General features: G+C 38.2%; 1 protein-coding gene across 1 annotated transcript; it reads right to left on the bottom strand.

Moving 5' to 3' along the window:
• Positions 1 to 47,305: 47,305 nt before the first annotated feature.
• On the bottom strand, positions 47,306 to 55,331 carry LOC145793260 (uncharacterized). The gene is made up of 2 exons (XM_082876042.1): positions 55,205 to 55,331; positions 47,306 to 48,204 (listed from the first exon to the last, which is right to left on the bottom strand). The coding sequence occupies exons 1-2, from the start codon at positions 55,329 to 55,331 to the stop codon at positions 47,306 to 47,308; spliced, it is 1,026 nt and encodes a 341-aa protein (XP_082732168.1).
• Positions 55,332 to 72,089: the final 16,758 nt, after the last annotated feature.

The raw sequence follows: 72,089 nt of genomic DNA, 5'->3' as shown, positions 1-72,089 counted from the left end.
AATATATATATATATATATATAAAAACACTCATTTCTACCCAAATAAATTAATCCTCTACATTAAATAATCTCAAATATACTAATGTGAATTAGGCTCTAATTTCTATCCACGAGTTGATTTCTAACTTGTTAAAATTAGCAAATCAGACATGTATAATTTCTATTCTAGCCTATCTGTTCAATCAAGCAAGTCAATAATTATCAAGACAATCAATAACAGTTAAGCACATAAGCACTCAATTAACAATAAACATATAATCAATTAATTAAATTAAATTTAACTAAGGAGGTGGTTGTCACATGAAGGCACAAAGATGTATCACAACTTTAGTTGCCAGTTTTGGTGGAGGGGAATGAAGAAGGATGTGACTGTGTTTGTATCGAGGTGCCTCACTTGTTAACAAGTGAAAGTCGAACATCAGAGGCCAACTAGTTTGTTACAACCCTTGCTCATAGCCGAGTGGAAGTGGGAGCATGTCACAATGGACTTTGTGGTGGGTCTTTCTACGACTCAATAGGGTAGTGATGCGATTTGGGTGGTAGTTGATCGGTTAACCAAGTCGGCGCACTTTATACGTATGCACATGGATGACTTGGTAGATTACCTTACCGACCTTTATATTAGGGACATAGTGAGGTTGCACAAGGCCCATGTAATGATTTTTTAGGATAGAGAACCGTGTTTCACCACTCAGGTGTAGTAAAGCCTACAGAATGCCTTGGGCACAGAATTGACTTTTAGCACTGCGTATTGTCCTCAGACTAACAGGTAGTCAGAGCGCACTATTCAGATTCTAGAGGATATGCTTTGGGGTTGTGTTCTTGATTTTAAGGGGTCGTGGGAGAGGCAATTGCCCTTAGTGGAGTTTGCCTATAATAATAGCTTCCAGTCAAGTATTGGCATGCACCGTTTGAGGCCTTGTATAACCGACCATGTAGATCTCCTGTGTATTGGGCCGAGGTGGGTGATGCACCTTTGATAGGTCGTGAGTTGGTTCAGGAAACGACTGAGAAAGTTGCTCTTATTCGTAAGAGATTGGCTACTGCCCAGAACCACTAGAAAAGTTATGTCGACCGTAAGAGGAGGCCTTTGCCTTTTGATAATGATAATCAATCAATTCCAATACCTTGATGAGAATGAATGACCGGTGAATGGGCCATGGTATTGGAATTGATTGATTATCATTATTGTAATTGGTTTAAACATAGTTTTAAAGGTTGATTTGTAATTTTAGGGACGAAATTCCTTAAGGGGGGGTTATAGCAATTCTGGTTTAAGACCCGACCCATTTAATATTCTAGATTCGGGTTTCATGGTTTTGTATTATTGTTCTTATCTTATACCTCTTTTTCCTCCTTAAGTTTGTGTGATATTCCTGTTCCGTAATATGTTAATTGGTCCTTAATATGAGTATCATTATGTGTTTAATATGATTTTGTGTGCCATTATATGAAAATATGTGGTTTTGAATTTCTATCTGTTCACCGTAAGAATATCTGTTTGATTATCTGCTTTGGAAATTAAATTGAAGGCCTTATCGGCCACAGAACCCGAAATTGATTGCGCCATTGTGATTAGCGTAATTTTAGAGTCTACGGTGAAATTTAATTGGAAATTGATTCGGATCAGATTAAATTAATTAAATTAGTAAATTGGTGCTCAATTATTTTTAATATTAAGAATTTTGATTAAAAGAGCTTTTAGTGGGCCACTTTCACTGAAACTCCCTCTTTAGTTTATTTTGGCTGATTTTTGACTCTAAGAGTACAGAGAGGGTCGGCTAGAGAGGGTGAGAGAAGAAGAATTGTGTTTGGCTCAAGTTTGTGAAGAATTGGAGGATTAAACTCAAGATTTTACTATAAATTGGGAGAATTAAACTCCTAGGTGAGTATTTCATGGATTCTAGTTGTAATTTGGTGTATTCAAGCTAGTTGGGTAATCAAGAGTAAATTTGACATGAAATTGGGTTAGTTTTGTTGAATTGAAGGTCAATGAATGCATGCATGTGTGTAATTGCTTTGGATTTGCATGTTTGACCACAAAATGTATGATCCATGTAAGATTTTGGTTAGAATTCATGCTTGTGATCACCATTTGCACCACTTGAGTTGAAAATGAGAGTTATATCTCACATGCATGTACAATATATAAGAATATGAGCTTGAATGCATGAAATTGTTATGTTGGAGGTGAATTTGGTGTAGATTGGGACATGCATATGATTAATTGGTGAGATTGAGCTTCATTAGGTTGTAATTTGGGGTTTATACCATGTTAGTACAAGTGTATTTGAAGTTTGAGCTATTATATGCAAGAAATGTTGGTTAGAATGTCGAATTGAAGCTCAAGAACATGTTCTGGATTTTCTAGAATTTTGATGTCCGCTCGAGCGAGGAAACTGCCGCTCGAGCGTGAATTTCGTGCTCCTAGTACTTTTGTAGACTTGGATGTCCACTCAAGCGGGGAAGTTCACACTCGAGCGGGGAGCTATATAGACCGACCTTTAGCTCGAGCGCCCGACTTCACGCTCGAGCATAATTTTGATACATCTAGCACTTTTTGCAGACATGGTGTCCGCTCGAGCGGGGAGCCATGTAGTGAGGCCTTCCGCTCGAGCGATAGACTTCAAGCTCGAGCGTAAATTTGATGCATCCAGTACTTTTGCAGGCCTCAAGGGTACGCTCGAGCGGGGAAGTCCACGCTTGAGTGGGGACCCTATTTTCTGAAATTTTGGAAAGACATTCTGTGTTTCATTTTCTGTTCTCTTTCACTTCCAAGTACTTTTAGGCATGCATTGAGCATTGTAATTGAGTTAAAGAGATAAGAATGAAGCCTAAAGAGGAAAATGTGAATTTGGAACAGATTGAATTGTTTGTGACCCTTTTGTGTTCATAGAATGTGTAGGGTCAAGCTCCAGAGCAAACCAACCAACCGATCACTGTGAGTAATATCTTAACAAAGACATCTGAAATATGTTGTTGTTCAATTGATTACTTCTCTGTAAGTTTTATAAGCTCATTGATTCGATTGGTGGACAATGTTTGCTATACCAAATGAGTGGGCCAGAGGCCGTTTTGATATGAATGGATGGGCCAGAGGCCGTTTTGACATGAATAGATGGGCCGGAGGCTGTTTTGACATGAATGAATGGGTCGGAGGCCGTTTTGACATGAAAGAATAGGCCGGAGGCCGTTTTGACATGAATGAATGGGCCAGAGGCCGTTTCGACATGAACGAATGAATGAGCCAAAGGACAGTTTGTCATCTGAATGGGCCAAAGGCCATTTTGACACAAATGAAAGTTTAAATGGGCCAAAGGCCAGTTTGTTTGGAACCACAGTCACTTGACCTAAATTGTGTATATATGTTAAATAGAAATATGAATTGGGCCCAAGGCCGTTTGAAACATGTTGTTCTACATATTGTTTGTATAACTTCTATATTTTATATTATTCACTGGGCTCATTCATGTGTTTGTAGGTGAGCCCAGAGAAGTCCAAGCCCAGCCCCAGTGAAGTCTATGTGGAACAACAAAGGTTTTGGGAGAGTCAGCCTTGTGTCTCACGCAAAGACCCATCTTCGCCCTTTTGTTATGTATTTATATTCTGTCACGTTGGCGAAGACTTTGCATATGTTGTATATAGTCATGATAGGTTGACTTAGACTTATATGATCCTGTCTGTACAGAACCTTATGTAGTACATATTTCGCTGTGAGTTATTAATATGCATATGGATGGTTTGTTATGATGTGCCATGTAAGCACAGCTCTATGGACAAAGCTTTAAATTGCTTTCGTTTGGCCCCCGTTAACTCTGTTAAAATACGTTTGGTGTAATCTCATGATTACTGGCCAGTTATGTCCTTAACCCACGGGGGCGGGTTCGGGTCATGATAGTTTGGCTATCGGGATGTGTAACAACCTTGATTCGTCATTAACTTTTAAACCATGATTAAGCGTGCCTAATAAGTAATTAAGAGAGAATTCTACATTAATTGCATATGAAATGGGTTATTTGTGTTTGTATCTGTCTATCGTAGAAATATATGTTTGTGCTTCTATTCTGTTTTGCGAATTGAAAGCCTTATCGGCGCCTAATCACTAAATGGACTTAGGGTATCAGTTATTTGGATTTTTTAGAATTTTATGGTAAGTTTAATTCAAATTCTATTCATGACCAAATACTTAAAATAAAATAAGTATAATTGTTTAATCTAAGCAAGGATTAATTAATCCCACTAATGGCACCTATATAACCCTAATGTTGCCTCATACCACCACTATATACACACTTCATCATCCTTCTGTTATAAAAAATGTGAGAAGAAAGGGAGAGGAAGAGATTGAAGCTTAAGGAAGGAAAAGAGAGGGATTGCTAGTCAATTGAAAGAAATTGGAAGAGTTGTGCAAGAAAATCCTAGAATTTATAGAATTGGGCACTCTAGGTAAGAATTGCATTCCTAAAATTTGTATTCAAGACATTAGTGTAAGAATTCTAGAGATTTAAGTGTTTAAACATAAGAATTGAGCTGGAGATGAAGGAATTCAATTCATACCATGCATGCATGCATATTTTCTTACATTTTGAGCTTAATTTTAAACAATTCTCACATGTATGTAGCAATTGTACCTTAGTTTTGGGAATTCATCATCTTTTCCATCCATTTTACCTTATTTGATCATAATTCAGAGACTTTGAATTCAATTCGTTACATTCATGTTATGCTTTCAAAGTTTCAAGTTGAATTTTGGACAATTGATTTACTTTTGGGCCTTGAGTTTGCTAAATGATTCTTAATTCTTGATGTTTTACAAGTTTGGGCATGTTTTCTCAAGTTTTGAGCCCAAATGATGTGTTTTAAAGCTTTAAAATTGAGTTTTGCATCTTGAACATCAATCTGGAAATTCCATAATTTTGTATCACCACTCGAGTGACAGATTCTGCCCTCGGGCGACCACTCTTTGTTTTGCACTTTCGCTTGAGCGACTAAAAGTTGGCTCGAGCATAAAATTCATGCTCCCAGTACTTTTGCAGACACGAGCCTCCGCTCCAGCAAGGGAACCTACGCTCGAGCGACCGTGTCTATTTTTGACCCTTGGCTTGAGCAATCAGAAGTTGCGCTCGAGCGTAATATGAGAGCTCCCAAAAGTTTTACAGAATTTTGTAGTCCGTTCGAGCGACCAAAGTTGCACTCTAGCGAAAACCATGTTTTTAGAAATTTGACTAAGTGTTATAGCACATATTTTGGCATCATCATTGCATCTTAGGCATTTCTAAGCCTTAATTAAAACATAAGAGTGGTGATTCATCCCACTAATTTTTGGGCCACTAATAGCTCTAATGAGCTTTAAAAAAAAAATAAAAAAAAATCACATCACTTTGGTGGGGGCCACTGTGCCACACCATTAGTGATGCTCTAGAGCTCCCAATTTAGTGCTCTAAAACATTATTCAAAACATAATAATAAGGATAAGAGTTAGAAACACACTAAGATAGAAAAGAAATGAGTTAAGTGTTTTCCGAATATGTGTTTCAATGTATATCTGCTATGTGTTTGTGTAGGTCACATGCCTTAGCCATTTGGTTAGTTTGATTCATCTGATTTGCTATTGGAGCCATCTGTGAGTAATAACTTTATAAAGTTATATTCAATTATAAGTATTTTCTGAATGATATAAAATGATTTGTTTTCTGAAATATTATTTTATGTATGAATGAATAGTTGTCCAATGTTTCTGAAATGTATTTGTGGCATCATTAGCTTCAGACGACATCTGTTATATATTCTGTCATGTCCCAATTATGGGCCAACTGTACGTCTCATGAGCCAACTGTACCGTCTCTGTGCACTTGAGTCAACTGTTTGCCTTTATGGCCGTCCCTTTATGGATCAACTGTTTCTATTAGTGATAATGGATGTACCACATACGATTGACTGTAAATTTTGATCATGAATATGATTCTAATTCCATTCCTATTATGAATACTGATTTCTGAACAAGAATATGAATCCACTTTTGATATGAATTGAATTTTGTTTTCTATATCTGTTATGGACAACATTCATTAAATCCTTTACTCTGTTATTATTACACTGGGCTCTACCTCACTGTATTATTTATGTATATAGGTGACCAGGCTTAGTGATGATTGCCTGGAATTCTGTTTTGTCGGCCAACGTTTGTGTCACCCGAGGAGGTTCCGGAAAAAGCCATGTGGTCGTGTTTTGTGAACTAAGTTTAAGACTTTTTTTTTTTTTTTTTGGGGTGACATCTTAACAAGTTTCTGTTTATCTGTTTGTTGGGCTAAGGCCTATTTTGGTTTTATCTGTGTATGTGAGTGACGTAAGACTAATGTAAATATAACCTCACATGTGGGTACATAAAGTTTTAAATTTCTATTCCTTGTATGTCTGCACAACTCTATAGACTATGTATATTTTATATATTTGCTTCTGTAACCCCTTATTACGTGATGATCTGTTGAGAGGACTTTGGTAATCCCAGGATTACTGGCCTGTTACAATGCTAAACCTACAGGGGCGAGTTTGGGTCATGACAAGATGTATTGGTTGTGTTTGGAATAGGTTGGTACATTGTTTTTCAGAAACCTTGTTGCTCAGAATTTTGCTCTTACGCTCGAGTGTTACTTCTTGCACTCGAGCTGTCTTTGTAAGCAAGGTTTTGAAACCCGGACCGGACCGGCCAGTTCAACCGGTGACCGGATGGGGTTCCGGTTCGGTTAGCCCTCTTAAACGGGCCAATTGCAAAAACCGGACTATTTATTGAAAACCGGTGAACCCACCGGTTAAATCGGCGAACCGGTTGACCCGGTCACGGGTTGATCGAACCGGTCCGGCTCATTTTTTTTTTCTTTCTTTTTTTTCTTTCCTTCTCATTATATATATATATATTATATATAAAATATAAGAATATAAGAAAATTTTAATTTGAAACTCTTTTTTAAGGGTCTCCTCTTGTGAGGAATCCCGTTAAGAGTTTTGATGAAATTATTGTGAAAGTCTTCAACTATTTATAAGAAAAAAATTCTTTCAAAAAGACTCAAGAAATCCATGTGGGATTCAATCAAATGTATTGGAGAGAATATTGAAATTTTGATATCCCTCCAAAATTTTTGCTCTCCTTTCAATCAAATTATTTGAATTAAAATCATATGGAGGGAATATTAAATATTTGATTTCATCTTCCAAAATTGAAATTAATAATATTTCAAAATATATTATTATATTTTTCAGTAAAAAAAATATTAAGACAAATATTTAAGATAATTTAATATTTTTAATATTTTTAATTTATAATTTTATTACTTATATTTTTATTTAAATATAATTTTAATATATTTATTACGTCACGGTTCAATTCCGGTTCAACCCGACGGTTGAACGGGTGACCCGTCCACCCGATCCTTTTTTCGGTTCGTTCACCGGTCCGATTTTTAAAACATTGTTTGTAAGCTCTCAGTACTTTTGCAGGCTTGCAAAACTACTGGAAGAGTGTATTCTACGCTCAAGCGGTGCTTCCTACCCTTGAGCGGCCATTTTTGCACTCAATAGATGGTCTCCTGTCTATAAAACTACTGGGAGTGTGTATTCTACGCTCAAGTGTCACTTCTTGCGCTCGACTGGTGCAACTTATTGTGTCTAGGCGCTCAAGCGTCACTTCTTACGCTCGAGCGGACAGTGCGTATATCAATTCATAAAAGTCACTTTTTACATCATTTTTTCATATATTTCTCTCTCCAAACATTTCAAAACCCTAAATCTAGAGCTCCTCTCTCTAGAACTTACTCTCTCTCTCTACAAATACACAAAGATCTACCTATTTCTCCACCATACTCCCTTTGTTAAAAGGGTAGAGCTCCCATAGAGTTCATTCTCATCTGAATAGAGTTTGATTTCGGCTTCCTTGAGGTTTCTCCACTCTCTCCTTGGTCTTCTAACTTCAAGGTAGATATTTTCTACACCATTTTATGATTTTTAAACTTAGCTATTTGTTTTTCATAAACAATCTTGTGGTTTTGGAGGATTTTGAACAAACCTAAGGTTTTGGTTTAAAATCAAAAGAAAGATTTTCAAATGGGTGTATTGAAAATGGTTGTTGGAATGAAAATAAAGTTGAGTTGTGATAAAATCATTGATTTGATACTTGGAATGGATTTTGGAAGAAAAATAGGATTTTACCCTAAATGTCTCAAATATTTATTTTGTATAAATAAATGAAATTGATGGTAGAAATGTGAAATTGGATGGATATTGATATGGATGGTGAAGTTGGATATGTATTATCACTCACCTTGAAATTTGAAAAGTTTATCTATATTGGAGATTTCATATCTATTTTGGATTATTGGTGGAGAGTAGCTATGATTATTATAGAAATGCATGAGGATTAGGTAAATTGAAACTAATTTTTCATCCATGTGCATTGAACATTATTGCTCATTTAATACATTGCAAATGTATATGATTTTGACAAAAATGGGTGAATGTAGGAAAGAGGTGTGTATCACCAAATTAAGTTGGCCTATGTGTCTAGGGTGAAAATCTCGAAAAACGCACGTATATATGGTTGTTGATTCTTGCGGACGAAATACCTATAAAATGGCAATAGTAGCGCTTGTATAGGCTATGTTCCATGGATACCGTTTGACGGTTTCCTGCAGACGAAATATCCATGAAAGATTATACCGGTTGAGAATTTTCCCTTGTTTTCTACTGTAAAAAACATGATTTGAGAATTGTGACATGAGAATCCTGAGCATGTCATGGTTTTGGGAAAGAAAGATAAAACGTTTTGACACAGGCATTGCATGTGCATAAAACCTTATATCTTTGTTAAGATTCATATATTGTGGTTGATTATTTGTATAGGGCTTTGGCTCACCCTATATGGGAAAACCACTTTTAGGTGTCAGTGAGATGCCTCATCCAAGGCAGTAGCTTGGAAGGATTGGAGCACGAGCTTCATTTTATTTACTTCTTGTTATTTTTTGTACAAGTCTAAGGCTTTACTTGTATTGGATTTAAATTCATTTTGATGTAACCAGTACAATCTTGAAAAGTTGTAGCCTTCAAGGCATTTCCATTATCTATTTATCTTCTATTTCATATTTGGTCGTAGACACATGCTACAGATTCAGGGTTAGAACTTATGAATGTATATTCACATGTGTCACCTCTCTTGTACAGTTGTATCTTACGTAATGGAAGGATATTATACTCTGATTTATATTGTCATTTAATTATCGTTATGTATGGTTTATTGTATTTATTTCAGAGCGTTACAGTAATTTACCCTTTTAAATATGATATGATGTGGGGAGGCTCTAAATGCATCCCAAGAATTAGGTTAGACACCCCATTACCTTAAGCACCCCAATAATAAATTTGAAATTTTATTTATTTGTTAGGACATCCCAAATAATACCTATCCTAACCCTAAAAATCCTAAAATCCTATACAAATCTACTTTGTACACCCCATTATCCATAAATAGAGGAACAAAATCATAAGAAAATTTCTAACGACGAATAGGGTTCATCCAAGACAAAGAGGGATTCCAAACGATTAAGGTCTCCTCCCACTTTACATTCACCAGTGGTCTCCTCTCACTTCACATCAGACGAAGATCTCCTCTCGCTCAACATCCACTGGCGGCTATCGATTTCCGAATACTCAGTGCCAAATAAAATATATTTGTCTAGATACTTAATTACAAACATATTCAGATACTCAGTGTCAAACACAAGAAAACCTGTCCTAGTTGTTTTATATGGATACTCAATGCCGAACAAAATATATTTGTCCGGATGTTTAATTCCAAACATATGAAGTTTGTTCAAATACTTAGTGTCGAATACAAGAAAATTGGTTCTAGTTATTTCATATGGATACTCAGCACGGAGCAAAATATATTTGTTCGGATACTTAATTCCAAACATATGGAATTTGTTCGAATACTCAATTCCGAATGAATTTGGAAAGCCAAACTACGAAAAACGATGAACAACAATTAAAAATTACTTTCTCTATAGAAAATTATTTGGAAACATCTTCTTTATTGTCCATTATTGATTTCTATATAAAATAGAATATAAGAATGATGAATTAAAGTAAATAGGGTTGGGTTAGAGTTGGGTTAGGTAATGCAAAGTGATGAAAGTAGAAAAAGAAGAGAGAAAATGAATATTGAGGCTAATGATTAATGTGATGTCCAAAAATACTTTTATTTACACTTTTTTCAGTGTCAAGTCTTTTTTGGCCATTTTAAATAGGGATTTAATAGTGATAAAAAAATATAATTAAATTGGGGTGTCCAACCTTATTTTTGGGATGCAAATAGAAGCTCTCTATGATGTGTCCTATAAGGCATAAAAGGTGAAGGGATTGGACTCTCTCCAGTCCGTAATCGAACTGGACAGTCTAGCCCGATGGGCTCACTTCTAGATTATGTTTTGATAATCCAAATAGTTCACATTTTATGGTTCATTGAGTATATTATCCCTACACAAAATCAAGTCAATCTGATAATGGAAACTACGTGTTCGAATCAATTTTGTATGAATCATTTATTTTCTCACTATCTATTTTTTTATACAAAACTGATCCAAACACATAGTTCCCGTTATCCGATCGACTTGATTTTTTATAGAGATGACATACTCAACAAATTCTAAAACGTAAACAGTTTAGATTATTGAAACCGGATCCAAAAATGAGCCCATAGAGCCCAACAACACCTCTCTAGTTTAATAACAGACTAGAGAGAAACCATAGCCCAAACAAATGAGCTTTATTAAACTAAAAAGGTAGTGATACATGATATCAAAGCGAAATTTTGGCCACATTATTAGTTATAATGATACATTGCTTTGGCAATCACAAGCATATTGATGTCCAAATCTATATAATAAAGCAACTACGTTTTTAAAAAAATTGTTTAAAAATGTTCTACATGTTACTTTAAAGGATCAAGATTTGTTCAATCTAATAATTGAAATTATCCTATTTAAAATAAAGATATAATTGAATTTATGGGTTGAGATAAACCCAATTAATGGTTAATTCAATATTCTGTCTCCATCCTTTTCTTTATGCATTTAAAAAGAAAAAGTGAGTTACAAATGCATAACTTTTGTATAAAAAATTTATATAATAATGTGTAAAATTAAACACTTATTGTCGGAGTAAATTATCAATAGATTTTATTTTTGAGACTTATTATCCATTAAATTTTATTGATAAATTTATCAGTTTTTATGAATAAATTTACAATGATAAATTTACAATGATAAATTTATCATTCAAGATCTGTAGGTAAATAAGTCTAATTAATAGGATTGATTGGTAAGCACTCCTTATTATCGTGATTTAAAATTTTAAAAATATCACTACCAAATATTTTGTACAAATTTCATATATATAAATTTTATGTAAAGTATTTTTTATGTTATATTTAGTAGACCAATTAAATATTTCATTGCCTACTATGCTATGTGACATAAGATTTAAAAAATATTGAACATTAAACACTTTTTTTCTTTATCTTTGATCATTTTATCTCTCTTTTTCCTCAAATAGATTGTAATAGCTATCAATGGTTACTAAAATGGCTCTTGAAGCCTATTATTTCTATTTTCATAATTAGTTTATGTTGTTAAACTATGTTACTTTTTTTTAGGATTACTTATATGGAGACCCCATAAACTATTGAAAAGTATTATTTTGACCCCTTAAACTATAAAGGTGTACAAATAGACTCCCTAAACTATAAAACTGTATAAATAGACCCTTTAAACTATTTGTGTATTTCACTTTGACTCCTTTCATTAGGGGTCTGTTTTGTATTTTTTTTTTCTTTTTTTTAATAGTTTAGAGGATTTATTTGTACGCTTTATAGTTCAAGGGGTAAAGTAATACTTTGTAATAGTTTAGGGGATTTATTTGTATATTTTTATAATTTAGGGGATCAAAGTAATATTTCTCAATAGTTTAGGGGGTCTTCATATAACTTATGCAGCATTTAAAAAATAATAAATGATGAATTATTGATTTTTAGTCTGATGGTACCTTCTAAGATTGACTATGGTTCAATAATAAATTACTGGATTATTGATATTTTTTTAAAAGAAAAATGATACATAAGTTTATTTTTTTGATCTACTTTCCAAATCTCGTAATGTGTAAATAGGATGATTGATTGATAATTTGTGAAAACATGAAAGAAAGAATTATCGTAGATATTTAAATAGACTATCACATCATTGGGTTTGAAAGTTACTTCAATTTTTAAAGCTAAATAACATCACTCTTTTTTTAATTATTATTATTATTTTTTTTTTAAATTTTTTTTTGACTTAAGTTCCAATGTGATGTATTTGTATTTCATTCTTTAGAAAGTATGAAATTTTTTTGAAGTTTCATCCAACTCATTTTTACATAGAAGTTGTATTAAATAATATTTTAATGTGATGTGCCATATTTTTCAGCATGTCAATGTGGCGAGTCCCTTTAGACATAGGTCATAGGTAGTAATTAAATATGATACATATATATATATATATATATATATCATTCTCATGAATGTCAAGGTCCTTTATCTTTTGTATTTCATGGGCACATTATAAATCTTATCTTATTGTTTTAAGAGTTGAAGAGTAAATTGTTTGAGTTTAATTTTTAAAAAATTCATAGAGTTAACAAATTTTTGGCTTTTAATTTTTTAAATAAGTTGATCAGTATTACATAAAATGACATGTAAATCACCATCTCTCTCGTAGAGGTGGTCAGTCCACGCATAATTTATATGGAATTGGTTACCTTTGTAAGATGAATGATGATTTATGTAATATTTTATGTGGTGTAATAGTATTGTTTAAATAATTAAAATAAATTTTTTTTATAACAAAAAGAATTTATTAAAGACGAAAACAAATTGGCTTTTTTTTTTAATTTATTATCTTTAATGATTTGTTTAATTCTTTCAAATATATATATTTTTTTAGATCTTAGGATCATCCAATCTAGAGGAATTTAAAAGTATATAAAAATAAAAACAAAAACTTTGACGCAAAATTAAAAAGTAAATAAAAATAGTTAGGAACATTTACTAGTAAATCATACACGGATAACTTATAAAACATTTTAATCACTTAGGGAAATTCTACTTATACAACACATTTACCTCTTTATATCTTTCATTTGAGCTTTTTTTTTTTTTTTAATTTATTTTCTAATTTTATCCATGTATGAATTTACTTTTAAGGACAAAAGACAAAAAATAAATAAATTTGATTATCTCTTAACACCCATTAAACTTCAATCACTACTTATTTTCTTCCTTTCTTATTTCTTCTTATCTATTATACATCTACTTTCAAAAAGTAAGAATCATAGTTTTTTTATCCAAAATAAAATAATGAACGAAGAAATAGTGGTGAAGGACCAACAAAAAAGGTGAAATAGTCAGTTTTTTTCTTTATTTTTTACGTTTTCAGTTCGTTTTCGCAAAGAGTTGTTCGACTTTTGTTCGGAGAATCAAAATCAAACAAAATCAAATAGTCCGAAATCACACTGCCAAACGGAAAATACATAGCTAATAACCCATTACCAAACACAAAATACATATTCAATAACCTACGGCCGAACAAAAAGTACATGTTTGATAATTCACTGTCAAACATTTCCAATTTCATTTTTCTGACATTTTTGTTTTTTTCTTTAAAGGATTAGGATTATGCTTCTATTTATTGAAGGGTAGTAGTACATTGTTGATGGACTATACAGATGAGATTTGTCAGATTTATCTGCTTCATGATCATTCAGTACCTCTAATAGCAAATAATTGAATGCGCTTTCATCACCCATGTGCTAATGGATGGGAGAAAGCATATATTACTCGTATTGATCAATTTTGTACACTTGTCAGCTCTGATATAGTAACTATCAAAACTATCAACGTAGATGGATTATGATAGCATCTCAGTATATTTTTATAGATGTTTTTATTGGTATATTTGAAAATATTTGTATTGATAAATTTTATGAATGTTTTTATAGATGTTTCTACACTTCATATTCTTATGGATGCTTGATATTTTAAGGAAAGTAAATCTGTAAATGTGTGGCAACAGATGACTCAATAAATCTAGTTTGTTCAATAGCATGACATCGGAATAATCCAAATTGTTTGGTAATATATAACCGAACAAGCCCATCATAAATTTAAAAAATAATATTTTAAGGAAAGTGAATCTATAAATGTGCAATAACAGATGGTTGGACAAGTATAGTTTGTTCAGAAATATAACACCAAAGTCATTCAAAAGAAATATGTGTAATGAGAAAATTCTGTAAGAGTTTTGAAAAGGGTTTAATTTAGGGTTAGTTTTGATATTATGAAAAGTGTAATAAGAATTTTGATTTTTTCCTTGATAATGTAATGATAAAATATGTGTAAAGAGATAAATTGTGATATAGGTAGAATTTCTCACCTAAATATTCTTATAATTCCATCGGTCATGTTTAGAATGAAATGACACATTTACCACAAGTTTACTAAAAATTTATTGTTATCTCAATTTGGATATATTTGAAGATTTCCACGTAAAATTCTCTCAAACTAAGCATTCTCACATACGAATAGATGAGAAGAATTCTACATTAAGATCTACGGAATCAGAATCCATGAGACTTTTTTTTTTTTTAACGTTGTAAAATCTATTAAGAAGAAGCCAAACGGCACTTACAAATAGACTCCATGCCAAAACAGATAGAGCTTACACTAATCAAAGGAAAAATGAGAAAATAAGCACACAGGTAAAGCTAAAATAACATCAAAGACATGATCAATACACGATCCTAACCCGTACTGCAACGCAGAAGCGATCATAAGAGATCAACACTAGGGCTAGTCAGAGATACCACAAAAGCATTCACCCCAGAGAGGGTAAGCTACCAATGAACACAATCATGGGGTCCAAAACCACAAACAAACTGAAAAAATAAACAAACTGAAAAATAAAAATAAAATAAAGCTCAAAAAACAAAACCGAAGTCGTCGATCTAGAGGGTGGAAGCTATCAGATCTAGTGGAGGATGGCCGCGGCGTGGAGATGGTGGCTTCGGTGGCGAGAGAAGGCGAAGGGTGGTATAGATCTGGAGGAAGGGAGGCAGTTAGCAGATCTGGTGGAGGATGTTCGCGGCGGGGGGATGGTGGCTGCTGCGGCGAGAAATGGTGAAGGGTTGTAGAACCGGCGGCGAGAAATGGCAGATCGTGCTCTGGCATGAAGGGGGAGGAGGAGGAAACTCAAAAAAACCACCCGAAGGGGAAGAAACACCTCAAAAAGAGGAAGAGATTGGGAAGACAGAGCTCCCAAAGATTATTTTGTAGCAAAATAAAAGAGAAAAAGGAGGGGAGAGAGGAGGGAGGTGGCCGGAGGGAGGCCGAACCCCTCCCCCCTCTCAAGCGGCACACTCTGAAAAAACCCTAAGAGAGAAAACTTAGAGAGAATCCATGAGATTGTCGCGTACCTTTGGTCAATACGAATCAAATTTCAAATTAGAAACCCGTCATTGTCATATTATTCTCTATTGCCACATTGGATTTCATCCACCGCCGCACTGACTATGACTTTGTTCTGAGATTGACCCGGAGCTAGTAGCCATCGATGAGTTTTGAGTAGTCGGGTTGATTCGTAATCGTTCATCGTGTGTTGTAAGCGTAAATATTTTCATATGTTGTTACAATATTGTGATAGGAGATATGTTCTAGTGTTTGCATATGGGGTTTACAGGTCAAGGTATCCGACTATGTATTTGCGTTGTTGTCACATTTGGCTGATATGAGATTAGATTCAAACACTATGGTTCCAAAAATCATCGTGTGTTTTTAGTTTTCGATGCATAATAGTATGGTTTACAAAATCTAAATATGTTACTGGGATTGTTATTGCTTATGTGATTCCAGTGATGGGTTGAACATCTTCATATCAACCTTAACTCCCCTTTTTCATGATTGTTGCCGGGTATGATTTGAAAACTGGCGAATGCGAAGTTATGAAATGCGAATATATTTTTCACATTATAACGCGTGATAACTTAATAGTGAATCGAGTGTTCACATTCGGTATGATGAAGTTATGGTATGGGTCTGTATATTTCATTTAGAGTTCCAGTTGAAGGCAAAGAAGTTTTGATAATTTCACATTTTGTCTGTATGAAAATGTGGGGTACTCTCGTGTATAATTTTACACTTAATTGTGATGTTGAAAATTCCAAAATTAAGTCTTTGAACTTTCCACATAAAAATACCACCTGAAAAAACATTGTAATCCAAATCCTAATAAAAAAGAAATAAGGATATATCAGTCCGAAAATTGCAAAATAAATAAATAAATAAATAAGACCAAAAGGATCTCCTAGAATAACTCGTGAAGTCATTACATGTCTAATAAGAAAATCCATGAAACTCTATCTTGTATATCTTCTTCTTATCAATAATATTTCTCTTTTCCAAATTTGGAGCTAACAACCTATGGAATTTTTAAAAAGTGGTTAATATATAACTTTTGTTTTCTTCTGTTTTGCTGTTGGAGTTATCTCAAATAAATTTTAATATGTTGGGTTGAAATTAATAATTTATTTTATTTATAGTTGTATAAATTGTAAATGGATTTCTATCTAGTTGGCCAAAGCTTCAAAACATGGTAGATCTAATAATTTATAACAAGGTAAATTACGCTGACCGCTTTGAAATTTAGAGAAAATACAATAAGATTTAAAATTTTGACATAGTTACACTGATATCTCTTTTAATAAGATTAAAGGGACCAAAACAAATGTAGATAGTTTAAAAACATAAAAAAATAAAAAAATAAAAACATATACATCAGTGTAAAAGTAGTGATAATATAACTCTTCCATTCATATCACCAACAAATTATTAATAAAAATGGAGCTAACTATTACATGAATTAAATTTTAAGAGATTTTAATGTATTTATGTCAAAATTATAAAATTTCTTTTAATTCTCTAACTTTCAGGGGTGAGCAGTCTAATGTGTGGGTACGCTGAAGATCATGGTATATCCACAAGTGTCTTGTCTAGCAATGACTGATCTAGAATTCTTCCCCACACAATCGGTAATTGTTTGGGACTTCTATAACCATAAAGCCTCATCTCTTGATGAGTTTTATTTTAGGTAAAATATTGAGTCACTATTAAATTGAGATTTGATCACCGCCTTGCTATCCATAATTGTTCCCCGCGTCCATTTTGGGAAACTCCGTGTTAATTTTTAGCTCCTCCAAATAATTATTTAGTAATTCTTATATTATGTGACATTATTCATATTATGCTTCCAACCAATAACGTAAAAGACAATGGTAATTTACTTTTGTTAAATAGTTAGGAAAATGACTCACTTATATTATGCGAACACTAAATAAATAATATTACATAATACTTTCCACATTACCACAATTTTTTGAGTAGTGATTGTATTACCTGAGCTCCCTTTGCCTTATGATTTTATTGATATGCACTCCTCAATGTTTACACATCAAGAGGGTCATATATCAATTATTGGCTCACCTTGAAATTCAAAAGAAATCAGCTGAAATGAATCTCTTTGTAGTCATTATTGGCTCCATATGTTTGGCTGCTTATATTAGAAGGATGGATTAATGTTTCTGAACCATTGATGTGAACATATGACTTTATATATATATATATATATATTGTTAAATCTTTGTCTACAACTACAATTTAGACCTAGTACCATGTTTGTGTTGAGAAAACATGGTTTGTTCTCTACTGGAAATTGGAACTTCACCTCCCATTTTAAGCTAAAATTGGGGACAAAATTTAGTATGCGGATATTGTTGCAAAATTGGTTTATATAAGGCTTATTTTGGGCCAATTTTGAGCCCAAAATTGAGTGGGCTTCAAACGTCTTTTGAGGTGGATCCGAAGAGGTGAAGTGTTCCTTGTCGCATGGCAAGTCACACGGTGAAGACAGTTTGTCAAAACCATTTATGAGTGAATGGGAAGTTGACGTCGTTTTCGGATTCGTGGAATGGACAATTTAAAGAAGTAAATGTGGGTTTCTATGAAATGGGTTGTCCCACATTGAAACTTTAAGAGAGTTTTTTTGTGTATATAAGCTCTAGACTACAACAATTGGGTTGGGCCCCAAGGGGCACTCCAAGTTTGTAGAAGCGAGGAGATATGGAAAAATGGAACCTTAACCCAAACCACCACACACGCGCGGGTGTGGGTCAGGTCTGGTCAGTTAATATTAATATTTTAGACAAAATTTATTTAAATCTTGTAATTTGAATTTGAAATTCAAATTCTTGCCCAAATTATTTATCTCCTTCAGTCCAAAAATTCCAATAGATTAACTACTCAAATCTGCTGCAGTTACACAAATTAAGTTTGCACAGTGCACTGTTCGGACAAATCATTCAGTCTAAACAGGTCTTATATCTGTTTGAACCCGGACAGATTAATTTTCTGTTCAGAACAGATTTAAATCTTCCCAATCAGTTTTGAACAGATTTAAACTGAGATCTAACAGGTTTTTTAACTGTTGAAAACTGCCAACAGTTTACAGAATTAACTGCCAGCAGTTACAGATTGAAAATGTCACTGAATCTGTCCAGTTTTTGCACATGTTCATGTTCAAAAATAGAACCTGTTCGGACAGCATTTTTGTGCCTATAAATATCTGCTTTTCCAGCAGTCTTTGGGGTTGAAAAAATCAGTCAGGGAAAATTCATTTTGCTATCCATTTGCTATTTTCCATTATTTATTCTTCATTCTAGTTTTAGAAGGAAAAAAAAATAGAGAGAGTATAGAACACAAGGTTTTAATTCGCCAGACAAATTTGTTTGGAGTGCTACTACAAATTTGTGAAGATCATTGTATCTTGGGAGATAAACGTCACTCAACCGTAAGCACCGTAACGGGACGAATCTGTCTTAAGGACAGAGTGTCACATACTCGACTTGGTCTTTTATTTTTAATTCGGTTCGATAAATAAATTCGGTACGTTATTTATTTATTTGTTTGGTTTAGTTTCAATTTATTTTATTTACACAGAAGATTGTTCCAGCAATCTTAAGACAGATTCAAATTATTCTGTTTACAAAATTTTTCGTTTGTTCCCTTTTCTCTTTCTTGTTCTTACAAAAATTATTTTATGTGGATATACAAAATAATATTCTGGTTGGAAAAACAAATAGTGATTATGTACTATTTAACAGATAGTAGTAATATACTGTCTATTTTCTTTGACAACTAGTAGTAATATACTGGTATCATTAACAATTCAGAATATTTATTTATGGAATTTTTTCAGAAATTAATTTTGATTTTCAGAAATTATTTCTGAGTGTTCAGTAATTAAAATTTTGTTTCAGTTTTTTTTTTTTAATTATTGAAGTATTATAGAAATTTAATTTTCTTTGTGGAATTAATTTGGTTAAATAAAATTTTATTTTATTCCCAAATTAATTAAAAAAAAATAAAAGCTGCATTCTGTGTCTTTTATTTTTACAGAATTTAATTATGTGGTTTTGGTTTAAATTTCTGTGTGGAATTAATTTGGTTAAATAAAATTTTATTTTATTTTCAAATTAATTGGAAACAAAAGTTACAATTCTTGTTTCTTTTATTTTACGAAATTTATAATTATGTGCTTATGGTTTAATTTTCTGTATAGTATAAAATTCTAATTATAAATTTGTTTTATAATTTAGAATTCATGACCACAAAAACTAGTCAAACTAATATTCAAACCAGTACTGGTATGGTGATTGCCATTGCGCCAACCCTTTCTTATGTTGGGACTATGACAGTGAATCATGGTAAAAAGCCAGAGAAGTTCTTAGGAATTGATTTTTGCAAAGGCAAAGGAAGATCAAGTAAGAAAGTTGTTAAAGCCAATATGACCGAAGTGAAAAATATTTCCAATGGTGTAGATGACATCAATCTTTCTGTAGTTGTTTCCGAGGCAAATCTTGTCAGAAATCCTAAAGAATGGTGGGTGGACACTGGTGCTACTCGCCATATCTGTGCCGACAAAAAGATGTTTACATCTTATTCTACAGTGGACAATGGTGAACAACTTTTTATGTGCAACTCCTCAACTTTCAAAATTAAAGAACGAGGAAAGATTGTACTTAAGATGACATCTGGAAAGGAACTCACTCTCAACAATGTGCTGCATGTACCGTACATTCTCAAGAATCTTGTTTCTGGATCTTTGTTGAGTAAGAATAGCTTTATGCTAGTTTTTTAAAGTGACAAGTTTGTACTTACCAAAATCGGGATGTATGTAAGGAAAGCTTACATGTCTGATGTCATTTTCAAGATGAATGTAATGACCGTTATACCCTCAGTTATTAATAAAAATACATCTTCTTCTTGCTTGCTTGAGTCTTCAAATTTATGGCATGGTCGACTAGGGCATGTTAATTATGGATCTTTACGTAGATTGATTAATATGGAATGTTTACCTAAATTTGACATTGATTCAAATCATAAATGTGAAATTTGCGTTGAGACAAAATTATCCAAAACTCCTTTTCATTCAATTGAAAGAAGTATGGAACCACTTGAATTAATTCATAGTGACATTTGTGATTTTAAATCAATTCAAACTAGAGGTGGGAAAAAGTATTTTATCACTTTTATAGATGACTATACTAGATATAGTCATGTTTATTTAATTCGAACCAAGGATGAAGCTTTGGAAACTTTCATTCAATATAAGAATGAAGTTGAAAATCAACTTGGTAAGAAAATCAAGAAACTTAGAAGTGATAGAGGTGGTGAATATGAATCACCTTTTGGTAAGTTTTGTAAAGAACGTGGAATAATTCATCAAACCACCGCTCCTTATTCACCTTAGCAAAATGGAATTGTTGAAAGGAAAAATAAGACTTTAAAAGAAATGATGAATGCCATGTTAATAAGTTCTGGTTTACCTCAAAACTTGTCGGGGGAAGCAATATTTTCTGCTAATTATATACTTAATAAAGTACCCAAAAGAAAATGAATCAAACACCTTATGAAATGTGGCATGGGTACAAATACTTAAAAGTGTTGGGGTGTTTGGCTATAGTGGCTATTCCTAGTCCTAAAAAGACTAAGATAGGTCCTAAGACCATTAATTGCATTTTCATTGGTTATGCCAAGAACAATAGTGCATATCGGTTTTTGATTTATAAATCAAAACATACCGAAATGCATGTTAATACTATTATTGAGTCTCAGAATGCATCTTTCTTTGAACATGTGTTTCCAACTAAGATTGGACAAGAGACTAGTAATAAGAAAAGATCTTTTGATGCTATTACTAGTAATGATCAAGAACAAAATCAAGAGCAAGAGCAAAATCAAATTGATGAAGATGAACCTAGGCGTAGTAAACGTGCTAGAACCTCAAAATCTTTTGGTCCAGATTTCCTAACATTTTTATTAGAAAATGAGTCTTTAACTTTTAAAGAGGCTATGTCCAGTCCTGAAGCTCTTTTACGGAAAGAAGCTGTCAATAGTGAAGTTGAATCCATCTTGCAAAATCACACTTGGGAATTAGTGGACTTACCACCAAGTTGTAAACCACTTGGGTACAAGTGGATTTTCAAAAGGAAAATGAAAGCAGATGGATCAATTGACAAATACAAGGCAAGACTTGTGGTCAAAGGTTTTAGACAAAAAGAAGGTCTTGATTACTTTGACACATACTCACCAGTTACAAGAAAATATCCATTAGAATAACAATTGCCATTGCATCTCTATACAATCTAGAAATTCATCAAATAGATGTAAAAATTGCTTTCTTAAATGGTGAGTTAGATGAAGAAATTTACAAGAAACAACCAGAAGGGTTTTCTGTTCTAGGGAAAAAAAAGAAAGTGTGTAAATTGGTTAAATCATTATATGGTTTAAAACAAGCGCCAAAGCAATGGCATGAGAAATTTGATAAGGCAATGATGTCAAATGGATTTAAAATTAATGAGTGAGACAAATGTGTTTATATTAAAAACACAAACAAAGGTTATGTCATTGTATGTCTTTATGTAGATGCTATGTTCATCATAAATAATAATAATGATATGATTAGAACTACCAAGAAAATGTTGAATAAACATTTTGATATGAAAAACATGGACATTGTTGATGTAATTCTTGGTATGAAAATTACCAAAACATCTGGAGGACATGCTTTGTCACAATCTCATTACATTGAAAAAATACTTGACAAATTCAGCAAAGATGATGATCATCTTGCTAGAACACCTGTAGATGTTAATTTGTTTCTATCTAAGGATATACAGGAAAGTATTTCTCAATTAGAGTATGTCCAAATTATTGAAAGCTTAATGTACTTGATGAACTGCACTCGCCCGGATATAGCTTATGCAGTAAGTAAATTAAGTAGATATACGAGTAACCTAGGAGTATAACACTGGAAAGTAATTATAAGGGTTCTTAGATATCTCCGATTTACTCGTAACATTGGCCTTAATTATACTAGATATCCAGCAGTACTTGAAGGATACTGTGATGCAAATTGGATATCAGATGCTAGAGACTCAAAGTCCACCAGTGGGTATGTCTTTACTCTTGGTGGAGCGGCTGTATCATGGAAATCTTCCAAACAGACTTTCATTGCTAGGTCTGCTATGGAATCAAAATTCATAGCATTAGACAAAGCTGGGGAAGAAGTAGAATGGCTTCGCCACTTCCTTGAAGATATTCCAATGTGGCCAAAACCAATGCCTGCTATATGTATACATTGTGATAGTCAATCAACAATTGGTAGAGCACAGAGCCATATGTATAACAGTAAGTCACGACACATTCGTCATCAACATAACACCGTGAGACAACTACTCTCTAATGGGATTATTTCCATTGAATATGTGAAGTCTAAAGACAATATAGTGGATCCACTAACCAAAGGGTTAACAAGAGAGTTAGTTGAGAATTCATCGAGGGGAATGGGACTAAAGCCTATTAAATAAGAGTTACCACAACGGCAACCCAACCTAGTTGACTGGAGATCCCAAGATCTAGGTTCAAAGGGACAACCGAGTTTTGAATGACTCAGAAGGATCACTGGGGAGTTCAACTCCTACCCATTTCTATGATGAAATAAGTGATGCCTGCAGCGTTTTAGGTTAAGTAAAATTTTAATGATTTTTATATTTAGGTAAACCTAGTGGAGTATGGCAGGATACTCTTCATAAGAATCACCTATGTGAATGTGAACCGGGCCGGTTCTATGAGATTTGTGAAGGGCTACAATTCTCTAGATCACTCATGAAAGACCAGGTTGTTCAGGGCCAAAATGAACACAATAGTGAGAACTAAACTTTGTCTGGGGATATACTATGTGAGTTCTATTGTCTTGGTTTACACAAACGGCTGAACAGTTCAAGACATCATGTTTACTAGTTAGCTAGTAAATCCGATAGTGTCTCACAAGAGAAGGTTCAAAGCAAAAAGCTACCTATCATTTGCAGAATATTTCCAATTTTTATACTCTCTTTATTTAGATCATGTTGTTGCATTTTCTCTTCGTCAAATTCCATTCATGTGGGGGATTGTTGGAAAATTGGTTTATATAAGGCTTATTTTGGGCCAACTTTGAGTCCAAAATTGAGTGGGCCCCAAACGTCTTTTGGGGTGGGTCCGAAGAGGTGAAGTGTTTCTTGCTGCATGGTAAGTCACACGGTGAAGACGGTTCGTCAAAACCATTTATGAGTGGATGGGAAGTTGACGTCGTTTTCGGGTTCGTGGAATAGACAATTTAAAGAAGTAAATATGGGTTTCTATGAAATAGGTTGTCCCAGATTGAAACTTTAAGAGAGCTTTTTTGTGTATATATGCTCTAGACTACAACACTTAGGTTGGGCCCCAAGGGGCACCCCAAGTTTGTAGAAGAGAGGAGTTATGGTCAAATGGAACCTTAACCCAAACCACCACACACGCGCACGCACCGCCGTCGTCCGTCTGGCCGAGCCGTGCCAAGCGTGGGTCTGGGTCTGGGTCGGTTCTAATATTAATTTTTTAGACAAAATTTATTTAATTTAAATTTTGAAATTCAAATTCTTGTCCAAATTATTTATCTCATTCAGTCCGAAAATTCTAACAGATTAACTACTCAAATCTGCTATGGTTACACAAATTAAGTTTGTATAGTACACTGTTCGGACAGATTATTCAGTCCAAATGGATCTTATATCTGTTTGAACCCGGACAGATTAATTTTCTGTTCAGAACAGATTTAAATCTTCCCAAGCAGTTTTGAACAGATTTAAACTGAGATCTAACAGGTTTTTTAACTGCTGAAAACTGCCAGCAGTTTACAGAATTAACTACGAGCATGTAGACGCGCCCTTGGGCCTTACTACAGTTCGGACTCAATTTGTGTCACGGTCTTGTATCTAATCTCGCAGCGTGCAACGCAAGACCGATGACTCATCAAAGAGTCTAAATCCGGAAAATCGTTTTGAAAAACAGATTTTTTAGAAAGAAGTGTCAAACATAGACTGCTTTGCCAGATATAGAGTCGCCACCTAAATATTTATTTTGAGGGAATTTAGGAAACCTTGACTCGTTGCCTAAGGCCACGTGTCCGTCATCACCAAAGTTGCCTCGGCTCGGGAACTTGGGTACGATTGAGGAAGGTCACTTCGTGAGCACCCCCGCTCGCCCGATCAAAGATCGGCCTCTACTAACCATGATATCTAGTTTTGAAAACATTATGCGTTCTTATTCCAGTTATTAGCCTAGATTTACTATGTGATGCGCACAGCATACAAGTATAGACTGGATCGCCTGAATTAGAACAAAACATTTCATTTTGGTTTTTGAAAGCGGTTTGCTACTCGCAAGTAGGCTTGAAATGCAGATTTTGCCACCCTCGGGTGGGCTTAGAAAAAATGGTTTTGCCACTATCTAGTGGGCTTAAAACTCACAATCAATGCATTATTCCAATTCAGATAATCCAACCTTCACCCACAGGCATTCAGGTGGTTATATCATATAAGCATATAGCCTCATGGTAAACATGCTATCATGGCAGTCACTCACACACATGCAAAAATGCTAAAGCATAACCACTTACCGAGTACTCCAAGCCAAAACAGAAGCTAATTAGAAATCCATGCATGGTCCTAACTATACAGAACTGCCTAATGCAACACATGCAAAATGCAACTAAGATAGGCTCGGCTATTCTAAAGATGGCATGTGAAATGCTACAACTAACAAGTATTCAACTCGGAATTGAAATAGAAATGCAGTTAGTATGATACGCCGAGCCCGGTGCATGCAAAACAGATAAATGAATGCAAACATGCTATCATGCTGTATGTTAATTGAAACATGCCCTAATCTAACCATCATAAGCTGGTAAATAAAAGGGAGAAAGACGTGGGGTTGGAAGACATACATTACATGCACGCACACTTATTACAGTTGTGCCCTCGCTCGGAGGGTCCGAATAAATAATATATAGTCCGAATAAATAGTATAGTCCGAATAAATACAAAATCCTAATTAATTAACAAATTAATCTAGGAAAGTAGGTAAATTAGCACGTAAATCCATGGACCGCCTCAGCTCTGTTCCAAATGATGAATGATGCATGCTTGAGTTGCCTTGCGCAGAAATCCATTACGATGCTCCAGTTTGCCTCTGTTTGCAATTGTTCTTGGAATATTGCGCGACGCTCCAGAAGGCCGCTGATTTCTGATTTACTGCAACAGAGAGCAACAAAGGGGCATGGCAAAGTATTTTCACATATGTATGCATGACTACTCTTCGGGGAGTGTAGTCCTCGATCCTCGTGCCACCAATCACGTATATCGATGCATGATGGCCGAGGAGTCAAATTGCACGACTCAATATGAAATAAATGCACATGAAAACACAACGAGACCTAAACTCCATCATGGGTAATCCGGAGTGTCGGCGACAGGGAATTGAGACACGTTCCGTCACTCGGAGTACGAAACGTACCTCGTTTCCCGTGCTTGGGCTAACCCCTATCCCAAACACAATGCAAATGAGATGGCATGCACAATGTAACTAACATACAAACTAGCATACACAATGCTATGAAATGGCATACACAATACTCGATGTAACATGGCATACACAATGCTCTAACATGCAACTCAACATACACAATGCTATGGACCGAAATGGCATACACAATGCGCGATGGACTTACACCAACATGAATGGACCTCAGCCACACTCATATCAGTGGCCATGAGATGGAAAAGAGACAACTGAAATGCGTACACAAGTGCATGCATACCGAGGACCGAACCTAAGGCATAAAATGCCACTCTACCAAAGCATGGCAATGGCTGAAAGATGTCATACAAACATGTAATTTTCAGCACTGAAACATGATGCTAAATGGTCCCGAAACATGGAAATATGGCACCCGATGCATGAAATAAGCCCCGAAATTCAAAGCTAGGCACATGTATTGAATTATAACTACGCAAAACAAGCATTATTCGTCCATGAAGTACAAAGAAAGAGCCATGGCAGTCCCAAAACATGCACATTTCTAGTTTAAAGCATGGCCAAAAAGTGCTAACATGATGGACTAAAATAGCATGCAACATTGGCTAGCAAGCATGGTTTACATGGCATGTATATGAAGTGTATGAGAACTCATCAAACCAGCCAAAAACAGTGAATAAAACATATCAAAATATGCCCAAATAACCACTGAAATGCAACTAATGCATGCAAAAATGATGAGCTCCTTTAGAGGGCCTACAAGGGGTTAATAAGCACATACAAGATAGACATGAAACATGGCAAAACCACCTCTGGAAATGAGTTATGACTGCCCTAAAACCCACCAAATAGGCCCTGAAATCAGTCTCGGAAACATACAAAGAAAGGCCCCTTTGAAAGGTCTTGAATGGGATTGCTCTATACATGCATCATAGACATAAAATATGGGAAAATGGGCTCTTGAAAGAGCTTAGGAAGACCTTAAAACCCTCAGAATGAGACCTGAAACATGACTTCAATGCATGCAAAATAGGGTCCCTTTGGAAGGCCAACCATACTAGTAAAGAGAATGAGGGGTGAGAGGGTCACTCCTCTATGATTTTGGGGCTCAAAGACACATCAAGGCCACTTAAAATCCACTGGATTTCAGTGGCCAAGATGTCAAAACAAGACCAATGCAAATGCTCAAATGCATGGCTCAAGGCATGAGGAAGTGAAGCATGCAAGGAAGAAGATGACTCCAAACAGAAAAGTGACCTCAATCAAACTTAAAGAGGAGGTCAAAAAAAGACTATTTTCAGTTCAGTCCGAGGTCCAAAAATGCTCAAAAATAAGGCTAATATATCATGCAAAATAAGCCCTAAAAGAGAGATAAAGCATACAAGGATGTAAGAGACCTCAAACAGAAAAGTATCCTTAATCAAACATGAAGAGGAGCTCAAAATAAGAATATTTTCAGTTTACACCAAGGCTCGAAAATGCTTGCAAATGGAGCTAAAGTATAGAGCAAAATAGTGCAAAAAATGGTAAATGAAGACTTACCCTTGTAGAGCCGACCCTCAGCAACTTCTGGACCAAGAATATGACTCCTCAAGCTCTGCAAATGACCTCCAAGATGTTGGAATGGATGGTGGGGGTGGTAGGCTATGAGGTGTAGTGTAAATGGCCAAGAATATTAGGGTTTGGAGCTTGGAGAAGAAGGCTATGGAGGATGGAGTGTGTATGCCTTAACCAAATGTCTAACCCTTGCAAAATGAGATGGAGGGTTGGGTACATAGAGGGAGAGAAGTAAGGCTTCTTGGAGAAGCCAAATGAGAGGTTCAAAGCTTCTAAAAGAAGCTTGACCAAAGGGGTCAAGCTTCTTGAGGAAGCTAGACCAAAAGGGTCAAGCTTCCTCAAGAAGCTTGACCAAAAGGGTCAAACTCCTCCTACCAACCAAGCAAAGGGGTCAAAACCCCCTTTTAAGGACCAAAACAAGGACGAAACCCTCGGACAGTGGGTCAAATGCTTCACAGCTAGCACAGCTGTGTTGCACTTGAGAAGAGCAAAAAGCAGAAAGCTGGCCGACCAGCTAAGGTAGCCGGCCGGCCATTCCCCCTGGTCGGCCGACCAGGGGTCAAAAGGGTCAATGAGAAATGCTGGCCGGCCATACCAGAAAGGTGGCCTCCCAAATGAATAGAATGCAGCTGTGTGATGAAAAACTAGAAAATGTGACCCAAGAGAGAGAAAAACCAGCTTTTTAGAGGGGTTCAAAAGGGTTAAGATGAATTACTGGTCAGCCTACCCATATTGGTGGCCTCCCAGATGAGCACAACACAATGGTGGTATGAAAAGCCAGAAAATGTGGCTCAAAAATGAGAAAAAACCAGCTTTCTGTCAGAAAAACCGACTTTTGGAGAGAGAAAATGAGAAAACTGGTTTTTCAGGAGAAAATGTGGTCGGCCACCATACTACTCCCTCCCTAACAATGAAAATAGGGTCCCTACCAAAAATGGACCAAAACAGATGCAAAACAAAGGCTCGAGGGCCAAAACGCACGGTTCGGGGCCCCGAAAACAGGCTGTTAGGCACCAGAAGTGGCGTATGACCACGAAGGTGGTCTCTCGGGCCACAGTGTCCCTCAAAAGGGAGGAAGTAAGATGTGTGCCAAAAATCGGAGTGATCGGAGGTAGTTAAGCAGTCCCGAACCGAGGCACGCGGTCGACGGCTCCAAAAAAACGAAAACTGGGCTCCAAACGGGAAAAACGGCCTATGACCACGAAACGTAGCCTACGGCCATTGAGAGATGGTCTACGAGTGATCTCCCTCCCTTCGGGAAGAGAAAATAGAGAAAACAAGACCCGGTTCACAAATCGAGGCAAAGCACAAAAGAGCCCCGAAGTCCGGAGGCAAGGCTCGCAGCCGAGACTCCGCAACCTCAGAATGAGCACAATATGCAACATCACCGAGCGCTCAGTTGGTGACGTCTGAGTCTTGAGGTCGGTAAAAAATGGGGTGTCTACAGTTGTCCCTCTTTAACAGAACTCGGAAGTCATAAGTGACGTGAGTGAATGTCAAAGCTCAGAGACGACCCATTTTTGACAAGGCTGAAGACTTAGACAAACGGGTGAGATAAACAAAGATATGTCCGCAGGCGGGGGCAAAATGCAGAGAGATATGCACAAAGCCAGATGAAACTCATGATCACGCAAAGCGGCAAGCTGTAATGAAGCAAGTATTCACAATAGATGCAACAGTTTTAAGCAAGAATACAAAGTAATAACTACATTTCATGCAGTTTAAGAATGCGAAGAATTATTCAATTCTCGCTATGTTTCGCTCGGAGAATACATACCTGTCTAGTTCGTCTGGTCGCACCAGCCTCAAATGAACCGTACATACAGTATCGTGCCTCAGCAATGTTGGGGATCTTTCGCTTCTTCTTGGTTGAACCAGAGGTACTACTTTCTCCCTGACTATGGTCGCAGCTTTCCCTATTCTCCAACAGGGTGACAGACTAGGTTGGTTCAGTATCCAGAATTGAGGCGCATACATATGCTATCTCAATCTATGGGCCTGCCATACAGATTTCAAGCCGAGAATATATCCCAGGGTATTTAAAGCAGACTTTAATCTCGGAAATCCCGAACCTTTGCGTTCTAGGCATGAGCCATTCGAACTCTAGTTTCCACCGTCTCAGTTGGTCTTCTAGGAACTCAACATAAACATAAGCAGGTGGCTATACCAGACCACCGGAAGTCGTTCGAGCACGACAAACACCAAAAGAATTGCACCTTTAAAGGATTTAAGGTCTCCTAGACCAGAGAGTGCACAAGATAGTACGATGAAATGCAAGTACGATGCGCAAAACAGCGCGAATGATGATGCAGGATTTAAGGTCTCCTTAGACCAGAGGATTTAAGGTCTCCTAGCCCAGACAATAAAACAGATACGATGCAATGGATGTAATAGATGTGATGCAATAGATAATAGATGCGATACAACAGAGAGTACAATAGAGGCAAAGGGTGAACACACTTCAACCACGCTGGACTCGTGAGTGGAGGAAGAACAAAGTAAATCAATCAGGAGCGCGTTCCACGCAACCTAAGATAAATTCTAAACACGCTGAAATCGTGTGAGGAAAGGGAGGCTCCAATCACGCTGAAATCGTGTAAGGAGGTCCAAAAACAACCCGCCTAGCGCGTCTACAACGCAACTTGGGATAAATTCCAAACACGCTGAAATCGTGTGAGGAAAAGAACACTCTAACCACACTAAAATCGTGAGAAGAGGTTTGAAAACAACCGCTCAAGTGCGCGCACAACGCAACCTGAGATATGATCCAAACACGCTGAAATCGTGTGAGGAACGGGACACTCAAACCATGCTGAAATCATGAGAGGAGGTCCAACAACCCGCCCAGCGCGTCTACAACGCAACCTGGGATAAATTCCAAACACGCTGAAACCGCGTAAGGAATGGGATACTCAAACCACGCTGAAATCATGAGAGGAGGTCCAAAAACAACCCGCCCAACGCGTCTACAATGTAACCTGGGATAAATTCCAAACACACTGAAATTGTGTGAGGAAAAGAACACTCTAACCACGCTGAAATCGTGAGAAGAGGTCTGAAAACAACCGCTCAAGTGCGTGCACAACGCAACCTGAGATAAGATCCAAACACGCTGAAATCGTGTGAGGAACGGGACACTCAAACCACGTTGAAATCGTGAGAGGAGGTCCAACAACCCGCCCAGCGCGTCTACAACGCAACCTGGGATAAATTCCAAACACGCTAAAACCGCATAAGGAATGGGACACTCAAACCACGCTGAAATCGTGAGAGGAGGTCCAAAAATAACCCGCCTAGTGCGTCTACAACACATCCTGGGATAAATTCCAAACACGTTGAAACCGCGTAAGGAATGGGACACTTAAACCACGCTGAAATCGTGAGAGGAGGTCCAAAAACAACCTGCCCAACGCGTCTACAACGCAACCTGGGATAAATTCCAAACACGTTGAAATCGTGTGAGGAAAAGAACACTCTCACCACGCTGAAATCGTGAGAAGAGGTCTGAAAACAACTGCTCAAGTGCGCGCACAACGCAACCTGAGATAAGATCCAAACACGTTGAAATCGTGTGAGGAAGGGGACACTCAAACCACGTTGAAATCGTGAGAGGAGGTCCAATAATACGCCCAGCGCGTCTACAACGCAACCAGGGATAAATTCCAAACACGCTGAAATCGCGTAAGGAACGGGACACTCAAACCGCGCTGAAATCATGAGAGGAGACCTGAAAAAAACTGCCCAGGTGCGTACACAACGCAACTTGAGACAAATTCCAAACACGCTGGAATCGTGTGAGGAAACAGGCACTCAAACCACGCTGAAATCGTGAGAGGGGGCCTGAAAAGAACCGCCCAGGTGCGTACACAACGCAACTTGAGATAAATTCCAAACACGCTGGAATCGTGTGAGGAACGGGACACTCAAACCACGCTGAAATCGTGAGAGGAGGCCTGAAAACAACCGCCCAAGTACGTACACAACGCAACCTGAGATAAATTCCAAACACGCTGAAATCGTGTAAAGAATGAACAAACTCTAACCACGCCGAAATCGTGAGAAGAGGTCAGGTAACTCAGGAGCACGTTCCACGCATCCTAAGTTAAGTCCTGGAGGACCACGATCCTAAACGCGACCCAGCGTAAAAGGATAAACAATAAGAGATAATACAAGATGCAAATGAATGCAATAAGTGCGATGATACAGTACATGTTACAAGCGATGTAGAGCATGACGTTTAGGGAATGCAATAAACAAACAAAGTGGCACTTTAGAAAGCACCTCATGGAGTGAGTGGCGGTAAACCGCTTTACTCTGACAGGGAATGGTATTCAATGAGAGTACTTCTGATCGCCATTCTGGCTTGAAACAGTGAAACAGTCAACACAGTATTCTGTTCACTTTGAACACACAGCTCGTATCAGCACACTGCTCATTCTGTACACGCAGCTCATAACACAGTATTCGGTTTACTCGACACACAGCTCAGTCTGAACAGACAGTCCGATCTGAAAAGACGGGATGCAAAAACAGAACCTGTAGAAGTTGAAACAAACTCGGATGCTCCAAATTTTCCCTCTTTTCTTTTGCTTTGCAGTCTGGAACCCATATAGCTTCAGATAGGTCCTGGTTTTACTGTTCTCACATGACCTAGGTAGAACCCTGCGGGTTTTTTTTTTTTGAAAGAACAAAATCTTGTTTTGCACAAATGTGGAGAACGACATGGCACTCCTAGGCACAAAACGATTCATTTTGAAATTGAGAAATGAATTCTTAACCGGGTATTGAGCCTACAACTGACCACAGCCAAAACGACTCAACAACGGAAAACAAAGGTAGAACAACCTAAACATAACTCAACAAAGGAAAAACAAGGTAAAACAACCTAAACACATTTATTGACACTCAAACGACTCAAAACAAAAATCGAGACAAACAAAACACACAGACACAACACTCAGCTGTGTTACAAAGGCAAGATACCTCTTGGTGCACGAGGAGTCAGTTTCTCCGGGTATTGTTTCCCACCCTTTCTTATTTGTGATTCTCACATCACTCGGCCCTCAGGCTCGGCTTTTCTCACAAAACCCTTTTCCTCACTTTTTCTCTCAGCGCACATCTCTCTATTCTATAATCTCTCATTTTTTATCCCTCCCCTGGGTGGTTGATGGATAAACAAGAAATTGCGGGCTCATGCCCCTAGCATTCTGCTAGATTCTTCCTTCTGCTTACAACAGTGAACTTTCCCACAGAGGGGTTGCGCTACAACTGGGTGTGTAGCACATCTGCAGTTGACATCGGTTGACGATGCTCCGCGGGGGAGTTTAGATGTAATCAGATGTGTCCAAACAAAGGAGTGGAATATCTCGATCCATTCTCGTTTGTGCTTCGCACTTGGCTTGATACCTTGTTACTCAAAGGATGTGAGAGCTTTTTGGCCCTTTTGTTGTTAGCTTCCGTTGTGCCCCTTTCTGGCAAGTAGAGTGCCCTTCTTGGCAAGTATGGTGATAAAGGGAAAAAGACAGAACACCTGACTCAACTGTGCCCCTAGTTCATCGTTTTGACCATTTTTTTTTTTTTGGTTTTCTACTAAAACAATTTTAACCAAAATGAGAGTTAGATTAACACGCTTGTTCGATTTTCTGATTCAAAATCATGCAAGTTAGGTTATGAGCACTGAAAATTTTTCTTTTTTGGGTCCAAGAAAAAGGTCCAGTTTTGGAAAAATGGAATAGTTTTCGAGAGAAAATCAGTCAACCTTAGTAAAAATTCTCAAAAACTATTTTTGCAAACGGCCACTGCTCAACGAGCATAGAACCCACTCTCGAGATGCACAACCTCAGATTCAAAGGAAAATTGCCCCTTGCTTGAGGGGAGCTGCATGGCAACGGAAAGTTGCCCCTTGTTTGAACGGCACTGCTGCGCATTGAATGGCAACGGAAAGTTGTCCCTTGTTTGAACGGCACCGCAGCGCATTGTAGTCAGTCCTCAGAGCGACGAACACAACCAGACTCTCGAATACAGAGAAGGCAAACATTATCAAAACCATTACATGGACACAATCGATTTAGAAGTGTTTATGGCTGGACTTCAGAATGAAGTTGCCTACGTATCCCAAAGATGAGAATCAAGCCTTACGTAGTTCGGGGTTTAAGGTACACTCGTGTATTAACCTCTCCTTTTATGCTCTAACTTTTGCCAAGGCCGCCCTTCCGGGTTTTCAACCTTGCGAGCTATGTTCTTCTTTTCTTTTCAATTCTTTTCATTTCTTTTTCTTCTTTTTCTTTTTTCATCTTTTCCTTTCATTTTCTTCATTTTTCTTCACTTTTCTTCTTCTTCTTTTTTTGCATTTTTCTTTTTTTTGTTCTTTTTCTTCTTTTTTTCTTGCTCTAACTTTTGCCTGGGTCGCCCTTCCGGGCTTTCGGCCCAGCGAGCCTCTCAAGGGTAAAAGTGTAGCTCTGTCCATGTCAAATGGTTCTGAGATCTCGGAGTCATCTGAATCTAGGAGAATGGCTGATGTTCACTGATGATGTAGGAGTCCATCCAATGGGGGCCGAATTTGCCCCTAGTGTTGTGGATAGGAACTCAGTTGTCCTTCAGCACAAACTTTCTTCTTTCCTCCCTTCTGGGATTTGGCATTCTTGCTGATCTTCATCTTTGACTCTTCGAGCACATTTGAAATTCTTTTGCCCCTAGTTCAAAGGGGTGCTTCTGATCTAGCTTCGCAAGCTTCTTTCAATCACAACTGATCTTCTTGATCTAACTTTCTTGCCTCTTGTTCAAGGGTTGCTTCAAATCTGGCCACACAAGCCTCACATTGTAGTTGACCTTTAAACTTTCTGAGTTCTAGTCCAAGGTTTGAAAATGAGGGGTCGAGTCTCGAGGCTAAGAGCGATCCTAAGCTGCACAATCTCGAGAGCGATTCCACACAGATTTTCGCATGACCGCGCAAAACATTTTTTGAAATCTTTTAAGAAAGCGACTAATCGCTCGCGCTGAAGACGGTGTGGGACCAATCTGGATCAAGCCAGGATCCTTTTCAGTACTCACGTTAACAAACATGATTTCATTCATTAAGGGCTTAACATGTCTCTCTTCCTCTCAGTTGATCAAATTTTGCAAAACCCGAGGAATTCTTCCCTCTTTGTTTTCACCGCAGTGTTCAAAAAGTTTTGAAAAACTTAAGTCAATGCAATAATTTCAGGGCACAAGAAAACAGGTGAAATACACTGTCATTTCATTTAAATCCCAGCACAACTAGCACACGACAGAAGCAAACACAAGAGTGGGAAAATTACTGTTACTTCATTCAGATTTGTTGGCACAACTGGCTCCTCAGCAAAAATAGACTCAAAAGAAAACGAAAAGACAAACACAAAACAAGCAAGTGATGTCTGAAGTAACACCCCCAAAATCACCAGACTCCAATAAAACAGGACTGACTTGGTACAACAAGACAGACCCAACTGACTCAGTAAGAAAAGACTGACTCTATACAAAACAACAAGACTGACTCAATACCCAAGTCAGAAAGCACAAAAACTGGTGTTTGCATATTGCTCAGAACAGTGCGTGCCATTCCCACGTCTGGAGTTAATCGAGCGCCGCCCGCAGCTGGTTCATCCCCCGATCACATCACATTATACCCCAAGTTCACCGATCCAGTGCCGATAGACTTTGCTGAGCTCGGCGGGAGGATGACCCCGTTGTCAAATAGATCCTGTACTTCATGGCGAAGACGGAAGCAGTTGTCGGTAGTATGGCCAGTTTGCTGATGGTACGCGCAGTACTGGGCAGCATCATGCGTAGCCGGAAGAGGGTTCGAGAGAGGCCGAGGCTCAAGGGGTTTGAGATGGCCTTGTTCAACAAGGATTTGGAGAGCTTTGGACAAAGGCATATAGAGGGCATGGAAGACCCTCTGTCCTCGGGGTAGATACTTCGAGGTTTGTGGATTTTTGCTGGACGCACCAGTAAAGGGATTGGTAGGCGCTGACTGGGTTTGCTGATTTCTTCCGAGCACAGAATTAGAGCTGAAAGGAACATTCTTGGTACAACGGCCCCTCTCCCGGCTTGCCCCTTGATTCAAACTACCCCCAACTTGAGTGGCGAAAATGTCGTCCACAGGTTTTGCAACAACTGCGAGCACTTGCTCTTTGTTCAGTCCCTCAGCTTTCAAAGCCTCAACAGCCAATAGAAGATGTTCATGGGGATCCATGTCCGCCCCTATCTTGTTCTTTCCACTCGCCTCCACTTTGCCAAGGGATTGGCATTCCTCAAATGCAGCCCGTTCCAAGCCTGGGAAGCCTTTTGACATGAACTCCCTGGTATGTGATGTGGTTGATGACGAAGCCAATGTCCCGGAGGCCAGATCTGTCACAGTTCTCTGAAGATCTTTGATCATTCTCTTCAGCTCAGAAGTAGTGGGTTTATGGGTTTAAGATGATTGGGGTCCAGGTGCATCCATCATGCATAAGTCCATGCTTTTTGGAATGAACACCTCAGGCTTGGGTAGATAGGCTGGGGTGATGTATATGCTGGGGTGGAAGGTGGATGGTAGTGTATGGATGAGGTTGAGGTGGGGAGGTGACGAGTCAGTACTAACCTGAGGTCCTTTGGGTGGAGCTAGGGTCTCTTCATCAATAAGATCCTGAATCTTATGACGGAGGCGGATGCAACGGTTCGTATCATGACCGTGCTGTTGATGATAGGCACAGTATTTAGCTGGGTCATACCTTGGTGGAAGAGGATTTGGAAGGGGTTGGGGTTCTAGGAGTTCTAGGTGCCCTTCTTCTCGCAGCTTTTTCAAAGCTTGAGAGAGACTCATGTAAAGAGGATGGAATTTTCGGGCTTGGGGCCGATTTGAAGCGGCGGTTCTTTGGCCATTGAGGCAAGTGGTGATAGAGTCTACTTCTGAGCATTTCACAGCTGCACTACCATCAGTAGTAGCATTGGAACTGCGAGCAACATTTCTCTTCAACTGCTCATTATCTTCTACAAAGATCCCTTGTCGGATGGCATCCTCGATTTGAACCCCCATTCCATGAACGTCTGGAAAGGTAAACAGTGGTAGTACGATCATTTTCTGCAATAACATGCCGTGTAAATTCTGAACAATCATCCTGATCTAATCTTTGTCGGAAGGCCTTGTAGTCATCATTAAGGCCTTTGCTCTCCATCTTGCCACGAACTCTGAGAAACTCTCCTTTGGCTCTTGGCGGGTGACTTCGAGATCACGAGTTGTGACCTCGATCTGTGTGTTGTAGGAGTATTGAGCAATAAAGGCCTCAGCCATCTCTTCCCAATTCTTCTTAACATCGTCTTCCAGTTTTGCGTACCAGATGGCCGCCACACCCGACAAGGTCCGTCGAATAATGAAAGCTTCTGTGGTCTGGTGAGGCCCATCGGCCGTAGTACATCTAAGAACAACCGGAGATACACCATGGGATCCCCAGATCTGTTAAAGCGGTCGATATGTGGCATTTTAAAGCGGTCTGGCAACGCCACGACCGCATCGGTATACCCATCCTCAATGTTCGGGATGGACTTGACGCCCTGAGATTTCTTGAATAGTTTTTCAAGCTTGCTCACCTTCAATGCTGTGGGGTCCACCTCAGACTCAAAGGGAGAATCCGGTAGGTTGGTGGGTGTTTTGGATAATTGGGGTAGGATTGGGGACGGAGCCAGTCCTGTCGGAATGTCCGTATCTCCGTGGACATTTGGTGCCTCCTCGGGTGCTGGAACTCCTGGTGGGGAAGGAGCTTGGTGCGAAGCAAATGCTCCGATTTGCTGCTGTAGTCGGGTAATTAGCTCTGCCTATTGGGCCATGACAACGGCCTGCTGTTTGGCAAATTCTGCTTGACGAATAATGTCCTCCTATATGGCTTTCATGCTCTCCTGGAGCTGACGCACCATGTCTTCCATCCCTGACATATTGCCCCCTGACATACTGCCCTGATTTATCTGATCTATCAGTATATCTGTCTCTGTGGTAAAAACAGATATCCCAACCCAACTGCACACAGGTGAGATGGATAAAGACTGTTGAACTGATGATCTGTGCCTGACTGGCCTTTTTACCCTGCCTCTGGCAAAAGAACACTAATTTCCCTTGAACTGAATCTCTGACCTGACAAAGTCTATCAGCACAAGTCCGATGAACCTCGGGGGATATTGGAGCCTTCTGAAGCTACGATTCCAAGACTACCTAGCAAAAGAGAAAACATACAACATCTCAGCCTGATTTCACCAAAACAGATATGAGCGGCCGAATAACTATGCTCTCTACCAAATTCTGCCCAAAAGTCCACTTGTAAACTGATACCCTCAGGTAAAACTGATTCCCAAATACTGATGCCCGCAGGCCTGATACCCAGACTTGTAAACTGTTACATGCATTCCTGTAGGGACACACCCTAAAAGCACATAGCAAGTAAATGAGAGCCAAAACACCCCTATGGAGGGGTAGGGTTTCCCTGTCCTATTTTCTCAGGAGCTAGGGTTTCACTACGCACACAGCGGTTTCAAACAACCTATGATCGGGTAAGCAACCTGTCCTAGCTTGGAATGGTCAGTAGGGATTCCGAATATGCACTAGGTCGAATGGTCAAAAGGGGTGCCCCGGTAAAACTGGGGTTTGTGTTCCCGTCGTGGCAGAGCCCGCAACCGGTCAGCCTTATGACACGCTTCTTGAAGCGAGCCTCCGGCAAACCATTCAAGAATAGCATACGGCAAACACGGTGTCCTAGGCGCACCAATGCACATGTAATGCAAAAAAAAACGCACAAATGTAGTCAAAACCAGATATCATGAGTTCGAGTCAAGTTCTCTAACTCCCCAGTAGAGTCGCTAGAAACTGTAGACGCGCCCTCGGGCCTCACTACAGTTCGGACTCAATTTGTGTCACGGTCCTGTATCTAATCTCGCAGGGTGCAACGCAAGACCGATGACTCATCAAAGAGTCTAAATCCGGAAAATCGTTTTGAAAAACAAATTTTTTAGAAAGAAGTGCCAAACATGGAATGCTTTGCCAGATACAGAGTCGCCACCTAAATATTTATTTTGGGGGAATTTAGGAAACCCTGACTCGTTGCCTAAGGCCACGTGTCTGTTATCACCAAAGTTGCCTCGGCTCGGGAACTTGGGTACGATTGGGGAAGGTCACTTCGTGAGCACCCCCGCTCGCCCGATCAAAGATCGACCTCTACTAACCATGATATCTAGTTTTGAAAACATTATGCGTTCTTATTCCAGTTATTAGCCTAGATTTACTATGTGATGCGCACAGCATACAGTATAGACTGGATCGCCTGAATTAGAACAAAACATTTCATTTTGGTTTTTGAAAACGGTTTGCTACTCGCAAGTAGACTTGAAATGCAGATTTTGCCACCCTCGGGTGGGCTTAGAAAAGATGGTTTTGCCACTATCTAGTGGGCTTAAAACTCACAGTCAATGCATTATTCCAATTCAGATAATCCAACCTTCACCCACAGGCATTCAGGCGGTTATATCATATAAGCATATAGCCTCATGGTAAGCATGCTATCATGGCAGTCACTCACACACATGCAAAAATGCTAAAGCATAACCACTTACCGAGTACTCCAAGCCAAAACAGAAGCTAATTAGAAATCCATGCATGGTCGTAACTATACAGAAATGCCTAATGCAACACATGCAAAATGCAACTAAGATAGGCTCAGCTATTCTAAAGATGGCATGTGAAATGCTACAACTAACAAGTATTCAACTCGGAATTGAAATACAAATGCAGTTAGTATGATACGCCGAGCCTGGTGCATGCAAAACAGATGAATGAATGCAAACATGCTATCATGCTGTATGTTAATTGAAACATGCCCTAATCTAACCATCATAAGTTGGTAAATAAAAAGGAGAAAGACGTGGGGTTGGAAGACATACATTACACGCACGCACACTTATTACAGTTGTGCCCTCACTCTGAGGGTCCGAATAAATAATATACAGTCCGAATAAATAGTATAGTCCGAATAAATACAAAATCCTAATTAATTAACAAATTAATCTAGGAAAGCAGGTAAATTAGCACGCAAATCCATGGACCGCCTCAGCTCTGTTCCAAATGATGAATGATGCATGCTTGAGTTGCCTTGCGCAAAAATCCATTACGACGCCCCAGTTTGCCTCTGTTTGCAATTGTTCTTGGAATATTGTGCGACGCTCCAGAAGGCCGCTGATTTCTGATTTACTGCAACAGAGAGCAACAAAGGGGCATGGCAAAGTATTTTCACATATGTATGCATGACTACTCTTCAGGGAGCGTAGTCCTCGATTCTCATGCCACCAATCACGCATATCGATGCATGATGGCCGAGGAGTCAAATTACACGACTCAATATGAAATGAATGCACATGAAAACACAACGAGACCTAAACTCCATCATGGGTAATCTGGAGTGTCGACAACAGGGAATTGAGACACGTTCCGTCACTCGGAGTACGAAACGTACCTCGTTTCCCGTGCTTGGGCTAACTCCTATCCCAAACACAATGCAAATGAGATGGCATACACAATGCGACTAACATACAACCTAGCATACACAATGCTATGAAATGGCATACACAATGCTCGATGTAACATGGCATACACAATGCTCTAAAATGCAACTCAACATACACAATGCTATGGACCGAAATGGCATACACAATGTGCGATGGACTTATACCAACATAAATGGACCTCAGCCACACTCACATCAGTGGCCATGAGATGGAAAAGAGACAATCGAAATGCGTACACACGTGCACGCATACCGAGGACCGAACCTAAGGCATAAAATGCCACTCTACCAAAGCATGGCAATGGCTGAAAGATGGCATACAAACATGTAATTTTCAGCACTGAAACATGATGCTAAATGGTCCTGAAACATGGAAATATGGCACCCGATGCATGAAATAAGCCCCGAAACTCAAAGCTAGGCACATATATTGAATTATAACTATGCAAAACAAGCATTATTCGTCCATGAAGTACAAAGACAGAGCCAATGCAGTCCCAAAACATGCACATTTCTAGTTTAAAGCATGGCCAAAAAGTGCTAACATGATGGACTAAAATAGCATGCAACATTGGCTAGCAAGCATGGTTTACATGGCATGTATATGAAGTGTATGAGAACTCATCAAACCAACCAAAAACAGTGAATAAAACATGTCAAAATATGCCCAAATAACCACTGAAATGCAGCCAATGCATGCAAAAATGATGAGCTCCTTTAGAGGGCCATACAAGGGGTTATTAAGCACATACAAGATAGACATGTAACATGGAAAAACCACTTCTGGAAATGAGTTATGACTGACCTAAAACCCACCAAATAGGCCCTGAAATTAGTCTCAGAAACATGCAAAGAAAGGCCCCTTTGAAAGGCCTTGAATGGGATTGCTCTATACATGCATCATAGACATAAAATATGGAAAAATGGGCTCTTGACAGAGCTTAGGCAGACCTTAAAACCCTCAGAATGAGATCTGAAACATGACTTCAATGCATGCAAAATAGGGTCCCTTTGGAAGGCCAACCATGCTAGTAAAGAGAATGAGGGGTGAGAGGGTCACTCCTCTATGATTTTGGGGCTCAAAGACACATCAAGGCCACTGAAAATCCATTAGATTTTCAGTGGCCAAGATGCCAAAACAAGACCAATGCAAATGCTCAAATGCATGGCTCAAAGCATGAGGAAGTGAAGCATGCAAGGAAGAAGATGACTCTAAAAAGAAAAGTGACCTCAATCAAACTTAAAGAGGAGGTCGAAACAATACTATTTTCAGTTTAGGCTGACGTCCAAAAATGCTCACAAATAAGGCTAATATATCATGCAAAATAAGCCCTAAAAGAGAGATAAAGCATACAAGGATGTAAGAGACCTCAAACAGAAAAGTATCCTTAATCAAACATGAAGAGGAGCTCAAAATAAGACTATTTTCAGTTTACACCAAGGCTCAAAAATTCTTTCAAATGGAGCTAAAGTATAGAGCAAAATAGTGCAAAAAAAAGGGTAAATGAAGACTTACCCTTGTAGAGCCGACCCTCAGCAACTTCTGAACCAAGAATGTGACTCCTCAAGCTCTGCAAATGACCTCCAAGATGTTGGAATGGATGGTGGGGGTGGTAGGCTATGAGGTGTAGTGTAAAATGGCCAAGAATATTAGGGTTTGGAGCTTGGAGAAAAAGGTTATGGAGGATGGAGTGTGTATGCCTTAACCAAATGTCTAACCCTTGGAAAATGAGATAGAGGGTTGGTTATATAGAGGGAGAGAAGTAAGGCTTCTTGGAGAAGCCAAAAGAGAGGTTCAAAGCTTCTAAAAGAAGCTTGACCAAAAGGGTCAAACTCCTCCTACCAACCAAGCAAAGGGGTCAAAACCCCCCTTTTAAGGACCAAAACAAGGACTAAACCCTCGGACAGTGGGTCAAATGCTTCACAGCTGGCACAGCTGTGTTGCACTTGAGAAGAGCAAAAAGCAAAAAGTTGGCCGACCAGCTAAGGTGGCCGGCCGGCCACTCCCCTTGGTCGGCCGACCAGGGGTCAAAAGGGTCAATGAGAAATGCTGGCCGGCCATACCAGAAAGGTGGCCTCCCAGATGAGTAGAATATAGCTGTGTGGTGAAAAATCAGAAAATGTGACCCAAGAGAGAGAAAAACTGCTTTTTAGAGGGGTTCAAAAGGGTCAAGATGAATTACTGGTCGGCCTACCCATATTGGTGGCCTCCCAGATGAGCACAACACAATGGTGGTATGAAAAGCCAGAAAATGTGGCTCAAAAATGAGAAAAAACCAGCTTTCTGTCAGAAAAATCGGCTTTTGGAGAGAGAAAATGAGAAAATTGGTTTTTCAGGGGAAAAGGTGGCCGGCCACCATACTACCCCCTCCCTAACATTGAAAATAGGGTCCCTACCAAAAATGGACCAAAACGGACGCAAAACGAAGGCTCGAGGGCCAAAAAGCGCGGTTCGAGGCACCGAAAACAGGCTGTTAGGCACTGGAAGTGGCGTATGACCACGAAGGTGGTCTCTCGGGCCACAGTGTCCCTCAAAAGGGAGGAAGTAAGATGTGTGCCAAAAACCGGAGTGATCGGAGGTAGTTAAGCAGTCCCGAACCGAGGCACACGGTCGACTGCTCCGAAAAAACAGAAACTGGGCTCCAAACGGGAAAAACGGCCTACGACCACGAAACGTAGCCTACGGCTACTGAGAGATGGTCTACGAGACCTCTCCCTCCCTTCGGGAAGAGAAAACAGAGAAAACAAGACTTAAAATAGATAAATAGTTTAAACTGAAAACAAATCAAAAGATTATGTTTGGTTTGGAATGTTCTAAATAAGTGTATTTTTTGACTTTTTATTAAAAGATGTGTAACAAAGTAGAGAGGCGATATTGATTGATGTGACCAAAATAAGTGCACTTATGCAAAAAAGTGCACTTATATAGTTTAACCCAAACAAAATTGATAACATAAAAACTCATAATTTATTTTGTTACATGGGTCAAATTCTTAGAATTTTTTTTTTTTTTTTTATAATTTCCCCTTTTAAATATGATATGATTTGTCAATTAAATTATAATTTTTGGTATATTACACTTAGTACCCATGAACTTTCACCAAAATCTTATTTTGATCCATTTACTTTGAATTATAACAGTCAACATCCTACACATTAGTCAATTTCTAATCCTACCCTTTCATCTATCTGTTGTTAATAAAGCTAATGAAAATTAAAAATGAAATGACTAAAGTGAGATTTTGGTGAAAGTGTGAGAATTAAAGTGAGATTTTAGAAAAAGTGTAAAGGTACTATTGAAACAATAACAATGTCACATATGTTTCAAATAACAAATTCTGTCAATTTTGTTAATGGTAGACGGATGAAATGTGAGATTGTAATTTAACTTAAATTGTAGGAGTTAATTGTTATAATTGAAAGTGAAAAGACTATAAATACTCATGTAATTTACCTTGTAATTTCGAACTAATGTTGATAACCCCCAATACAAGCATCATATTTTTATTTTATTTTTATTTTTATTTTTTTGATTCAGGAGAAAATAAAAATTTTAAAGATAGCCATGGGATAAGTTAATCCCTTCTAGAACTAACATTCACCATGTCAACAATTAACAAAGAAAATATACAATCAGGTGGATTTTCCAAAAACACTAAATGTTCCTGTTGATTGACTCATGTATTGGCCAAGGCATCAGCACATTGATTGGCCTCCCTAGGTGTGGTTTGAATGGAGCAGTTGCATCTTCTTAAGAGGAAGTTGGCATCCTCTATGATTGCTCGGTAAGGTGAGTTCCCTGCAGCGCCATCTCATACCAGCTCCATTGTTGTTTGTGAGTCTGTCTCTATCTCAATGCTTGACAATCCCTTTTGCATAATGATGGTCAATCCTCCGTAGATACCCCAGAGTTTAGCTTCTAAACTTGTGCAATGGCCCAAGTAGCCATGATAGCCCCAAACCCTTGTGCCCACTTCATCCCTGAGAAGTCCTCCATAACCTGATTGCCTTGGATCTCCCTTGGACCTGCCATTAGTGTTGAGTTTAAGTTTACCTACAGAAGGACAAGACCAAGTAATTAGTTTTGGTGCTGAAAAATTAGGGTGTAGCATGTTAAGAAAGGCTTCTAGAATTGCCATAGCTTGATTAAGAATGGATTTGACACTGATATGAGGGAGTTGGGTTTGGTTCTCGAACACTTCTTTATTTCTACCCTTCCATATTATCCAGAGTGCAGTAACAAAGACCATAAGCCACTGAATGTTATAAGCATAAGCCTTGCTGCTCATATTAGTTTTGATTCAATCCTGTAATGGTAAATTGTTGCTATCTTGCCACCAGACATAGTCCTTGAGATTCAGCCAAACAGCTTTGGCTTTGGGACAACTTTTGAGAAGATGATGTATGTCTTCTCTGTTAGTTCTACATTTGGGACAAAGATCATTCTCAGTCATATGTCTAACCAGCCTCATGTGGTTAGTTAACAGCTTTTCATGCATAATTAACCAAAGAAAACTTTTGAATTTTTGGGGAATTTTGAGTTCCAAAGCCATTGCCAATCAATTCCAGTATTATCCAGCTCAGTTAAAGCTTGGTAGGCTGCTGAAGTAGAATACTCACCATTAATAGATCCTTTCCAGTGAGGGGAATCAGTAAAGGTAACATACCTGGGTCTGTGAATGCTGAGGATGACATCTTTTTCCTGTTGATTAAGAAGGTCTTGAATAGGAGTTAGATCCCAATTGCCCTCATCGTCAATTATGGAGCTGACTTTTGTTGTGTTGTCAATATGAGGCCCTTGGTTAGTGTAGCAAAGTGGTTTGGAAGCACACCACCAATCAGTCCATAAGGAGATAGTTTCACTAGTACTAACAGTCCATTTTATATTTTCCTCAAGAAAAGCTCTATTTCTGATTATACTCTTCTAAGTGTGGGAAGCTCTTCTATTGTTAGGCCAATTAGAGAGAGAATGATTCTTGAGATACTTAGTTTGGAGAATATGGCACCACAGCTCAGAAGATTTGCTGGCTATCTTCCACCCCAACTTAGAGATAAGAGCAGAGTTTTGATCCCTAGCTTTCTTTATGCCAAGACCACCCTGTTTTTTTGACTGGCAAACTTGGTGTCAATTCACAAGATGCACTCTTTTCCTAGTCTCAGAGCTGCTCTAGAGGAAGAATCTGTTAACTTTATCAATATGATCACAGACACTTCTAGGTAATTCCATGGTTTGCATAAGGTGGTTTGGGATTGCAGAGGTGATAGTTTTAACTAGGGTAAGTATACCAACAAGGGACAAAGTTTTGGCTTTCCACCCTGAGAGTCTTCTAGCCATTTTATCAACAATATTTGTTAGGTGGTTTTTGGTGATCCTACTGTGACGAATAGGGGTACCCAAATATTTTCCCAAATCATTGGTGAGAGATATACCACAATTGTAACAGAGGGGGAGAGCTTCTCTTCTAGGTATGTTGGGGGACACAAACATTTTGTATTTTTGAAGGTTTATCTTTTGGCCAAACATATCACAAAACTCAGAGAGCACATTCATAATACAATAACAATTCCTTCTATTAGCTTTAGCGAACAGAATCAAATCGTCAGCAAAGAACAAATGGGAAATAGGAGGACAGTTATTAGAAGCCTTAAGCCCCTTCCAATCACCACTTTCAGTATTAAGTCTAATCATGTTTGATAGATTTTCCATATAGAGAACAAACAGATAAGAGGACAAAGGGTCTCCTTGTCTTAGGTCCCTTCCCATACTAATACCAGGTAAAGACTCCCCATTCCAAATAATAGTAACATTAGACACACAGATCATGATGAGGGTAATCCAATCAGTGTTAAGTTTAAATTCTTTCAAAGTATGATGAATGAAGTCCCAAGAAATGTGATCATAAGCCTTTTCAATGTCAATTTTAATAACCATCCTACCCATCTTCCCTCTCTTGCTTCTCAAAGTATGAATGATCTCTTGGGTAATGATAATGTTATCAGCGGTGGTTCGACCAGGTATGAAGCTGCTTTGGTTAGGGCTGATAAGGCCAGGGAAAAGAGGTATCAGCCTATTGAGAATGAGTTTAGTGATGGTTTTATAAGTGACGTTACAGAGACTAATGGGCCTAAATTGCTTAATGGTCTCAGGGTTATCCAGTTTGGGAATGAGCATAATTTAGGTTTCATTAACTTCATTAGGAATGGTTTTAGTTTGGAAACAGTTAGTAATGAAGTGACAACCAGAAGGGCCAATGATATACCAGTTTTTGTGAAAGAAAACAGCTTGAAGACCATCCTTTCCAGGTGCTTTAAAAGCTTTAGGTAGCGCTTGGTAGAGTTTTGTAAATGTGATTTGAGAGTATGAGTTGTATTTTGAGTTTGTGTGTTGTGGAATTATGATTTGAGTGTAGAAAATTTGTTTGGTAAAGAGTTTTGAAAAGAGTTTTGATTTGAGTGGGAAATTGTTGATTTGACATTTGAAATTTGATACAAAAATTTACAACTCATACAACTCAAAATTATTTTAAAGCACATAAAAAATTTTAAAAATTTCAGAAAATATTTTTTTCGATTATATATCAATTGCAAAAAAAAAATGTACAAAAAAAATCACTATTCCGGTCAACCGGTCGGACGTCCCGTTTTGAAAAAAAAAATTGAAACACGCGCTCGGTTTTGACAGAACAGACAGAGCGTTCTACAGAGCTATGGAAAATTAATTCAACAGCTCCATCCAAACACCATACTCAAACTACTACGTTGAATCACATTTTGAAATCACAACCAAACATAGCCTTAATGTTTCTGATGGAATTCCACACCTCAGAGTTGGAAATAGGGGCAAGGAGTCTATTGTTATCCTCAAGAGTAAATCTGGTTCTAGCAATATTGATCCAATTATTCAACAAGGGAGTCTCCTCCTATTGGAAAAGTTTACTAAAATGATCCAATATGTGGGCTTTGAAGGCAGTAGTGTTGGAAACCCAATTACCACCATCATCCTTTAAAACATGGATTTTCAACTTCCTTCTTTTGGTAATGGTAGATATGTGAAAAAAAAAAAAAAAACCTGGTATTTTGATCCCCCATAGTGATCCACTTACTTCTAGATTTTTGATACGATCAAAGTTCTTCTTGAAAGAGAGTCAAATTATATTGCTTTATCAAGTCTTGTCCAAGGGTAAGCAGGTTAGAGAAGAAAGAATGAGCTTGGGCTTTTTTAATGCCTTCTATACAAGCAAGGAGAACTCTTTTTCTTTTAAAAATATTCCCAAAGACTTCTTTATTCCAAATTTTAACATTAAGAGTAAAAGAATTAATAGCTTCAAGACGGTTAGAATCCATATTAGACCAAGAATTGAGAACAACATCAATAAAGTTAGGATGAGTAAGCCAAGCAGCTTCAAGTCTAAAAGGCCTATTTTGAGGGTTGGAGGGCATACCTTGGGTGTAGACCACCAGTGGTGAGTGGTCGAAGTAAGTTCTTGGAAGAGTTCTCACAGTACTTTCAGGAAAGAGAGCTCGCCATTGGTCATTACTCATAACTCTGTCTAGCCTTTCCATAATATCTGTCAGTCCTTGTCTGTTGTTGGTCCAAGTGAGTCGAGGTCCGACGCTTCCCAAGTCAATGAGATTACAGTTGCTAATCCTTTCAGCGAATCGCCGAGATCTGCCATAGTTGTGAGTATGGGAGAAGCTTCTGCGCTCACTCTGATTGGTGTAATCATTGAAGTCTCTAGTAACCAGCCATGGCTTGTTGATGCTATTCGCAGTGTCTTCAAGATCTCCCCATAAGGTGTCTCTGGCAGAGGGGTTAGGGTTGGCGTATACTGCAGAAAGTAGCCATTCCTCATAATCTTCTTTTTGGATAGTGGCCTGGATATACTGGTTCGAGACTACTGAAGCTCTCACATTTACGTGGTCAATATTCCATATCAACCAAATACCTCCAAATCTGCCAACTAGGTCTATAAATGGTGAATGCTGAGAAACCCAGGTTGTTGAAGAAGTTGCCCATAGAGCTGAAAGTAACTTTGGTTTCCGTCAGTATAAGGATCTCAGGTTTGTAGAGGTGGAGGAGCTCCTTCATGTTTCTTCTGAAGGTGTTATTACCTACCCTGTGGCTTGCAAAATGAAAACAAAATGAAAGTAATTACACATTTATGAAGGTGTAAAGTAGACTCATATTGGGAAACAAACAAGCCAAAATTATTTGTATCTTTACATTTTCATAACTTTTTGTTACTAATTTGTATTTCTTTAAGCTTATAAAAAAAATATTGAATTCTCATTAATAATGATTTAATTTACTAATTGGTTAATATATAATAATAATAATAATAATAATAATAATAATAATAATAATAATAATAATAATAAAACAACCCATATGCTTAATTCTTAGGTCATCAACTCTAAAAGAAGACTGGATTAAAAAAATAAATATTGGACATTAAAAAATTAAGGGAGAAATTATTGGAAACTCCCATTTTGCAGAGTTGTATTCTACCAAGTCCTATTTTAAAATTAATAGACGTCCAAGTTCTATTTTTTTGGTAATGCGATCCGAAGGATCCCATTATGTAATGATGGAATGGTTTTTTTGACTAATGTACCCTTTTTTTGTGGTTGAAACGGTTTTTGGGAGGGTTTTTGAATTATTTTGATTACACTGATTTCGGTGTCCACTATGGGAAGATCAAGTGTGGCCTTGGCTTTATGATGTGGGCCATCCAAATGTGGTTCACCAAAGTGGTTTTTCTGCAAAATAATGGGTTGTCTTCAAATGTGGGCTTCAAACAACGATGTGGGTCACAAACGTGACCAAAGTGGTTTTTCTACAAATTAATGGGTTGTCTTCAACGTGTGGGTCACATGATGGACTTGCAGTACGATGTGGGCCACCAAAATGTGGTTCAACAAATTGATGTGGACCATAAAAAGTGGTTCACCAAATTGATGTGGTCCACAATTTTGTGGGTATGGAAAATGATGTGTGCTCCCCAAACGTGGGCTTCCAAAAAGTTTTGACGCACCAACGTGTGAGTCATAAAAAAATGCTAAACCCACAAAGCTCTATAGTAAGCTTTTCCAAAACATAACATACATCCACATCATTACAAAAAACGTTACATACACCTACATCATTACAACATAATATCACAAATCAAAAAACATTACACACATCCACAATTTTGTGGGTATGGGAAATGATGTGTGCTCCCCAAACGTGGGCATCCAAAAAATTTTGGCGCACCAACGTGTGGGTCATAAAAAAATACTAAACCCATAAAGCTCTATAGTAAGCTTTTCCAAAACGTTACTGTTGGCTTATTTTTCCTATGAAGGAAAATATCATAAATGCGAGCGTGCCAACAAGGATTGAAAAATCCTTACAGATTAAATTCAAGCCAATTATCAAGCGATTGTGTTGACGGTTCTTTTGCCTCAATGAAGAGGACTTCAAATTTGCCAAGCGTAGCGAAAAGAAAAAGTAAAAGAAGAAAAAGGGACGGAGAAAGACGATTGAGTAAACAATCAAAGTAATAATTACTTACCTCTACTCCTATGCTTTGAAAAGGAAGTGCATTAAATGCTTCGAAAATGAAATGCTGAAAATAAATGCTTCGAAATATAAATCTATGTTAAACTACTCCTAAGATAAGGAAATGACAAGAAATATTGAAATCAATTGTCTTTAATTTGAATCCTCGATCTTTACAATGTAGCCATTAATGGCTATTTATAGAAGAAAAAATATAGCAATAACTACTTAGTAACTACCCATTTCTTCCATCTTCATTCTTGTCTTGCCATGTGTCCTCCCACTCATCCACTTTGTCCTCCCACTCATCCATTTTGTCCTTCATATTCTCCATTATCTCTATAACTTTTTTTAACTTCCAAATGAATAAGAGGATGCCACGTGTCCTGCAATTATATAAATAATAAATAATAATAAAAATTGCAGATTTATGGTGCTAACATTACCCTCCACGGCTCTTAAAAATGATGTTTACTTGAATTTTTGAAGGGCCGAACCAAGCACATGACTAATCTAAGCAATAAAATGCTTCGAATAATATCAACAAAGTGCTTCGAATGATATAATAGCACCAATGAAGTGTTTCGAATGAGTATGAAATTATGACTAGATGTCTCGAATGCTAGCTATTACGGACTAGAAACAAGCTTCGAAGGTGGTACAAAGGACCAAAATCATCTTTCGAAGGTTGAAAGTGCCGACAAAGGACAAATTACATCCTTAGAAATACTCGGCAAAGTTTCGAAGGTTCATAACCACTATTATTGTTTCTTCGAAGCTGTTAATGCAAGATAGAGTGCTTCGGAGCTTACCAAATTATGGCAAAAGAGCCTTCGAAGCAGCTTTTGGCCAACATTGTAGTTATTCACATTTTGTATGTTCTGGTTCATACATAATTAATGAAAATATTAATTTTGTGCTTCGAACCAGTTATTAATTCTTCAAAGACACCAAAACTATTGTTCTTCAAACCAACTTATCATGCCAAAAAGAAGCATTATTCGACAACTAATTAATTGTCATTTTACATATATTTGAAGAGATGTACGCATTTCGAGAGTTTTCAAAGCTTTATACAGTTTCGAAGGTGAAGTAATCAACCTTCGAAACAACTCTTGATGTTTCGAATGTATCTTCAAAGCTTTATACAGCTTCGAAGGTGAAGTAATCAACCTTCGAAACAACTCTTAATCCTTCGAATGTATCTTCGATGCTTTGATTGTGTACATACAAACAATTGGCCATCAATTTGAAAAGATAAGCCATTCTCAACCATTTATTTAAATGCACAGGCTTTTTCTAGCCAAATTTATGCATTTTAAATGGTCATCCCTTGTTCTTAGTGCTTCGAACTCATAAGAACAATTTGTTAATTTTATTAGCCACATCATCAAAATTATATTTTGATGTGAACCACAAATCCAAAAAGGATTTTGAACACCAAAAGTTATGGTATAGTGCGACCATGAAAATTCATACTTTTTGACATTTTGAAAAATGTCAAAAATTTTGAATTCATGAACAGTGGCTTGTTCATTATTCTTGACCATGTTTGTTTTAAAAACTTGACTTTTGCCGAATAGGTTTTCATAATTATTTGGCAAAGTGGGTTGTTTTTTCATGTTAGCCATTAATGGCTTCTAAAAATCACCCATAGATATGTTATTTTCATGACTTGACTCTCTAGAATTTAATTTTTGGACCCCTCGAGTCATACATGGAACATCATTCTTAGCTAAATTTGGCTCAAGAACATGTTCTTTCGTTGTGTTAATTTCATAATTTGGCTCTTTTAAAACGGACTCTTGAACCCCCCGAGCCATTGATGAAATCAACTCTTTGCTTTTGCTATTTTTAACCATGGAAAAATTCTGAAAAAATTCACCAATTCCGGCCATTAAAGCCTCAGTTAAAGACTTGGTAGTGAGAGTTGATAACTCATCATTCCATTGGCGAATTTTCATATCAAGTTGATGAATTTCTCCAATTAAATGGTGTCTTTTTTCTTCCACCAAATAATATTGTAAGGGATGGAAGTTTATTTCATCAAGAAAATGGATCTCTTCTTGAAGATCCAAAATTTCTCTTTCACGCCAATATATTTCATATTGACAAGTTCGAATGGCGAAATCCAAATAGTTTGTCATTTCTTATACTTGGCTGTCCCACTGGGCGTGCCAAAAATTGTTGGCTTATTTTTCCTACGAAGGAAAATATCATAAATGCGAGCGTGCCAGCAAGGATTGAAAAATCCTTACAGATTAAATTCAAGCCAATTATCAAGCGATTGTGTTAACGGTTCTTTTGCCTCAACGAAGAGGACTTCAAATTTGCCAAGTGTAGCGAAAAGAAAAAGTAAAAGAAGAAAAAGGGACGGAGAAAGACGATTGAGTAAACAATCAAAGTAATAATTACTTACCTCTACTCCTATGCTTTGAAAAGGAAGTGCATTAAATGCTTCGAAAATAAAATGCTAAAAATAAATGCTTCGAAGTATAAATCTATGTTAAACTACTCCTAAGATAAGGAAATGACAAGAAATATTGAAATCAATTGTCTTTGATTTGAATCCTCGATCTTTACAATGTAGCCATTAATGGCTATTTATAGAAAAAAAAATACAACAATAACTACTTAGTAACTACCCATTTCTTCTATCTTCATTCTTGTCTTGCCATGTGTCCTTCCACTCATCCACTTTGTCCTCCCACTCATCCATTTTGTCCTTCATATTCTCCATTATCTCTATAACTTTTTTTAACTTCCAAATGAATAAGAGGATGCCACGTGTCTTGCAATTATATAAATAATAAATAATAATAAAAATTGCAGATTTATGGTGCTAACAGCTTCCCTCCTATATTTGAATTTGAATGTGAGTAACCATTGAAGCCACGTCACCTTGCATCTCTTTGTCGATCCGCTGCTACTCAGATCTTATAACAACCAATATTAACTACCACGTGTATGATCAGAATCGAAGACTTGACTGGTCTCCCCATATTACCCTTACTTTGCCACGCGTCAAATTGTCACTAGCTTGCACAAAATATGTAGCCAACATTACCCCCCGCACTAATATGCCCAAGACTTGGTGATATTAGTGGATCAGGGTCCTTTTCCCACGTCTTAGAACGTGCATGGGTTTTGCATCTTCCCAGAAATGCAACTGTCACTCACCATCTGTATTAATACTCTCGTTTAATCCTTTAAGCACTTCCACTGTCTTAGCATTCAAACAGACTGATACATTTCATGGCCGAATTAATTTTTTCCTCCAGCGATCGAGCACACGAAGAGTCATATGTCGATGTTGTTCCTTATCGAAAGAACGTCCATGCATTTATTAGCCACCTTTACCCACCTTTCTATATTCAGGTCATGGATGCCTTTGCAAATTACCAACCTTTGAATTACGAACACATTGCTCTTAATCCTTCGATTCAGAAAGTTGCAGATATAGACATAAGAAGTTCTTCCTCTAACTCACCCTTACAGTTCGATCAAACTGCTCTCAAACCTTTGATTCGGAAAGTTGCAAATATGGACTTGAGAAACTCTTCTTCACAAATCTCTGTATGGGATAAAGCTGCAACTTCTTCCTCTTCTGGGGGTCCTGACTGGATAAGCTGGTCAACACCTGAGACCTATGATTTGAAGGAGCGAATCAACCATCATTTTGTTGAGTTCACTGACCCTTCAGAGTTTCCTTCCTATGCTTGAAGTTCAGTGGTCTATCCCTATGTGCCCATTGATCATCGACGTAGTCTGGAGGAGAATCTTCTTGTAACATGGTATACATTCTCCATGCCTACAAAGATAGTGCACGTTGCCCGCCGCCCAGAAGAAGCACAAGGGTACAACCCATCATTCTTAGCCCAGAGGGCGAAGATTTGTTCTTCTAACTGGCTTGATTATATTAATGCCTTTGTTCCTTCTGCTCCCGTGTCATCTCCGAAAATAGAAGCATCCGCACCTTCTTCTTCGTCTCCCGAAATTGAAGTATTCATACCTTCTCCCCCACCAACTCTTTGCTGGACAGAGAGACTGAAGCTTGCCCTATCCATGGAAAACGTCTTCCCACCTTATAAACCTCTACCTTCTTCTACTCCAGCTGAGCGGAAACAAGCTCAACTTCTGCTTGCAGCTTTCTCTCACTTGCCCTTTAATGTTCTTGAGGACGAAGTCCCTCTCAAGAACCTTCGATGGGCTTGTGATATTCTGACTAAGGGCCATGTCCTTAATCCCCTTGCTCAGGCAGAACTTCATATGTTTCTGGACCAACTTCCATTGCTCCTTCACTGGCATCGAAATTCTGTGGCTACTACACAATCTTTAGACCAACTTTCGTCTCTTTGAATTCATGCTCAGTACGAAGCAGAGAACTTCATTGAAGAATTCAGTGATTTCAAGAATAAAGATTCTGCGTATTGGGATGACTTAGACATTGACAAATTGGAACAAGGATTAAGAGAGGTGGCTTTCGAAATAAAGGCTGAAGAGCTCTACTACGAAGTGAGAGCACATCAACTTATGCAGCCAATGCTAGAAAACTTGGAAGATAGAATAAGGAAAGAACAAAAGTTTATTGATCATTATTGGACTAAATTTCATGATCTTGTTATTTATTCCATTCCTTATTTTTATGAGCTTGAGTTCATACCGAGATAGGGTCATCTGATGTAATCGCTTTGGTTTTAATATGAACAAAATTCTTCTTCATTTGGCATTGTTTGACCCTGCTTTCACTTGTGTTTTAAAAGTCAATTCAGAGTTTCGAATTTTGAACAATTTTATCCTTTGAATCTAGATTTAATTGTTTTAAATGAAACACTAAAAGAGCCAATTATGAACCTTTCCAATTTGTGGAATAAAGTTGACAGTTTTGGCTAATTTTTTCAATTAGAAACAGCGCTTCGACTCTAGCAATCTTATACTTAAAGTCTGTTTTGACCATAGTCAACATCTAGTCATTGTCATTATTGCTTTTGATGTTTCAAACACCAAATCCCACTCTTAAAGAATCTCAAGTTTTGCCTCGAAGGACAATACCTTTTGTTAAAAACCAAAAAACAGGTCTTTAAACTCTTTGAAGTGAAATAAACACTTGAGTATTCTTATATTTTGGGTATGGAAACCTGCTTCGAAGCCGGCTTCTCTGTTTCGGAGCTGTTTTTTTTTTTTTTTTTAAATTGGCGCTAAGACTTGGCTTCGAAGCCAAATATCTTACTTCGAAGCTAGCCTCAACATCTGGGCTTGGTTTTTCCCTCCAAAAGTATCAATATTGAAGGAAACTTTTTGTATTCGCACTTCTAACAGCTCGCGCAATATATTTTCAAACACGAGGGCTTTTTTAAAAAACCCTTTTGTTTCGTGCTTTGAAACCACTTGCTCTTTTAACGCACAAACCCCTCTTTCTACCGATCTACGGCTCCTCTCTACTTCCTTTCTCGGTTTTACTTTCAAGAAAAGCATACTGTCAATGGCTTCTCCCTTAGTATCAGTTGTAGAGCGTACGAGCCCATCTGTGACCCTGAAGAGGATCATTGATGCAGAATGTGAGAAGTACAAAGCTGGAGAGAAAAGCGCTATTGATGGACGCATCTTTGTCCCTCGTCGCCATGTGCAGCTAGACTACGTGCTCGGGTCCATATTCAAAGAGATCCTCACTGAGCTCCCAGCCCTGTATCCCCGTCTGGAAGACCAATGTCTCCTTTACGAAGGTGGTCTTGACTGGAGGAACTGGAGGATAAATCGCCCCCACCGATGCTGGCCCACGGTGAGACCAGAGTGGCAAGAATGGTATGATCAGGTTATTCCTGCTAGGACCTTGGACCTTCAAGAACTCTGCCTTCTCGATGCTCTCAGACTATCTAGGGTAACTATCTCAGAGGACCCTTTCCTTATTCTTGCTGCCTTATGTTTTTGGAATTCTGTCTTTAACTTTTTCCAATTTAGATGCGGGATGATGGCCCCTACTGTTCTTGATATTTGCCATTTACTAGGACTATCCCCCATTGGTACTCCATTTGGACCGGATTATCCTGATTTAGCAGTCCCTTTCTCTCTCCCTTCCCTTAACTCATCTTATAGTGATTTTGCTAGGGCTGAGAATAAAAGAGAGGGCCCTGTGACTGATAGGGAGTTCTTTTCTTTTTTATTGTATTGGCTTTGCAAATTCCTCTTCTGCACCTCTTCTCAGAGAATCATGCCTGAATTTGCCCTCTTGCCAAAGCCTTTGTTTTACAGAAAAAGGTGGCCTTAGCCCCACATGTTCTAGGTCACGTATATAGAGTCTGCTCCCTTTCTGTGAGAAACCCTTAGATGCTAATCAAGGGGGGCCATTCTGGATTCTTCAGTTTTGGCTTTTCGCCTATTTTACTCAGTTACAATCCAAATGCCTTAAATTTTCTGAGCCAAACCCTCTTACTCATGGCATAAGGTTGGCCAATGTTTCACTTTACCCTTCTACCTTTGCTTTTTACTTCTCTTTCTTCCACCAGCTCCTAGCCTCCCTTTCTACTTACCGTTTTTGTCCCTTCAAACCTTCCATTGGTCCATCTTGGTTGAGGAATTTCCTAAGTGACCAGTCCTGTACTTCACCTATTCACAAAGATATATGGGCTTCCATTCTGATTCCCAGAGAGTTATTTATCGGGACTTTGAACCCGAAGGCCTACAAATGCATTACTGAACCTTACTGTCCTGCTCAATTTGCTAGACAATTTGGCCTCACACAAGGGGTCCCAATACCTCTCTGTAGCAACACAAATCTCAGCTTTACTAGAAGGGATCTAAAAGTCCGAAAGTCCAGGCTAGAAGAGGCAACTTTTAAATTCATAGACGACTTGGCCAATTTCGAGTATACCCCTTTCATTCCTCAAGGTACTGTATTGAAGAGATACCAAAACTGGTGGGTGACTAACATGGAGATCTACTTGGCCATTCCACCTCTAAACCTACTAACGGTGTTAGATGTGACCAAGCCCAAAGGGGCTGGAATTGTCACTTCTTCCACTGTTTCAGTTGTAGCACAGGCTACAGCACAATCTACTCCTGCTGCTTCAATTTCTCCTAGAGTTACTCGAGCTGCCTCAAAGAAAGGTATATACCCTTGTCCCTTCTCCTTTTGTCTTTTTATAATGCATTTCGCCTTATCTTTAGTTCTTCTTTTATGGAGGTGGCCAATCACAAAAGAAAATGAGGCTCTTTGAGCTTGAGAAGGAAACATCCGATATTCAAGGAGAAGAAAAAGAAGAAGCAGATCAAGAGGAAGAGTTACCCTTGAAAATAAAAAAGAGAGCGATCATCTTTTCATTTGACTTGGTTAGGGATGAGACAACTGCCAGAGAGATGGATGATGAACTCATTTCTTCGGAATCCAAATCTCAGCTTGAAGAAGTTGAGAAGGAAATTGAGAAGGAGCAGACCCTGCCAATACAGAGAAAAAGGAAAAGAAAGGTGACTGTCTCTCCTTCTGATATGGTCGAAGACTCTGATTCCGAGACAATTGCCAAAGTAATGGAAAAGAGAAAAAAGATGTCTGCTTCTGCTCCTATCTTGGTTGAAGATACCATTCATGAAGCAGCCGTCAAGGCAGTAGAACCAGAACATTCTAAAGCCATGATTGTCTTCGAGAGAGCAGAGAAGAGACGGCAGCAACAATTTCTGAGAGATGAAGCTGCCGCTGCTGACATACTACAAAGGGAAACTGCAAGAAGGCAACAAACTGCTAGACATTACACCCTTCGTAGCTCTCCCATCATCGCTGACACTTCTGGAGCAGGTAATTCTTTATACTTCTGCGATTTTTCCTTTATCAGCCTTTGGTATTGAAGTTAACATTGCTTTACATTCCTTCCTCTTGCAGCAGCAACTTCTGAGTTCATCTTTCTAATGAGACCTCTCTCAGTTTCACTCGAGGTTGATCAGATGCAGGATGTAAGGGCTATTCAGACCATACTTCCACTTCCAAGGTCTATACTTCCTGCATTTTTCTTGAGGCCAAGCATTCCTGCACTTCTTTCTCTTGGTTTGACTCCATGTCTTTCCCACTTGACCCTTGACTTTCCTCAATTTACTTCTCTGTCGAGTCTTGCTCCTCTTTCTCCTTTCAAAGAGATTCCAACTGCTACCTCATCTCTGATGGCAATTGATTCCCCTATTGAGGGTGCTGGCAGCTCTCCAACTCGTGACTTATCACCTTTACCTAGCTCCAGCCCTCCTTCACTTGATTCATTGGTGGCTAGGACCATGGAGACCGTTAAAGATGTTCCACCCATTTCTCCTATCCTTATGCAGTCTTCTGTGTCTCCCATGGCAACCCTCTTGGCGCCCTCATGACTAATGATGAGATTGATGTCTTCGAAGTAAGATTGGCTAGCCTCTTTGACATCACCTCTACTTCTCCGATATTCGATGAGGAAGCGGAGCCATTAGTTTTGGCTGATTCTTTGTTGGAAATTTTTTAGAGCTTTCCTTCCTCCAGCAGCCAGCCTTCTGTACCTTTGATAGACTCAAACACCTGCCTGGACCTGTTAATTTCCTTTTCGAGGATTCCCTTCGAGGCTCTACAAAGGCCTATAATTAAAAATGGGTTTCTTCAGTGCTGCAAACTTGCTGAGCAGTCCGGTATGGATGTCTCAAATCACCTATCCCAGGCAGCAGCTACTATCAACTTCTACATCAGCATTTGTCATGCTGCCAAGGCTGCGGATGAGAAATTGGTTAGAGACCAAAGTTTTGTTTCTCAAGTGCATACTGAAGTATCGAAGCTTAAGGAACAACACTCCTCTGCCTCCACTTTCGAACTCAACTACTGGAGAGGAAAGCTCAACTCGAAGAGGAGCTTTCTGCAGTGAATCAGGCCTTACTCCGAACTGACATCAAACTGCAAATCACCAATCAAGGGCTGACCGATCAAAAGAGAGACATGGCTGCAGCTATTCAACTATTTTTGTCATTTACCAATAGGAAATCTGTTGTACGAAAACAACTAAAACATTGTAATGATTTTTGGGCCAATTTGTGGCATGATGTACTTGACTCTTTATAAAAAACATTTTCTTATTTATCATCTTATGTTCTTGTACTCAGTGTTTATTTTATTCCTTGTGTTTCCCAAATAGTTGGAAAATAAGGCTTTAAATATCTGTCATTAATCTTTTTGGGATGCACATAACCATTCAAATTTTTCAAATGGTATGCTCCAAAAGGCAAAATTCTATGAATTTGATATGGTCCTTCCCAGTTAGGTGACCATTTGCCAAATCTATGGCTTTTAATTCCTATTGGAAGTATTGTCTTCCACACCAAATCGCCTTCATCAAAGCCAACGTGTTTGACTTTCTTATTATAATTTTTGGCTGTTTTCTTCTTCTGAAAGAGAATGCTATTTAATGCCAGAATTCTAGCTTCATCTATGTCTTCTAACTCCAAGCACATACTCTGATAGTACTGCTCGGGATCCAACTGGTCTTGGCATCTTACCCTCAAGGATTTAACATTGATCTCCACAGGTAATACTACATCATGCCCATAAACTAAGGCATAAGGAGTGACTCCTGTGCTTGACCTTGGGGAAGTTCTATAGGCCCACAATACATCTAACAATAAGTTATGCCAGTCCCTAGGATTATCTTCCACAACCTTTTGTATTCCTTTTTTTAAGGACTTGTTAGATGATTCAGCTTGACCATTGGCTTGTGCATAATATGGGGTAGAATTAACAAGGCTAATTCCAAACTCAGACACAAAAGACTTTACCATTTTCCCATCAAAAACAGTCCCATTATCAACCGTTATCGTTTGTGGGATGCCAAATCTATGGATGAAATCTTTAATGAACCCAATAACCTCCGTCTGATCTACAGCTTTGTATGGCTTAGCTTCGACCCATTTTGTGAAATAATCAGTAGCTACCAAAATGAAACAATGATACTTCGAAGAGGGTGGGTGTATTTTCCCCATCATATCCATGGCCCATCCTCTGAACGGCCAAGGTTTTACTACTGCATGTAGATCAGTTATGGGCACATGCCTTATTGTACCATGCTTTTGACATGCCTGGCAGCCCTTTGCATATTTTATACAGTCTTTAAGGATAGTTGGCCAATAATAGGAATGTCTTCGAAGCAGCCATCTCATATTTACACCAGGCTGATGTGCACCACAAATGCCTTCATGAACCTCAGCCATAGCTATTAATGCTTCTTTTGGCCCTAAACATTCCAACAATAGACCATCTCTCCCCCTTTTGTAGAGATCATTGTTATATATAATGTATTGCACAGATTGTAATTTAACTCTTCTGCTGGCTTTTGAGGACGGGCCAGCCAAGTACTGTATTATTGGATGCCTCCAATCTTGTTCCTGCAGATCATTATGATTGATTTCCAAGACCACATTCCTTTTATTTAAGGGTGGTATAAATTTTTGGCATGTTGTTTGGCTTACGTCCCGTTGGGTACCATCCTTTCTCTTGAAATTCGAAGCTTCCTGAGCCACATCATTAGCGCTATTATTCAAGAATCTTGAAACATGAGTTACATTTGCTATTTCAAATTGAGAGAGCAAATGTAATGCGATAACATAATACGGCAGCATACTTATACTTTGACACTTGAAAATTCCTTTTACTTGGTTAACGACCAATTGGGAATCTCCAAATATGTCAACTGCATGTACTTGTAATCCAATAAGAATTTCCAATCCCACTATCAAAGCTTCATATTCAGTTTGATTATTAGAACAAGCAGTTTCATCCACTCTGAAACCATGTGTGGTTTCTATTCCTTGCGATGACTTGATTAGTATACCAATTCCAGTTAGGCCATTGGCTTTCGTCCATCAAACCACATTTGCCATGGTTCGACACTAGCCATACTAAGTTCCATTATCTCTTGACTCTCTGTTTGAGATGGATGGTCTGCCAAAAAATTGGCTAAAACTTGTCCTTTCACTGCCTTTTGGGGCACATATTCTAAGTGAAATTCTGACAAGGCTAATACCCATTTGCTAATTCTTCCCCTCAACATAGGTCTAGATAACATATATTTAACCAAATCTGTGGTTGCAATTACCAAGATAGTCGTAGGCAAAAGGTAATATCTTAATTTCATTACAGTAAAATACAGCGCAAGGCAAAGTTTTTCTACAGCTGAATATTTACATTCACAAGAATTTAAAAACCTACTAAGGTAATTGTACGGGGAGCAAATATTCCGACGTGCCCGTATTCCTTTCTTCCGTGCTCCGTCGATATCCGATCACCTGCGAGCAAATAACGGTGAGCTACCCAGCGGTGTGTGGCCGGAAAAATCCTCCGACGGTCAAGTTAGCACACACCTTAGAGGGAATAGAGAGAAGGGAGAGAGTGTTTGAGTGTAAGGATTTTCTTACAGAGTGTTCGTGTGTTGCGTATGGGGGGCGCAGACATGCTTATATACCTTCTGAGCCCCATATCCACTCCCTGTCATCTCCTGACATGTGGCTCTGCTATCCCATCTGTCAGCATAAACCATGCCATTCATCACCTGCTCTCAACTGCCTGCCAACACAGCTGGTGCTCGGCAGCCGAGCTGCCCTACCTCGGTCGTACCATGCTTCATACCTTAAGCGCCTAACCGGATAAACAAACGGTGGACCGGGCTAAGCGGCATCCCGGCCGAGCCTAGCCCAGATGCTTACTTTGATCGGCCTTCTCGCCGGTCAATCAACTACCTCGGCTGACCGCGCCTTTCCGAGCGCCGGTCTCTCGGTCTGTCTGGTTTCGACCATCCTCGGACCAAGCATCCTGGTCTGACCGGTCACTTCCCGACCGAGCAACTTCTGCACGGTCCGGGGCGGCACACAGTCCAAACCTTGCCCGGCCCAAGTTCTGGTAGCCCATCTCCGGGTGAACAGTTGATCATCTCGGCTCAATGCACTGCTGGGCCCTCAGCTTGCCCGGTCGATACCCCGGCCCAACACCGGATCATAAATCACCCTCTCAATTGCCCCTTAATCCCGTCCGCGAAAGCGTGACTGGGATTACTCACTTCGACCGAGATAACATTTCTCCGGTCGTCAAGACGCCAAGCCTTTGCCGAGCTAATCTGTTATCCTTACCCGGTCATGTTCCTCGGCTTACGGCCTTTTCGTCGAAAGTAACTCAGCTGGCTCTTCGTCTCTTCATCCCGTCGCTTCAATCCTGACGTAGCCATAAATGGGGACACGTGGCGAGCTCCCATTGGTCATCGAGAAGCCAACCCGCCGTTCTTGTCAGATTTTGAATTTGGGCGGTCTCTTTCGCCTATACAAACTCCCCCCCCATCCTTACACTCAAACACTCTCTCCCTTCTCTCTATTCCCTCTAAGGTGTGTGCTAACTTGACCGTCGGAGGGTTTTTCCGGCCACACACCGCCGGGTAGCTCACCGTTATTTGCTCGCAGGTGATCGGATATCGACGGAGCACGGAAGAAAGGAATACGGGCACGCCGGAATATTTGCTCCCCGTACAGTAATAAACAGCTTACTCCCTGCCTTCCTCATTGTCTTGGGCTAAGAAAGCTCCCAATGAATCTTATGCTGCAGCTATGTACAACTTCAAAGGCTTAACGCCATTTGGTGGCATCAGTACTGGAGGGTTGGCCAAGTAGGCTTTGATTCCATCGAAAGCACTTTGATGCTCCGTTGTCCACACAAATTCCTCTTCATCTTTCAGCCTTAATAAGGAAGAAAAGACTTTAGTTTTCCCTGCAGTGTTAGAAATGAATCTTCGAAGAAAATTAACCTGTCTAAGGAACTTTTGTAATTCTTTCTTACTTGATGGAGGTCTGGCTTCAATGATGGCTTTGGCTTTATTCTGGTCAATCTGTATTCCTTTCTTGTGTACTACATAGCCCAAGAAGTTTCCAGATGATACGCCAAAAGCACACTTAAGAGGATTAAGCTTCAATTTGAACTTTCTCATTCTTTCAAAGGCTGCCTCTAGGTGAAACAGATGTTCCTCCATGGATTGGGATTTAACCACAATGTCGTCAATATAACACTCTAAATACCCACCAATAAGGTCATGAAAGATAGTGTTCATAGCCCTCTGATATGTGGCCCCGGCATTCTTTAGGCCAAACGGCATTTTAACCCATTCGAAGGTCCCGATATTCCAGGGCATCTAAATGCTGTCTTGTGAACATCCTCCTCCGCAATGCAGATTTGGTTATAACCAGAGTGCCCATCTATCATTGATAAAATCTGATGTCCTGCTGAGCTATCCACCAGCAAATCTATTATAGGCATAGGATATTCATCTTTTGGAGTCGCCAGATTTAGGTTTCTAAAATCGATGCATACCCTCATTTTGCCATTCTTCTTAACTACAGGTACAATATTAGATAGCCACTCAACATACCTGGCTGTCCTGATAAAGCCTGCTTTGAGTAGTCTAAGAATTTCTTCCTTAACTTTCTGGATCACGTCTGAACCCATTCTTCTTGGTTTTTGTTTGTATGGCTTGAAGTTAGGCTTTATGGGAAGCCTATGTTCCACTAATGACCTATCCAATCCTGATAGTTCATTGTATGACCATGCAAAACAATCTTTATATCTTCTCAGAATAACCAACAACTGGTCCCTATCAAGAGAATTCAACCAAGCACTTATATAAATAGGTTGTTGTACAGAATCTTCCCCTAAATTTATTTCTTCTAAGGGGTCTTGTAGCTGAGTACTTACTGGAACTCCTTCTTTGATCCCTTCTGACTTCGAAGTAGTCTCCTTGCTGTGTTCTGTTTCCAGGCTCTTTGATTCCTCCTCTTTATTCTCCTCCTCATAGACAAAGTCTGTCCACAAGGTTTCTTCTTCCTGTATTTCTTGGACTTTCGTTTCTATGTCTAATGCACAGTATTTATCAAGGGTCAAAACTCTGGCTTGTTGCTGCTCCCGCTTGTAGCCAATTGTCATGACTTCTTTCTCTTGCTCCCGTACTTTCTGGACTATTGACTTTGTATCCAATATTGAAAACTCAATTAAAGCCAAAGACCTGGCTTCTGGTGCTTCATCTTGCTGCCTACAACCAGGCATCATTGTCATCTTTAACAACCAGCTCTTCATCAGCACTCCCCTGGACTAAGTGTTTCAGGTGTGCTACTTCCTTATCAGCCGGTACTTCGGCTGAGCCATCGGATTTCATCAGTATACTGACCGGTGCCACGCCATCAATATACAACTTGGCTTCTGCGAAATCTGCACAGGCTATGAAAGGTTGAGGATCTGCATTAATTTCCTCCGTCTCCCCATTGCCTAGAGCTATTATCCTTTTCTGATGCAAAGAGGAAGGCACACATTTATTAGTGTGGATCCAATCTCTACCAAGTAAAGCATTGTACTTCGCATTGCTGTCGATGACGAAAAACGCTGTCATGCAGTCCTTGGTTCCCACACTCAGGTTGATGGGTAGAATTCCCTAGGCCATCTGTTTGTCTCCAGCAAAACCAGCAATGGTTGTACTGGTTGGGATCAACCTGGGATTCTTTTTCCCTAATTTCTTCAAGGAGGATTTCGGTAGTAAGTTCACCACTGCCCCATTATCCACTAAGACTCGGTTTAACTGTATCCCATCGAAGAAGGCCTTAATGTACAAAGGCTTAACATGCTGTGTCATAGAATTCGAGGGATACTCAAATGGATACGAGAGGTTAATACTTACCACTTCTTCACTCTCATACTCAGCCTCCATTGGGGTAACCATTCCGAAATTATCTTGTACCATACTCGCTTGTGAATCTTCACTAGAGATTGGAATTGGATCAACTTCTTGCCCCTCTTGATTCTCGTCTCCAGCTTGGAATTCCTGCGGTAGTATGTGTACCATGTTTACTGATACTGGGGAAAACGAGCCAAACTGGATGGCTGGCTATACCTGTTTCCCTTCTTGGCCACTTTGGTCAATTACCTCAGAAACATCCTGCATGCTGCATTCTGGTATTTCATTGTTAACAGGTTCCTTCGAATGATTTTCCTCAGCTGGTTTTCCAACCAAAAATGTTTGCTTGGCCATGAAAGCTTCGAACATTTCTTCTTCCACCATTTCTTTCTTTTGGCTCACGCCAATTTCTTCTTCTGTCTCGCTGCCACTCTCCATCAAAGCTTTCTCCAACCCTGCTAGGCTATCTTTCTCTCTGACTTTTAGTTCAGAATGAACCTTGGCCAACTGTTCTCTACTGCAACCCACCTCGTTTTGTAGAACTGGCTTTGGAGTATGGTCTGACTTTCGATTCTTCTTTTCTCCAGTCTGGATCAATGAAGAACTCACTCCACTTTCTGCCAGGTCTTGCTGGTATTGGGTGTACCTACGCTGAATTTTCCTCCTTTATGATCTGGAAATAACGGGGACCATATCTGGTTCCTTCGTTCTTGGGTGTTTCAGCAATACCCAGTTGTTGGGGGCTACCAAAGGAGGCTTAACCATCCTACCTCGATTTCTAACATTCCTTTGGGTAGGCATTTCCCTAGGTTTGTTTTGCATCACAAACCAATCTGGGACCCCAGGTACCCACGAACTTACTGACCCAGACGTTGAACTACCCTTTTCTTCCTTCGAGGTCACCTTCGAGGCTGGTTGTGAAGACAATTGTTTGGCCCTATCTCCAAGCTTTGAGCCTGATTCAGGCTTTCGATGATGGTGATCATTTTCTGTCCTTCGTGAAGCTAGTCCAGGGGGCCAATTTCTGGCTTTGATCCTAAAATCTGAACTCTTCTCCAATCTTCTTTCAGAATGACTACTCTCCATTCTGTAATAGTTAGGTGACCTGGTCTCATATAAGGGCCTCTTGCCTTTAGCATGCATTCTATCAACTGCAGGCTCTGCCGCCTAACATTAGCCGGGTACGGCCACTTATTATAAGCATTGGTTGGTTTGGAACGCCTCTGCACATCCCTGTAATATTGCTTCCCATCAACTGGAAGGCCGTTCAACCACTTATAACTCAATCTACACCTGGGACACATCCTTTGCATTACGGCTGCCTCTAAAGAGTCATCATCCAGTGCTTCTTCATCAAAGTCTTCCCTCTGACGTGAGAAATCTCGTCCAATAGCTGGTAGATTTCTAGTGTCTTTTTTTATTGCTGTCTGGTTGGCCACATGCATCTGTACATTGACTTCTTCCAATTCTTTCAAAGACAGGTTCTGAAAGTCTGACATAATGACATTGGCTGCCACCTCTCCAATTTCTGGAAATGGATTGCTATCGATCCCCATGGCTTTTTCAGCTTTGGCTGGGAATTTCAAACTCCCTTTCCGAATTTGTTCTTGGATCCTGTCTCGAAAAACAACACAGTTTTTAGTCGAGTGAGACCAAGAATTATGCCATTTACAATATACTTTTCCTTTAAGTTCATAAAGAGATGGAATTTTAACCCCTTTTGGTAACTTAAAGAAGTTGGCCGCAAGCAAATGATCAAAAATATCATCTGCCTTAGTTAAATCGAAAGAATACTTCCTGTGGAGATCTTTCTTTTTAAACTGCTGATCAATTGTCGTATCTTTATGAATTAATGCTTCACAGATCATAGGTTCTTTTCCCACAATCTCTGCTGCATCAATCTCATAATTAGGATCTTTGTAGTATGTCCTATATGATGCCTTATTTTGATCTTGTTCCTCTTCTAGTAATGCTTCATATCTAGATACTTTGTAAGTCAGTTCCACTAAATCCCTGAACTCTGTTGAATCAAACTTCTTTCGAAGCCTGAACTCTAAGCCATTTTGGGCCAATTTTACGAATTCTGGTTCCGGCAAGATTACTCTACATTTATTTCGAGCCCTCTTAAATCTGGAAATAAACTGAGTAGCCTTCTCTTCAGGCCTTTGACTCAATCTTGCCAAGTCTGCCATGGAAACTTCTGGCTCTGATTAGAAGAATTGGGCATGAAATGCCTCTTCCATTTGCTGCCAAGTCTGGATAGAGCCAGGTGGAAGGTTAATGTACCATACAAATGCTCCCCCAGTTAGAGAATTTGGGAATAGTCTCAACTTCATATAGTCATGATTGGTAAATTCACCACATTGAGCAGCAAACCTAGCAATATGCTCTACTGTTGATTGGTTTCCGTTCCCATGAAAAAGGACAAAATCTGGTATCCTGAAACCTCTTGGATATTTATGTACCCTGTCGACCCATTCTAGGTATGGTTTTCTGTACACAAGAGTTTGGACCCCCCGAGCCATTGGTCCACACAACTCCCTAACTATATCGATAATTTGATCCCTAGGGACCATATTTTGTGCCTGCTGAACCACTACCGGGGGAACAAACACAGGATTTGGTGGACAAACTTATGCTTGTGGTCCTCTTAGTCCATAGGGTGGTACATTTGGGACTGGCTGTCCCTGTGGTACAGGTTGCTGTTGGGGGTGTAGGTAACCTCTTTGAGCCTGTCCTGCGAAGGGACCCACGAAAGGTGCTGGAACAGGTATTGTATCCCTTCCATTTGTAGGAAAACCTTCCAACCCCCCGTGTATAACTTCGAATAAGGGATTATTGTACCCCCTAGTGCCAGGTATGGCTTCGAATGTGGGGTTTGAAACCATTCTTATGCCATTTTCTTGTACTGGGCCAGATCCACCAATTTGCATGGCTTCACTGTTGAACATTGAGGCATTCTGGCTAGCTACAGGCCTCGAAATGGGTTCGTACCAAGACTGAGGTGGTAATCTTTCATGAATCTGATTACTGGTTTGACCATTAGAATGTCCATTAACTTGCATAGGCTGTTTATCTCTGGCCAATCTTTGCTGATGGACATTTACTTCCTCCATGTGTCTTACATTTATTAGTTGGTGGTTATTCATTCGATCCAAAAAGGATACTGTCCACCTTTCCATTGTGTTTATTAATTGCTGTCCCATGGCATCTACTAAACCACCCCACGGATTTACTGGCTGAGTAGATGGGACATTGGATGGTCCAATTCCTTGGTCCCGTCCACTATTACGAACAAATGGTATTTGCTCTGAAGTACTGGTCTGTTCGACCATGGGTTCCGATAAGATAGGAGTCTCCACAGGATGTGTTATCACATTATCCTCTGGATTAGGTATCTCCACCTCTCCTTCCACGCCTTCTTCCAAACGTTCATTTTCTCCTTGTCTCCTACGTCTAGCCATTTTAAAGAGTCCCACTGGGTGTGCCAAAAATTGTTGGCTTATTTTTCCTACGAAGGAAAATATCATAAATGCGAGCGTGCCAGCAAGGATTGAAAAATCCTTACAGATTAAATTCAAGCCAATTATCAAGCGATTGTGTTGACGGTTCTTTTGCCTCAACGAAGAGGACTTCAAATTTGCCAAGTGTAGTGAAAAGAAAAAGTAAAAGAAGAAAAATGGACGGAGAAAGACGATTGAGTGAACAATCAAAGTAATAATTACTTACCTCTACTCCTATGCTTTGAAAAGAAAGTGCATTAAATGCTTCGAAAATGAAATGTTGAAAATAAATGCTTCGAAATATAAATCTATGTTAAACTACTCCTAAGATAAGGAAATGACAAGAAATATTGAAATCAATTGTCTTTGATTTGAATCTTGAATCTTTATAATGTAGCCATTAATGGCTATTTATAGAAGAAAAAATACAACAATAACTACTTAGTAACTACCCATTTCTTCCATCTTCATTCTTGTCTTGCCATGTGTCCTTCCACTCATCCACTTTGTCCTCCCACTCATCCATTTTGTCCTTCATATTCTCCATTATCTCTATAACTTCTTTTAACTTCCAAATGAATAAGAGGATGCCACGTGTCCTGCAATTATATAAATAATAAATAATAATAAAAATTGCAGATTTATGGTGCTAACAGTTTCATATACCCACATCATTACAAAAAACATTACATACACCCACATCATTACAACATAATAGCACAAATCAAAAAATATTACACACATCCACAATTTTGTGAGTATGGAAAATGATGTGTGCTCCCCAAACGTGGGCTTCCAAAAAGTTTTGGTGCACCAACGTGTGGGTCATAAAAAAATACTAAACCCATAAAGCTCTATAATAAGCTTTTCCAAAACGTTACATACACCTACATCATTATAACATAATATCACAAATCAAAAAACATTACATACATGGGCAAAACAATCCACCCCCAATTAATGGGACCTTTGGGTGTAACAAATTAAATATGGGACTGATTAGATTACAATTCTACATTTTAGAATTTATGAGTCAATTTCCCAAAATTAAGTTATGTTAGGGATTTTATATAAATTATCAAATTTTTTATCAAACATCTCACATGAGTGTGAGACTCATACACATGTAATTTATATGAATTTCACACCTATTTAAGATATTTAGTTAAAAATTTAATAATTTATTTAAAATAGATATTTTTTTAAAAAATTATGTAAATGATTGCAATTACATTAGTGATCAATTATTGGCCGATCAGAATCTTAAAAAGCAAAAAAGATGATTGGGTGATTTGGAATCTTAACGAAGACTAAAAGATGAAATGATTCCGTAATTCCAGCTGGCTTCTTGTCGGACTACCAAGCTTTGTGATAATTGTCCTTTCAAAACTATAAACGCTTGTTTTTTTTTGGCTTGATTTTGGTCCAATCCACTATCGGATTTGGACTGTATTATTGAGTTTGTAGGGATTTATTACGGGTTTCGTTTTAAAAATTTGAATCATTTAATGTGTAAAATTCGTCAAATACTATGTTCCGATAAAAATTACGTTGATCGGATATCGATAGTTATGTAATCAAAACAGTTTTTTATCAACCGTTAATTTATTCACCGTCCATTTTTTTTTATACAAAACTGAGTTGATCACATAGCTATCGATATCAGATCAAAGTGATTTTTCACAGCGATATAGTATTTAACGAGTTCTACGCATTAAACGGTTCAGATTTTCAAAACGGGACCCGTGGTGGGCCCTCACGGACCCAACAGCACGGTCCAGTTCGATAGCGGACTGGACCAAAGCCAGATCTTTTTTTTTTTAATCAATTTTAAAAAATTGGTTAAAAATTGATTTTTTTTATTTTTTTTTTAAAAATATGTAAAAAAATAAAAAAATAATGTGACTTTAAAAAATTTAAAAAATTAATAAATTAACTTTTAATCATATTCTCAAAATAGGCTAAAAGTTTAACTATTTTCGAAAGATAAAAGAAAAAATTGACTTTTGACTTATTTTTAAAAATCAAAAGCCAGTTTATTTGAGTAAAAAAACATTTGGCAAGTTAGAAATAAACCAGCTTTCGAAGTTATGAAAATATCATTTCTGTTATGAAAGAGAACTAGGGCAAAGTTATAATTTCACATATTTCATGAAGGTAATATGGTCATTCTACCTCTTTGCCTACTGATGTGGCAACATATAAAAATAATTTTGAAAAAAAGTAAAAAAATAGTTTTTTTCTATCTTTCCAAATAGTTTTGGGCATAAGTCAAAAAGTAAGAAAATAAGCAAAAAAAACTTATTATTTTCTTCTTTGCAAAATAGTCCTAAAATAACATATTTCTTATCTTTTTATTTTTTTTTAGTAAAGTCACTTCTCTACACATCTTTTCGTAAAAAGTTAAAAATATTCTTGTTTAGATCATCACAAATAACCCCTAAGTAAATATGGACATAGTAGTTTTTTCTTTTCTATTTTTATAGGATCCTATCTAAGGGCTTCGTTTAACATGCGTTATTTTGCCTAAATTATTCAATAAAGAAAAAAATAGACTAATTTAGTTAATATAAGACAAAATATCACATTTAAATTATAATTATTTTATTTTTTTTCTCATAACCATCAAATCAATTAAAAAAAACGAGTCAAAATTTATCCGAAACACAACTTTTTTAAAGACTAAAATAATTTATAAAAAAAAAAACCTAAAAAGTCAAGCTAAATTAGCTCATTCCAAAAACAAAAGGTAGGTTGAATCAGGGTATTTTGTTTGTGGTGTGAGATTTCATATTGAACTTTTATGTAGAAGAATTTAATATTTTTTGGGGTGATATATATTAATTATGAGAGTTGTATGTAAGTAGTAGTAGAATGACTCTTGGATGATTGTTTATTTCTTTCCTAGAGTTTAGGTAAATAGTAGAGTAGTTGTTGGAGTTGTGCTCCATTATGGGGTTGTATTATGGGGTTGTATGTAGATAGTTAGGTAAGTAGTAATAGTGTGGTTGTTGGGCTTTAGTTGAGGGATTGTTTGGCAAGTTCACTTATTTGCTTATTTATTATAAGTTATCACATTATTTTTATATTTTTTTATACATTTTTTTTTTTTTTTTGTAAAAAGTTAAAAATTCACTAAATAAGTAAACTCGAAACCACCCCTAAGCAGGCTTGGTAATTGACTGTTAGGAAGACTTTATTAACTTTCTAGTTATTGTAGGTAGTAGTTTATTTTATTGATGATATAATATTTCTCATACTTGTAATTATTCTTCTATTATGGAAGATTGTATATAAGTAGTAGTTGAATGGTTGTTAGGTTTGAAGGCTTAGTAACTAATTGTTAGGTAAATTTTGTTGACTCTCTAGTTATTATGGACTAATCATTATGAGCTTGTAATCTGTTTAATTATTGATGATATAATATTTCTCATATTTGTGATTACTTTCCTATTAATTGACTAAAAAAATCTAATTAGTTAATAAGTTATACTTACTTTGATAATTAAAATTGTTTATTTTATTATTTGTGAGTAGATCAATTATAAAAATAAAAATAAAAAATTTGATAATCATAATCATATGATTTCGTTGTCTTTAAAAATGAATAATTACTTTCAAAGCAATATTTGTTTTCTATTTACTCGAAAGTAAATATTAAAAAAATAATTATACATTTATAATTAACATATCAATTTAATTATTTTTATAAATAATCTTCACATAGATCTAAAAAAAAAAAAAAATTAAATATTCAAATGGAACAGATTCCACAGAATCAAACACGTTTTTTTCAATATTTTTTTTTTAAAAGAAAAGTCTATCGTGTGCCCTTCTTTAGAATTGCATACTATATGCATTTCATTATAAATTAGTATAAAAAATATGTAATATCGTCACAAATTAGTAAAATAAAGTGTTTATAATTTTGTAATTAATGTTACAAAAATTTATGATTTGATTATGATATTTTTTGTTACACTAATTTATCACGATATTACACATTTTATAATAAATATTATAAAATTTTATAATAAAATTATACCAATTTATAATAGGAGCATAGGATAGACTTTTACCCTTTTTCTAATCGTAGATTCAAACTTTGAAGAAAGTTTGTCGCTCTCCTAAATTTATCCAGATTAGTCGGGTGATCGACACCCACCCCTCTCCCC

The sequence above is a fragment of the Camellia sinensis genome, chromosome 6, assembly GCF_055761805.1.
Source record: "Camellia sinensis isolate YWXY chromosome 6, ASM5576180v1, whole genome shotgun sequence".
In the NCBI taxonomy this organism is placed as follows: Eukaryota; Viridiplantae; Streptophyta; class Magnoliopsida; order Ericales; family Theaceae; genus Camellia; species Camellia sinensis.
This window is presented reverse-complemented; position numbering and strand designations above follow the sequence as displayed.

What these genes read in the sequence shown, in the direction of transcription:
- LOC145793260 (XM_082876042.1), bottom strand. Translation starts at nt 55,331, where the DNA reads ATGCGTCCATCAATAGCGCTTTTCTCTCCAGCTTTGTACTTCTCACAT. An exon ending in TAAGGGAGAAGCCATTGACA is followed by an intron (nt 48,205 to 55,204) that starts GTATGCTTTTCT and finishes AGTTACTTTCAG; the next exon opens with CTCTATGGGCAACTTCTTCA.